Consider the following 72089-nt stretch of genomic DNA (forward strand, 5'->3'; position numbering starts at 1 on the left):
GTCACCGTTATGTGGGTGCAGCCCCCAAGGGTGCAATCTCGGCCGCTTGCCAGGAGCCGGTCTTCTTGTGGCCGGCTTCTGGGGTCGGTCCTCTTGTGGCCGGCTTCTTGGAGTTGGTCCTCTTATGGCCGGCTTCTTGGAGTCGGCCACCTTGTGGCTCTCTTCGGGAGGGTTATTAGGGCCGGGCCGTCTTCCAGTAGTCGTCCTGTGAGATAGCCGGCCGGGGGAAGGCGGCCCTGTGCTTTGGATGCTTGAAGGCTCGATCGGCCCGATAATTTTTTGAAGAGCCAGGGGGAGTCGGTTAGGCTACCCGTGGCCATTTACTCCGACAGAACTTGAGGTAGTAAGGGTTGAGGAAGAAGCAAGCATAGAGAAAAAAGACGGGTCTATACCCCTTTATAAAGGCCGTGAATATCGAACGCCTCCTCCCGGGCCTTAAAGCTTGCCTATTCCCAAGGAGTTGTACCCCAAAGACAGTTGGGTTACCCACGTCCGTGTCGATAAAGAATCCCTTAATAAGGGGACACGATCTCTGCTTGGATAAGACGTGCCAATGACAACCGCGTCTCGGAACGTGGGGCGGCAGGCGAAAAAACGGTTCAAAATAATGACCGGACGGACGTGATGTCATGTTGTAAAAAGTTGCCAGAGGATTGGACTTATAAATTATTATGCCCTCTGTGGGAATATATGCTACTTGTGTTGCAAAGCCGAATTCGATCATCTGAAGACCATTGTGAAGTATCCGAAAAGGGGGGAACCCGCCTTGCAATGCCGAAGACAAATCTGCATGCCGGACTCCTCGTCATTGAAGTCGGGTTCAGGGCCGGACTGATGGGCTGTGAATATACGAAGACCGAAGACTGCACCCGTGTCCGGATGGGACTCTCCTTGGCGTGGAAGGCAAGCTTGGCGACCAAATATATAGATTCCCTTCCTTGTAACCGACCCTGTGTAACCCTAGATCCTCCCGGTGCTTATATAAACCGGAGGACTTAGTCCGTAGGGAGAGAGATACTCATTATCATAGTCATACAAGCTAGACCTCTAGGGTTTAGCCATACGATCTCGTGGTAGATCAACTCTTGTAATATTCATATTCATCAAGATCAATCAAGCAGGAAGTAGGGTATTACCTCCATAGAGAGGGCCCGAACCTGGGTAAACATTGTGTCCCCTGTCTCCTGTTACCATCGACCTTAGACGCACAATTCGGGACCCCCTGCCCGAGATCCGCCGGTTTTGACACCGACACCAACCCGTACCCTTTGTTGTAGTAGCATTTGTCGTGGGGTGATTTAACTGTGCCGTGTTTAATTATTTCAGTTATACAAAAATGTATTGTTCAATAGGTCTATGTGATGTTTAAGTATGAATTGTCCGCTTTAGTTTCACGAATGGCTATATTTGGTTGTTTATAGTGAGTAGATACCTTGTTTATCTGTATTTGGTTGTTAGGTTGGTTGGAGTGAGCATTTTTTTCAGTTATCGAGCAGATGCCTTCTTTATCTGTATTTGGTTCTTAGTTTGGTTGCAGTGAGTATTTGTCCAATTATCAAGAAGATGCCTTGTTTATCTGTATTTGGTTGATAGGTTGCTTTTTTAGCATTTTTCCAGTTATCAAGCAGATGCCTTGTTTATCTGTATTTGGTTGTTAGGTTGCTTTTTTTAGCATTTCTCCAGTTATCAAGCAGATGCCTTGTTTATCTTTATCTGCTTGTTAGGTTGGTTGCAGTGAGCATTTGTCCAGTTTTCAAGCATATGCCTTGTTTATCTGTATTTGCTTGTTAGGTTAGTTGCAGTGAGACTCTGTCCAGTTTTCAATGGCTATATTTGGTTGTTATACTGGTCATTTTGTGACGCCCCCGATTTGACCGTACACTAATCATGCCCGCAAATGTGTACGATCAAGATCAGGGACTCACGGGAAGATATCACAACACAACTCTACAACATAAATAAGTCATACAAGCATCATAATACAAGCCAGGGGCCTCGAGGGCTCGAATACAATTGCTCGATCATAGACGAGTCAGCGGAAGCAACAATATCTGAGTACAGACATAAGTTAAACAAGTTTGCCTTAAGAAGGCTAGCACAAAAGTAGCAACGATCGAAAAGGCAAGGCCTCCTGCCTGGGACCTCCTAACTACTCCTCGAAGCCGAACTCCATGTAGAATCATCCTCGGGATCTCTAGCTCCTGGACTCCAGCATCTGGTTGCGACAACCAGGTATAGAAAGGGGAAAAGAGGGAGAAAAGCAACCGTGAGTACTCATCCAAAGTACTCGCAAGCAAGGAGCTACACTACATATGCATGGGTATATGTGTAAAGGGCCATATCAGTGGACTGAACTGCAGAATGCCAGAATAAGAGGGGGATAGCTAATCCTATCGAAGACTACGCTTCTGGCCACCTCCATCTTGCAGCATGTAGAAAAGAGTAGATGGTAAGTTCACCAAGTAGCATCGTATAGCATAATCCTACCCGGCGATCCCCTCCTCGTCGCCCTGTTAGAGAGCGATCACCGGGTTATATCTGGGCACTTGGAAGGGTGTGTTTTATTAAGTATCCGGTTCTAGTTGTCATAAGGTCAAGGTACAACTCCGGGTCGTCCTTTTACCGAGGGACACGGCTATTCGAATAGATAAACTTCCCTGCAGGGGTGCACCACATAACCCAACACGCTCGATCCCATTTGGCCGGACACACTTTTCTGGGTCATGCCCGGCCACGGAAGATCAACATGTCGCAGCCCCACCTAGGCTCAACAGAGAGGTCAACACGCCGGTCTAAATCCTATGCGCGCAGGGGTCTGGGCCCATCGCCCATTGCACACCTGCACGTTGCGTACGCGGCCGGAAGCAGACCTAGCCTAGCAGGCGTTCCAGTCCAATCCGGCGCGCGCCACTCCGTCGCTGACGTCAAGAAGAGCTTCGGCTGATACCACGACGTCGAGATACCCATAACTACTCCCGCGTAGATGGTTAGTGCGTATAGACCAAATGGCCAGACTCAGATCAAATACCCAGAACTCGTTAAGCGTGTTATTTGAAGTAACCGCGAACGCCGACCAGGGCCAGGCCCACCTCTCTCCTGGGTGGTCTCAACCTGTCCTGTCGCTCTGCCACAAAGTAACAGTCGGGGGCCGTCAGGAACCCAGGCCCACCTATACCGGGATGGAGCCACCTGCCTTTCAGCCCCCTCATCAGAATCACTTGCGGGTACTCCTCGAGCCGACCCGACTTTAGTCACCACATGTGTCATGTATATAAAGTATATAGTATATACCCGTGATCACCTCCCAAAGTGATCACGGCCCAGTAGTATAGCATGGCAGACAGACAAGAGTGTAGGGCCACTGATGGAACACTAGCATCCTATACTAAGCAGTAGGATAGCAGGTAAGGGTAACAGCTGTAGCAACAATGACAGGCTATGCAGCAGAATAGGATTAACTGAAAGCAGTAACATGCTACACTCTTCTAATGCAAGCAGTATAGAGAAGAATAGGCGATATCTGGTGATCAAGGGGGGGCTTGCCTGGTTGCTCTGGCAAGAAGAAGGGGTCGTCGTCGATGTAATCGATCACAGGGGCATCGGCAGCGGTCTCGGGGTCTACCGGAAAGAAGTAACGGAGGGGGAACACAATAAATAACAGAGCAATCAAAGCATCACAAAGCATAATAGGGCAATACGCGGTGCTAGGTGTGCCCTAACGCAGTGGTAGGTGATACTGGCGAAGGGGGCAAACATCCGGGAAAGTATTCCCGGTGTTTCGCGTTTTCGGACAAACGGACCGGAGGGGGAAAGTTGCATGTTTGCTATGCTAGGAATGTGTGGCGGACGAATGGGCTGCGTATTCGGATTCGTCTCATCATTCTGAGCAACTTTCATGTACAAAACTTTTTCATCGGAGCTACGGTATATTTTCTACAGTTTTTCAAAGTTTTAACAATATTCTAGATTTTCTAAATTACTTTTAATGCGAGTTGACCAAGTCAACTTGACTGGTCAAAAGTGGAGGTGGTAGCCCACATGTCATAGACTATTTACCTAAACAAATAAATAAACCTGACTTATTTAATGGGGCCTACATGTCATCTACTACTAGACTAACTTAGCAATAATTAATACTAGCTACACCTAGTAGTACTAATCTAAGCAGTACTAATCTAATCAAGGGCTGGCCATTAGTGGACAGAGCCCAGCCGAGCCACTCACACACAAAAGCGCGCACACACCTACAGAACACACACACACACACACACATAGTACGCAGCAGCTTAGCAGCAGAAAACAGGAGCGGGAGCAAGCAGCGACCGGAGCAAAGCGGCGGCGGCAGCATCAACTATGAGCAGCAACTGTAGCGAGCAGCCAGCAGCAGTTTAGCAGGAGCTAGCTAAGCAGCAAGCAGGCAACAGCAAGCAAAGCAGTAGCAGGTAGCAGCGCTACGCAGCAGCAACAGAGCAAGGGCGCGGCCGCCGCGCGCAGAGGCGCGAACGGGCGTGGGCGGCGCTTGGGGAGGCACGGCCACGACGCGGCAGGGGAAACCAGAGCGCGCACGGAGCAGCCGGGGCGCGAGGCCAGAGCGGCGCGGGTGCGGCAAAGTCGCGGTGAGCGCGTCAATGCAGTGAGATGGGGCGTTTGGCTACGGCGGCTACGGCGGTGGATTGAGCGGGGAACAGGGGGAATCGGTGCAGCTCACCGAGAGGGAGGTCGGGGACGTGCTTGTGACGGCGGGGGTGGTGCGGTGGTGTACATCGATGTTGAGATGCCGCGGCCATGGCGGAGAAACCGGCTCGATCCCGAGCGTACGGTGCGGCTTGGCTCGGGTTCTTCGGTGGGGACGAAGGAGACGAGCGCGGGAGGCTTCTGGACACCTTGGTGCAGCAAGGGGAGGCCAGCGGCCGCGATGACGACTATGGCGCAGCGCCGGAAGCTTCGGCTCCTCTTCCAGATCGAGTGCGAGGGGGAAACGAGGGAACTGGGCGTCTAGGGTTTGTCCTGGGCTTGGGGATGGTCTTGTACACCGCGGGGACTCGCCGGATGGTCAACACGGCGGTCATGGAGGCGTGGATGTGCGCCACGCACAGGTCTCTGCCTCCTATACAGAGAAGATGGAGAAGGCCCTGGTGGGCTTGGGCCGCGCTACTGTAGCACTAGGCTTCTAGTGCACAGTGTGCACTTGGCCCATTTTCTTTTTTAAGTTTTCTGCTTTATTAATTTCGTATTGTTTTCTACTTAATTGCCAAAGTAATTAAATTTAGTTCAACTTGAAAGTTGGCACATAATTAGTAGGCAATATTTTGAGACCACACACAATGTTTCACATCATTTGGAAAATTATAAATATTTGCTTATTTTGAAAAAGGCCAATTTAAATGAGTTTGGACCACTTATTAATTTCCTAGGAATTTATTTGTGAGTCAAACCAAGTTGGTTTCACATGACATTGAACAGGGAAATTGTATAGAACTATTCAAACATTTTAGTTTTATAGCTTGAGGAGAAATGATTTTGACTTGTCTTTTAAATTTGAATTTGAGGTCGCTTTGGGACAACATGATGATTAGCAAAATTTAATAATGATGATGTGGCACCATTAATAGGAGTTTACTGTAGCATGACACCCGGGGTGTTACACATTTATTCCTTGTTTATTACAGTCATTCACAATGTGTGGTTCATTATGTGCAAGTCGGAACTGTGCCGCTCGACTACATCAATAGCAGTTTGAACGGCTATATTTGGTTCCAGTTATTCCTGGTGTAGTTAACACATGCCTTTTATTTTCAGTTTTACACATTTATCCAGTGTGATGTCTAAGCATTACCTACGTTCTATTCATTTTCAACAATACCAGTTTGAATTGCAATATTTGATGGCTGTTAAGCCTGCTGTCGGTAACATTGCCTTCCATTTTATATCTGCTTTAACAGCATGCTGAAACCAACACATTCAAGCTATCATTTGGAGGTGATCTTGTTTACCTTTGCTATATTTGTTTGATGTTAAGATTGTTGTACCTATCATGCCTTTCCACTACTTATGCAGGACAACAACGGGAGTGGCCACCATTTTCCGCCGAGATTAGCTTCATCCCTCGGCTTGTACTCCCCCGTCGTTCCATAATGTAGTGCATATAGATCCAGGCCTGGACACTTGTTAGCTTCTAATATTGACTTGTTGCTTGTAGGTACATATGCCCTTGGGAATGATCCACGCATCGACCCTTTTTACGTATGGGGCAATGAGATATTGATGAACAAGCATCAAGTGAGGAAACTGATATGGATTATTAGCAAAAAGATACGAATGGTGGCAAGCAAATTATTTGTTTATGCTCTATCCAACACAACAGTGAGCTGTAGGATGGTAACTACAAACTCTGCAGCCTTCTCTTTTTACTGCCCATAATGAGTTATTAGACAACAATGTCTGAATCTTTTTCGTTCCCAGTGGTTCCCAAAGCAGTTCACTCATGATTACCTCACAAAGTACATGATTGGTTGACACACAATGAAGGTTAAAGTATTTCATCCAGACTACAATGAGCATCGAGAAGTCCTAATGAAGACAGTGAAGGATGGACGGGCAGCCATCACAAGGGGTTGGCCTAGAGTCATGCGCGCCTTACGCATGGAGGAGGGCACAATATGGGCATTCCGCTTCACCTTCTGCAGCAACCAGAATGTATTTCGCCTCTCTCTTTACAGTCTTTAGTACAACTGTGGTTCATCATTCTTTACTTGGTGCTTCTGTAGTTCTTCAGTATATGTACCTGTGCATTGAATTATGGATTCGTGGTTGAACCTATATTTGTAATAAACATGGTTGGATATGAAATAAGTGACTGCCTACTTTCAAATTCATAACATGTGATTTTTAAATTAGGGATTAATTGGATTAATTATGGATTAAATAGTCATTACACTGCACACGGTTTGCGAAAGCGAAACGTCTGCGATATACGTGGAGATCAGTAACGTTTCTAGGATCCACTACGTGTGCGATCAATCTCCACTGCACACACGACTTTCTCTTGAAAACTGTTTGCGTTAGGCCCCCTTGCGCAAACGTTTACCACATAAAAAGTGTGTGTGATGAACAGCCGTTGCCACATAGTTTCTTTCTACGCACCGTGTGTGATGCATTCAATGACGCAAACGATAAAATTATTAATATCGTGTGCAATGGCAACGCTATCACAAACGATTTAAGGGGAACAATTGTGTGTGGTGTACCTGTGAACGGAAACGTTTTCCTTGGAGCGACTCTGTGGGATGTACATACGAACGGAAACATTTAGCAGAGACTGACTGTGTGGGATGTACTTGCGACCGGAAACAATTTCGCCGTATAATTGTATTTTTTAGCTGTACTGTACATATTTCCGTATTTGAGCGCTCGCCGGTCGCACACGACCTCATTTTGCCGAACGTGTGTGCCAGGAGGACATATCCCCGACGGTTTCTGGGTCGTGTGGGAAGGACCCCCCCTATCGCCCACACTCACTTGGCGATGGTTCCAGATGCCATCGCGGAAAGGGGTTTTAAACCTTTTGTTTAGGATCGACGCACACCAGTGTCTATATAACCCTATCCGGGGAGAAAAAACCGGAGAGAAGGATTCATCGCGTTTTACGATACGGAGCCGCCACCGCATCCTGTTCTTCATTGGGAGGGCTGATCTGGAGTCCGTTCGGGGCTACGGAGAGGGGGGTTCGTCGCCATCATCATTACCAACCTTCCTCCATCACCAATTTCATGATGCTCACCGCCGTGCATGAGTAATTCCATCGTAGGCTTACTAGACAGTGATGGGTTGGATGAGATTTATCATGTAATCGAGTTAGTTTTGTTAGGGTTTGATCCCTAGTATCCACTATGTTCTGAGATTGATGTTGCTACGACTTTGCTATGCTTAATGCTTGTCACTAGGGTCCGAGTGCCATGATTTCAGATCTGAACCTATTATGTTTTCATGAATATATTTGTATTCCTGATCCTATCTTACAAGTTGTAGACATCTATTAAGATTTGTGATTCGCATACCCCAAGGTGACAATAATTGGGATTCTTTCTGGTGATTACCGTAGTTTGAGGAGTTCATGCATTCAGTAAGTGCTAATGCTTTGTTCCGGTTCTCTATTAAAAGGAGGCCTTAATATCCCTTAGCTTCCATTAGGATCCCGCTGCCACGGGAGGGTAGGACAAAAGATGTCATGCAAGTTCTTTTTCCATAAGCACGTATGACTATATACGGAATACATGCCTACATTATATTGATTTATTGGAGCTAGTTCTGTGTCACCCTAGGTTATGACTGCTACATGATGAATATCATCCGACACAATTATCATTGCCGATCCATTGCCTACGAGTTCGTCACATATTGATCTTTGCTAAGTTACTTTCGTTGCTACTGCTGTTACAATCACTACAAAACTGCTACTGTTACTTTTGCTACCGTTACTGTTACTTCTATATTACTTTGTTACTAAATACTTTGTTGCAGATATTAAGCCTTTCAGATGTGGTTGAATTGACAACTCAGCTGCTAATACTAGAGAATATTGTTTGGCTCCCCTTGTGTCGAATCAATAAATTTGGGTTGAATACTCTACCCTCAAAAACTGTTGCGATCCCCTATACTTGTGGGTTATCACTCGCCGGAGCCGGAAGAGGAGGTGTAGTCGACTCCGATGGAGGTGGCGGACCCGGAGGAGGACGGGGCGGAGCAGCCAACACCGGCTCCGGGCTTCAACATGGAGGATGCGGACGCGGAGTTCGCGGTCACCCAAGCGGCCGAGATGGCAGAGCAGCAGACCATCCTGGAGTCCATCCAGGATAAGACCTATGTGTAGGCCAACCGGTAGGAATGGGTGGAGACCGACGTGCTTTTCCGAACTTGCGCAGAGATGGAGGCGGAGGCCGATCCGGAGCAGCCGCTGGAGCCGGAGTTGCGGCTGCCACCCATGTACCTGGAGCCGGGCAGGGAGATAGTGGATATCTCCGACGAGGATTTTTGTGGTATAGGTTGATCTACATAGGATTTCCTTACTTGCATGCTTTCTACGGATTTACGGTTTCAAATATATGATATCCAGATGCAGAGAAGTAAATATGAGGTGTGACCGGTCACTGCTCGCGGACGTGTCCGTGTTTGAGGGGCCGGATTTGTCATGTCCGGTTGTAGATGCTCTTAGCACGGCGACTTTCTTACTGTCTATTACAATAAGGTTTGTTTGCCTCCGTAATGGGGACAATGGCGACGATGTGCCTTCGGCTCGCTACAGTGTTTGGAGTCGTTGGTAGGTAGGTGGTCTACGGACCTGGATGTCATTTTATTTCCGATTCCTACTACTTATTTTATTCAGCTATTACATGAGGATGCAGGACGCTCATTCTCATTCAAGTCTTCTATGTTTTTCTTCCGTTTCAAAAGATCTCAACCTGTTGAGGCTTTACCCAAGCTGATTTCGTTGGAACAAGCGCAAAATGCTTGCGTGGATCGATCGTGATGGCGTCGCCCGCTCGATCGTGTGGTACGCGCGACGCCGACGTAAACACGAGTTGCACACTCCCTGTACGCCCCGCACGTGCTCGTATGTTAGGATCAGACCGAGTCGCGTCTCCCCGGACGATTACCTGTGATGAGTCGTCACGTCTGTCCTCGCCGGTAAACAGTGCCGGCGACACGGAAATCCGCATCTGTGGATCGATCGATCTCTCGGAGGATCCAGCGACAAGGCCGACACGGACGTCACACGACATGTTGCGCTCTGCCTCTGGCGGCGCACGGCCAGGCGGAATGCTGCCTGCCCGATCGATCGGTGCTCTGCCCCGGCGATTGACAGTTTGACACCCTCGACCAGTCGACCGACGCGACCGTCAGAGGACAGAAGAGGCGCCCGATCAGGGGAGGATCAACCCAAGTGGAGACGCAAATCGCTCGGACGACCGCGACGAGCCATGCTGCGCATGACATCGATGATCGATCCGCAGTGGAGTATCAGCACGAGACGGCCGGTCCTCTCCTATTTGCTAGTCGCCCGTCAGCTTTCTTCACTTTCAAGCGCCGCGCGTGCAACAGGAAGCCACGCCGGCGGCCTCCGCGAGCGATCGAGCTCGTGGAAGTAATAGCCGCGGCAGAACTGTACGTGACCTCGACCGGCATCGTCCGAGACATTGCCGTCGCACGCGCGCTCTTTTTGCTTTTGCTTTTTAGCACATCTTTGGTTTGCATGCGCGCGCTTTTCCTAAGTTAGGCGGGTAGTACTGGTGCACACACAGTTTGGCTAACAAGCTTTGGGGTCCAAGCTAGAGGTGGACCTGACATGGGCTGCCACCAAGTTTTATTTTGGTCTGGTCATCTATCCCAGGCACGGTTATCTCAAAAAAATAAAAATAAAAATCTATCCCAGGCACGGAACGGTGGAGGACTACAGTCTGGAGGTGCTGGGAAACAACAGGATAATCATTCATCCCAATCATCATTGGCAATAATTTAAGCGGAGGCCAAGTCGGAGATCAGACGTCAACCTGTTAATGATACATTGAAGAGATCAGGATATGCTGCCGCCCAAAGCCACCCGGTTTTGTCGATCTACATTCTGCAGATAAGCACCTCTCATGCAGCTGACTCTGACTCCCTCCTAATTGCATGTGTGATTTCGGCAAATTTCAGCATGGTCCATCTTTAAGCACACTTCATGGGAGTTAACCTGTTACTGTCTTATATCTAGGCTTCAGATTCAGAACACGACCGATCGCGTCATCTCTCCAACGTTTTTCCACTGCTAACACAAATATCTGATCCTCCATGATGCTAAAGCGCTCACAGAATCATCGCGAATTGACCGCCGAAGAATCTCCTCGATGGATCCGATATCCCCGTTGCTGTTGAGACGCTGACTCGACCTAAATAATTGCCCCGTCAGTGCTCCCATCCGCATCTGAGTGGCCACATAGGCTCATGGGCCATGGCAAAACGCAACATATGCAGATAGACATGCAAACTCTTGACACGGGCGTATTGCTAGCCGTTCGATCTACACGTGCAGTCGCATTATTGCAGGGTTTGCCGACGTGCCGTGACCGGTGATCGATAGTCCAAACATAGTGGCACCAAAAGAGGTGTCGCTCGGTGCATGTCAAGAGGCTAGGGATGCTAGCAGTACGGACGATGTTTGTGACTGGAACCCACTCGAGTGGAACACGAGCCAAAGGTGTCACAACATAACTGCAATAATGGGAAACGTAATTGGTCCCCGAGATGGTTGAAAGTGTGGTTTACAAAAAAAAGATCACAACCCCCGCGTCGCCTCCCTGGCGGCTCGGGGGAGACAACCCTAGCCGCCGCAGCTCTCTTCCCCTCCTCCTCTCGTCCCACCGCCGCCGGAGGGCTCATCCCAGCGAAGCTCGGGCTGGCCCAAGGAAGGTGGCGGCAGGGCAGCTTTGGGCGCGGGGCACGGGCGCGAGGTGCCGGGCTGCAGCGAGATGTCCTCCAGATCTACGCGGCGACGCGACGGAGGCATGGAGCTGCGGGCGGCGGTGCCGTGGCAGGGCTCCGCGCCAGGAAGCTGGGGCGGCGGCGGCCAGGGGCTCTCGACGGTGGCGCCGCCGCTACGGCTGCGGGGGCAGCGTGGTGGCCGCCCGTGATGCCTGCTCGCGACGGTTCGGGGCGTCCCCTGCCCAGATCTGGTCCGGCGAGGGTGGTGGTGGCCCGGGCACTCGCCAGCGGCCCTGCTTCTCTCCTCCGGCGTGATGTTGGGATGTCGTCGGCGCTGCGGGCGTGGTGGATCTGGAGGTGGTCCAGATCGATGGCTGGCGGTGGTGCTGGAGGCGCGGGCGGCCTCTGGCCTGGAGCGGCCGGATCCGGAATTTGGCGGCCGGAGGCCCGAAGGTGGGTCGGCCGGCGACTGTCTGCAGTCGGGTTGCTTGGTGGCTCCTTGTGGGGATGGTGGTCCGCGGTGGCATGGTCGGGGCACGGCCTTCAGGTTGCTCTGACTTGCGCGCCGGCGGCGCTTCGGCTGGTTCTTGGGCGGTGTAGCAGGTGGCGTCTGCTGCTCCGGTTTGGTGGTGGTGTGTTGGAGACGCCGTCTCGGCATAGGTGCTCGGCTCCCTGACGAAAGTCATGCTCGACTTCGGTTGGGCTGGTGGCGAATGATGCCTTCGGGTATGATTTTGCCTTGTTGGAGGCGCCATCGAGGGGATCCGACACCTTTCCCTGCTTCGAGTTCTTGTCTCCCGGTGAAAACCGTGTGTAATGGTGGCGCCATTGGTGTCATTACTTTGTTGAAAGCATTGCCTTGGAGTCAAGTTGGATGCCGGGAGCACTTGGTAGTGGTGGCGCGGTGGATCTGAAGCGGGCAGCGTTTTGGTGGTGGGCATTTGGAGCGCACACGACATGCTTGCAGCGCCTGGCGAGTCAGGTTGGGCGCCCTCTCGGGATCGGAGAGGCACATGTTCGCTCCTCTTTCATCGGACATGTCGTTTCTCTCCGGCGACGATGATGTCGTCTTACATGCTTGTGCCGGTCTTTTTGGCCTCTAGGCGTTTCCTGTATGTCCTGTTGTGCCCGAGCCTAGGTGTGGTGTGCTTTTTTAAAGGTTTTAGCTCGGTTTCCCTTAATTAACCGAGCATCGGTTTCTTTACCGCTTCTTCTAATCAATCGAAATACGCAGCTCTCCTGCGTCTATTTAAAAAAAAAAATGGTCCCCGAGATTTATGTACATACTCCAGCCAGACTGACTGTTCCATGACATATATTCCGTGCTTGATTCCACTTAAATATCTAGCTGCAGCTCACAGAATTCCTCGAAATCTTCCTGCAGTAATTTTTCATTATACCCCCCCCCCCCCCCCCCCCCCCCCCCCGGCGACATGTCGGGTTTGCCGAACGTTCTGATTATAGATTCTGCTAACAAGAATAGTAGAATCAATCCAATCGATTTGAATGGTAAAGTCGTAGAATCGCTTTTTATTTTCTAAACTTTGAATACCAGAAAAACCATCAGCCCTCCTCTGCTCAAACCAATTTTGTGGGTTGTTTTGACCAGCTTTCACTTGTTGACCGCCTACTTAGCACCCAGCTCGGCCGCCATGTCACCCAGACATCCAAAACTTGTAACTTTTAATCTATTTGGCAAACAAGATTAAGACTTTTCCTGAATGATTAGCATAGCAGTTTACATTTCTGAGTCTATTTTTAGTATTTTCTGGGCAGTTTCATTTTTTATTCAAATTTTGACCAAAATTTATTCTGAATGTCTATTTTCCCTGTAATTTTTAATCTGTTTGGCAAAAAAAGGATTGAGAGTTTCCTAGAATGATTAGCATAGTATTGCTCAGTTTTAGAATTGTTTTCTGAATTTTTTTTGGGTACTTTCATTTTTGGTTCAACTGTTGAACAAAAAGGGATTGGCATGGGAACTGACCAGGATAGTTGACTGAACGTCAACCGGTCAAAACAGCCCAGAAAATTGGTTTCAAGAGAGGACGGTTGATAGTTGTCCGATTTACAGAGCTTAAAGTTGTAAAGTAGACGAATTTGAAGTTTGGGTTGTTTTTTAGACAATTTTGGGTTGTAATATGGATATCTAACGGCTCAGATCGATCCTGGCAAATCGACTGACCAAATCTATTTTTTTGTGTTTAGCCAGGCCTTCTAAAAAAACATGTTCTTCGACAGGGTCGTCCACTGCTCGCAATAACTAAAGGAATAAGTCAAGCATGGGATCATTTCGCCGTCGCAGTACTACAAGCTGATGCAACGGCGGTTTAACTTACGCTCTGCAACTCGGAGTTGGTAACGAACCGATCCAAACCATTATTGTATCTTCATAGTGTACCTGGTTGATCGTCGGGCGATTTTTTTTACTATGTTTTCCCACATAGATCGTTGGCAGCATGCTGCGGGAGGAGGAAGAACTGTTGGAGGAAGGATAGATAGTCGAATGGGTCTGTCTAGGACACATCTAGATGTGACATAGTTATGTCACATCTAACCTGATGTCTACTTTGTTTGTGGTTTATTTTTTTTGTCCTAGTTTTTTTTTGTTTCTTGTTATTGCATTATATATTTGCAGGAGCTTAAATGTGACATTCTTAAAAAACATCTAAATGTGAATTAGACAAACTGTAGTCGAATCCGCCTAAACCAGGGCACCGGAAGAGAAGCCCATATGTCAACCTGGAATTGTCACCAGTCTATGAAACAGACCGCCTAGTCAGCACCCAACTCAGCCACTATGTCACCCAGACATCTAAAATCGTACTACTTTTTAATATATATTTTTGATATGTTTGGCAAAACAAGATTAAGACTTGCCCAGAATGATCAGCATAGTAGTTTTCGCTTTTTTTAAGTATGTTTTCAACATTTTATGGGCACTTTCATTTTAGAGTTTATGAATGGTCGATTGGTCACCAGTCTATGAACGGTCGACTGATCAAAACAGCCAAAAAAAGAAACTAGTTTAAAGAGAGGATTTTGATGTTCGGGCTGTTTCTTAGACAATTTAGGAATAATATAATATGGACCTAGCTCTTTATCTAACGGCTCAGATTGACCCTAGCAAATCGACTGACCCAGTCTATTTTTGGGGCTACTAGCAAACATGTTCTTCAGCAGCGACGTCCACTGCTCCAATAATTAAAGTTGGGCACATGAACAAGTCAAGCAGGGGATCACTTCGCTGTCGCAGTACTACAAGCTGATGCAATGGCGGTTTAACGTACGCTGTATTGTTTAATACTCCCTCCGTCCAATAACAGGCAATTCACGGGGTTCACGTCGCAATCCAATCAGTCGCGCCGATACAAAACTGTGTTCTTTGGTCTGTTGCAAAACACCACCCAGACAAATCGCTTTGGCTGCTGATTGCAGTTCTTTATCTGCATCAAGACGAGGAACTTATCTGATACTACTATACAGCATATAGTACGATTTACATGCGTGATCTGCAGAGAATCTGGCTAAGAGGTACAGGATGATTATATAGTATTTGCCATGATCTGCAGCTTTCGGTGTGAGCAATCTGTTATCTGCACCTGTAGTGTTTGCTTCTGGCAGGGCAGTGAGCTGGCTCGGCAGATCTTTGACTCGAATTTCTGTTGGTGGCGTTCTCGTCTCTTAGCTAGAGTCCGAGGCTCGCTGATTGGCGCTTCGTTTTCCATGAACCTACCTTACCTACCGTGGTTGAAACGGGAGGGGCCATTCCAAAGGTTGAGAAAAATCGACCGCCCTGCTCCGTTCGTTTACAGTTCGTTTTGCAGGAAGGAGAGGAACAACAGTTTCAGGTCAGCACTACTCCTCTCGACCGGCGTTCTAGTGCCGGTGACTCAGCGTCCGTCGACGCGCGGGCACGGGGGCGCGGCCGGGCTGGAGCTGCGCGACGCGGCCGTTGCTTTCACTTTCAGCCAGTGGATGGCAGCGTCCACCAGACCACCACCGATGCCGCCCGCCGCAGCCTCCCGCGATCCACAGGATAGAAGATTCCGGCTGCCTCCCCCGGCGCGCGGGTGGGACTGGACGGGACGGAGCCCGTCGCGTTTTGTCCCCGTTAGTGTAAAATCCGTCGTTGTCTGTGCGTACAAGTGCAAATCCCGAGACGCAATGAACCGCCACCGCTATATATATAGGGAGTACACCGGCGCATCGGAGGGAGCAGGCTTCAGAGCAACAAAAGCTAGAGGCGCCCGCACCTCCTGCCCGCGTGGCCGCTCTCCTCTGCTCCGTCTCTCTCGCTCCACTACTTAGCCGAGAGAGCTCGCCCGCCGGTTCCTCTCTCTTCTCCTCTGGCCCTCTCGGCTAGTAGGAGTACTGGGCTTGACCAGACCGATCAATCGAGGCCGAGGATTAATCGCGCGCCTCCTGCCTGCCTTCTTCTAGCTGGTGCGTTCCTCCATTCCCCTGTGCTTGCCCGCCTTTATTTTTGTGTGCGGTTACATTTCTCCGTTTGATACGCGGATACGTTTTGCATGTAGTACTACGAACTTGACTAGGAGTGAGCACCTATGTACTCCACTGCAGTAGTTTATCGCTGTACGGACACACAAATATAGCCAACGGGTTCTGCGTTCCTTCCTTGAAAGTTCCGTACCACGTGTTCTCCGTTGTTTCCTGTTACAGAGCCACTATTTTTTTCTTTTCTTTTTTTGCGGGAATACAGAGCCACTATATAGATCGATGTATCTAAATTTAGTTCTGATAATGTTGTATTTCTTGTGCATTTCTTGATTCCTGTCATGTACTTTTGATTGCTTATCCTGAGAAGCGGTAGCCTGCCACATGAACATACTGTTTTCTCACAGCAGGCATATGGTCATTTTTTCTCAAAAAGGAGGATTACCCCCCGACATCTGCATCACATGATGCACATAACCATAGCAGGCATAGGGTCATGAACATGTTAATTAGATAGAGTAGCTCTTCTCACCAAAAGAGCAAGGGAGAAATATTGTTCCATACGCATGGTTCATGTCGCTGACAGGGATGTGTTGGTGCCTTGGTGATCATCAGTACTGGACAAAACATAGGTTGGCTCCGTGCCAAGAATCCAACATGATGCATGCAGAAACCGTGGAACTTAGTGCAGCTAGCGGAGCCCATAGATTGCAGATCATGTACAGTAGAGTCGCGCCGCGCCCTTCGATCGTGTGTGGTAGGCAACGATCTGTTGCTGATCGAACTGCAGGCACCAGAACTCGCATTTCGCCGTCGTGTGACGCAATACTAGACAATGGCCATATGTTTTTTTTTTCCTTTCTTTCTTTTTTGACCGGAGAAAATGGCCGTATGTGCTAGAGACAACGGTAATAAGGACCTTTGTTCTGCTCCGGGAACCACTTGCTGGATGAGTCAAATGTCGACATGAAGTATGAACACATCCAAGATCCGGTTCTAGTGATCCGAGACCGAGAGGCCGGGAAAAGGTTTGGGTATATCCAATTTAAATGCTAAAATAAAATATCTGCATATAGGTTTCTGAATAAATCTGCAGTGATTAGAAACTTGGAAGAGAATTTGGTGTTCAGAGAGTACATTTCTGTTTCTGAAGAACTAGAGCATGAGAAGACTGATATTTGCTAGGAGCCTAGGCTAACAAGAACTATCACTTTAGTAGCTTGGTCCCCACGTTTATTCAGTAGCAGGATTCAGTACAATGATATGTTTGAAGTCTTTTCACACTTCAATTTCCATCAACTGCAATAAAAGTACGAATACAACTATGGTGATAGCCAACTGCAAACTGCTTTCGTTCGTTTCTGGAATTTAAGAAGTGTCTACTTTAGTGGAAATATCGTTAGGCATTTATATTTTCATCATATGCAGTGGGCCCAAACTAATTTTAGGATCCCTTATTTTTAGGTTAGGTACACAGTATGTCAACCTCACCTCTTCAGATATATTTCTGGTGACTAATTTTTAGGATCCCTTATTTTCAGGTACACAGGATGTCAACCTCACCTATTCAGATATATGTCTGGTGCATTCTCCTATTTGCCAATGTTGGGATATCCGCATCTTCACCTCTGGAAAAAGACGCACTCCTCGACATCAAAATTCATTTGGAGGATCCACAGAATTACCTGAGCAACTGGGATGAATCTCACTCACCGTGCCAGTTTCACGGTGTAACGTGCGATGAAATTTCTGGTGAGGTCACAGGAGTGTCACTCTCAAATGCCTCGCTGTCAGGCACAATATCACCATCATTTTCTGTTCTCCACCAGTTGCATACTTTGGACCTCAGCGCAAATTCCATCTCAGGCACTATCCCTGCAGCACTGACCAACTGCACAAATTTGCAAGTTCTTAATTTGTCAATGAACAGCTTGACAGGCCAACTGCCTGATCTTTCATCATTGCTCAAACTGAAAGTTCTTGATTTGTCAACAAATGGTTTTTCTGGTGCATTCCCTGTGTGGATCAGCAAATTATCAGGCCTAACTGAATTGGGCCTAGGAGAGAACAGTTTCGATGAAGGTGGTGTTCCTGAAAGCATTGGACTCCTGAAGAACCTGACATGGCTATTCTTGGGGCAATGCAACCTTAGAGGAGAGATACCAGCTTCAGTCTTTCATTTGGAGTCACTTGGGACCCTGGACTTCTCGCGCAATCAGATGACCGGTGTGTTCCCGAAGGCGATATCCAACTTGCGCAACCTGTGGAAGATTGAGCTCTACCAAAACAATCTGACCGGTGAAATTCCTCCTGAGCTTGCACACCTGACATTGTTGTCTGAATTTGATGTGTCTCATAATCAACTTACTGGTGTACTGCCCAAGGAAATTGCTAGCCTGAAGAAGCTTAAGATCTTCCATATCTACAGGAACAACTTCTACGGTGAGCTTCCTGAAGGACTGGGGGACTGGGAGTTCCTTGAGTCGTTTTCAACTTATGAAAATCAGTTCTCAGGAAAGTTCCCTGCCAACCTTGGCCGGTTCTCACCACTCAATGCAATTGACATATCAGAGAACTATTTTACTGGTGAATTTCCAAAGTTCCTGTGTCAAAGCGATAAATTGCAGTTCTTACTGGCTTTGAGCAACAACTTCTCAGGTGAATTCCCCACCTCTTACTCTTCTTGCAAGACACTAGAAAGGTTTAGAGTAAGTCAAAATCAGTTCAGTGGGAGCATTCCTCATGGCATATGGGGATTGCCTAATGCTGTGATCATTGATGTTGCTGACAATGGATTTATTGGAGGAATATCTTCTGATATAGGCATTTCAGCCACCCTAACCCAGCTGCTTCTTCAGAACAACAACTTCTCTAGTGAGCTTCCAATGGAGCTGGGAAATCTCTCTCAGCTCAAGAAGCTAGTTGCTTCCAACAACAGATTCTCTGGCCAAGTCCCTGCACAGATTGGTAACCTGAAGCAATTGTCATACCTGCATTTGGAACAGAATGCACTGGAAGGGTCAATACCACCAGAAATTGGTTTGTGCAACAGCCTAGTTGACCTTGATCTTGCAGAGAATTCTTTGTCTGGCAAAATTCCTGACACAGTTGGCTCCCTTTTGATGCTGGATTCACTCAATCTATCCCATAACATGATCTCTGGTGGAATCCCTGATGCATTGCAGTCACTGAGGCTAAGCTATGCTGATTTCTCTCACAACAATTTGTCTGGACCAATCCCCCCACAACTCCTGATGACTGCCGGAGATGATGCATTCTCTGAAAACTCTGACCTATGTGTCACTGACACTTCAGAAGGCTGGAGGCAATCAGGCACCAGTTTACGCCCTTGCCAGTGGATTGACAACCATCATAGCTTTTCACGGAGGCGGCTTTTTGCTGTGCTGATCATGGCGACCTCTCTGGTTGTTCTCTTATCTGGATTGGCATGTCTGAGATATGAAAATAACAGGCTTGAGGATTTCAACAGAAAGCAAGACACTGAGAGTGGTGATGACAGTGACTCAAAGTGGATTGTCGAGTCCTTCCATGTGCGAGGGGTCAATCCATCAGCTGCTTTGCCGGTACCCATGGTTACATAGCTCGCTGTAAGTTCGAGACATCCTGTCACTTACATTGACTTATCTTTACATCTTTTTTTTAGTTATTATTAATGCTGTAACGGTTTAACGTTTAGTCTTCTGTGTAAGTACTGTAGAAAATATTTTGCCAGTGCTACCCAAACCCAACTACTCTATTATTCATCTTCTCCTGTCCTGGTAATAACACCGTCTAATGAAATGAAGCACTAACTATTTAATTTGACTATTAAAGCAGTATAATTGATGTAGTATCTTTCACTTGATACCAATATCTGTTAAATGGATGCAATTTGTCTTTTAGTTTCTTCATAATATCCTTACAAGTTTTGGCATCAAGTCATTAAAGTAGACCTGTCCATGTATATTTGAGTAGTAACATCAGCAAGTGAAATATTACTTACTCTTTAGATGCATATATACACCTTAAAGATATCAGCGTGAAGATTTAAGTCTTACGTCAGCTTATCTCTGAACTGCAGGGCTTCCATATTCTCTCAAGGCGCGAGAAGAGAGTGACGTGAACTCTAGTCTTGTGCCCTGAGAGTTTCTTAGTGGACGTAGCCGGACAGACTACCAGTTTGAAGGTGAACTGGAAACTGTCTCCTGGGTTTGATCCCATGACTGCAGCAGTTTGATCTATAAGTTGGCAACTATGCATCAGAAGATATAATAAAGGTCTTTTAACATTGCCCTTGTCTAAATTGTTCGAGCCCCTTCTGAGCGACCGACGATGAGAGAAGTTGTGAAAATGCTTATTGACATTTATTCTACTTCCATATTCGGAGGACAAAGAACAAGAATAATAAGTAAAAGCAGGTTACCTTTTCTTTGTAAGATGCCACCATCAACAAGATGAGGACCTTTACACTCAGAATAGCAGCAACACTCTGAAGTAGCAGATTAGGACCTTAGAATGTATCACTAGTGAGCTGGAAGCAAGTAACTAGCAGGCTGTTAATAATAATCTGGAGGTGTAGTAGCCTCATAGGTGATGTATCTAGCAGTTTCTGTATAAATTCAGTCATATAGCTTGCAGTTTCTGTAAAAATGTTAGATGATGATTTACTGTACTGCACTGTTAGATAATGATGAAACATAGCAGCGTAGTCCAATTTCGACTACTTTGAATGGGCTCGATTTTATCAAAGAGGAGCATGTCCTTTAACACAGTACTTCCTATTTCACATGTTAGTCATTCTTGCAAGTTTATTTAGAGAGGTAGTAGAAACAAGCCAATGGGTCATTACAGCCGATCCAGCTAAGCTGTTAGCTCCAAATCTTCGCGGAACTGATCGGATATCACGTCCCGATACGTGGACATCAGAGAAAAATGATACGATACAGTACAGAGACTCAGCCTACAGATTCAACCGCTATTCTACAAGTCTTGTACATCCTCTAGCTGACAGTTTTGAAAGGGGTGGAGACCTTGAGGCTATCCACGATGTCACTCACAGAGCCTATCCCCACTGCCACTGAGATCATCAGGCAGACCATGCTCAGACCTTGCAGGAGATACCACTTCGTCCCCTTGGTGATCTTCCCCTGGGCAATGTGCATGCTTATGGGGAAGTACACGGTTAGCGGCCAGAAGCTGAACGCGCCGAGGAGCCCCAGCACCGCGTTGAAGAAGGGTATCATCATTGCCACCACAGTTGTTGCAATAACTATGACGGTCCGTAGGACGAGCTTGTAAGGCGCGACGGTCACCGAGCCTCGCTGCATGAGCGGGATGCTGACGGTGTATGCACTGCTGATGAACTTGGTGTCTGGCCACCTGGAGACAATCCACCTCTCTGCTGTAGCGAATATGGGCTGTGCATAGACCTGCATTGAGGAAAACACTTTAGTTCGAGCTGTTGAACAGTTCAGCTGCAAGCCTCATTTCAAGCAGTTCAGCTTTTCAAATTTATGGAATATGCAAATTCTCAATCTCTGATTGAGATGTACTGACCTGATATGCCCCAATGAGGTGGAGGATGAGGCACATGTTGGCGATGTCGACGAGCCAGAATGGCCCTAATCCGGGGGCCGTCAGGATGTTGCCGGGAGCATCTGAACCAAATGCGGCATATCCGGCGCAGCCAACGGAGATGTAGAATATGGTGGTGGCTCCGATTCCATACATTGCTGCCTTCTTCATGGTCTTGTGCTCAGATGGTGGGGACTTCAGTGTATCCTGCAAGCAAAACAGGTAAGAAGTTACTGACAAAAAACATTGCCACTTGGAGTAATGTTCTGAAATAAAAACATGTGTATCTGAATTCTGATCAAACATATAATTTCTGGAGTTTGAGTATCTGAATCATCATCATCCATGCCTACCTGGATCTCAATTAGCACTTCTGCGAAAGTGTAGGCAAAGGCAATGTTCCCAAGGGCAAGGAGCACGTCCCACGTCTTCTTGCTGGACGACGCCGCGGTAGCGCCTGCGATCCTGCCGTCGGGTCGGAGGCCGTGCGACGCCCACTCCGTCACCGAGAGCGCGAGCCCGATGAACGAGTAGGCGAACGACATGACCGCCGCGACGACCGACAGCCACGTGATGTGCTCCAGGCCGGGGAACTGTGACAGCACCACCTGGACGACGGTGAAGGCGAGCATGAGCACGGTGCCCGGCGCGTCGCAGCGCGCGCCCTGGCCGTTCTCGTGGACGCAGTCCGACCTCCTGATCGCACTTCGCAAGCAGAGCACACAAGGAGAAAAAGAAAAACAGGATTCAGCATGTCCCTGAATCATAACTTGTCACAGACTGAAGTTTGATACTCACACCATGCTGATGGTGGCGGTGATGGTGTAGCCGACCATGGTGCCCCACAGGTTCCCGTACTGGGCGATCCCGCACATGAACACCTCTCTGGGACCTGGGGAAAAGTTTCAGGCATTGGGTTCAGGATTTTTCGGTGTGTGTGTGGAGGAACAGAGGGGGAGGGGGGACACGTACTGAGGTAGGATCGGACGGCGTCGGTGTAGGTGTGGTTCCGGGCGCCGGTGACGGGGTCGGGCGCGCGGTAGGCGTTGGCGAGCAGCGTGGAGGTGTAGTAGGTGACGCACGCGAAGCCCACCAGCGCGAGCGGCCCGGCCACCCACCCCAGCTGCGCCACGCTCCACGCCAGCGCCAGCACGCCGGAGCCGATCACCGCCGTCACAATGTGCGCCGTCGCCGTCCATACCGTCCCTGCAACGATCGAATAAACAAAGACCGCCGCCGCCGCCGGGGCCGATCAATCCAGTCCCCAGGAGGAATAATCGTGCACGCTAAAGCCGTTAAACAAACCGCCCTATACACCAGGCCGAAAAAAAAAGAGAGTCGAGAGAGCACAGGGATGGGCGGCGCACCTTTGCGCTCGTGCTCGCCCGTCTCGACGTCCTCTTCTGCTGCGGCGGCGGCGGCGGCGTCGGCGGCGGCGTGCTTGTCCATCTTCTCGCCGCGTGGCGTGGCGTGGCGTGAGGGGGTGGGAGTCAGACAGAGGGGCGGGTGCGGCAATGAACCACCAGGACGGGGGTTTGGTCGGTACGTATTTATAGGGACTCCGAGCAGAGCTGGGGCTTTAAACCGGCGCTCTGATGATAGGGCCGGCACTCTGACCTGTAAAACACCGGCATTCGGGTTCGGCGCCGTCGGACTCCATTGGGCAGGGTTCGGATCCAATGCCCCGACTGATTAAATCACTGCGTTAACTACATTGGTCATTGAACCAACCTGGTTGGATGGTGGTTTTCCAGAGTTGAAGTCCCAGACTTGACATTGATGTTTGAATTATTTCTAGATTTATTTCAGGCTTCCGACGGTGTTCGTTCAGTGGGAGGAGATGCCCCCCTCGACTGTGAGGCACCAGTGGTGACTTCGTAAAATTTCAAGATGCTAGACCGGTTCAGTATCTCGAAGGTGTTCATAGGGGTAGAGTGTGCGTGCGTGCGTTCATAGTGGTGGGTGTATGCTCGTGTGTGTGAGTGACTGCGAATGTACTGTATTAAAAAACACTACATTGGTCATTAGTTGCTCATGAAAGCAAAAGTATCAAATTGCAGAATCCATCCTGATGACTGTATCTACATCAAAGTTTTTTGGTGTATTTTATATCTACGCGATGGTCGGGGTGATAATTTTCTCAATCAGCCGCCTCCGCAGCTGCCCGAGTTAAGTCATGATCCCGCAACACCCGATCCATGCAATATAAGTCTCCGCATGCGACGTGTTTTGCGTGTGTATGAGACGTCGTTGCAATAGTTCGCACTGCGACCTGTATAAGATTACTCAAGTACTCCGAGTATGCAAACAGATCCCATTTATTAAACTCGAAAATTTTCATGCAACATACAGAAGCAACGCAAAGCAACATGCGGAACAAGGGAACCAATGATGTACTCACACATTTGCAACATAAATTCAATTCTTTGCAACATATATCTAGAATCATCAACATAAAGGCGATTTGTACGTAACAGAAAACATGTGCACGTGCAACATGAGAGAAAAATTAGACACCATCAAAGATCCCAAAATCCACTATGACTCACGCATCAACAATGTAGGCACCAACTTCATCGGCACGCGGACCACGACTATGGCTTGATGGAGCCTCGCCAAAACTGGGCGGGTGGCCACAGATCCATTCCATGCAGTCCCAACGTCTTCCTTAGAGCTAGGTGGCGCAAACACAAGCTCCACCACGAGGTCCTCGTCCATGGTGTAAGCTTCATGACCATCCATCTAGGGTGGGAAAGAGATGACTGGCCAAAGGAGAAAGAGTTGTGTGGGAGGATGAGAATACAGTCACACAAGAGGAGGAAAATCTACTCGGGGAGGGAGAGATGCCCATGCCTCTTGGGGAAGGAGAAGCTAAAAGGAGGGAGAAGACATTCGAGCGGAGATGTAGGGAGCAGAAAAGTGGGGCACACGAGAGAGCCAAAGCCTGACCAATCCGATCGATGGATCATTTGGTTAGGAGGGGAGGGGTCATTTACCATATATCCAACACTAGAGAGTAGAGAATTGCATAGAGTCACTTCATATCCCAACCTATTTTTGTTAGCATTATACTCTGTAATCTACCATAACTAGTAGAAGTAACCCCTAGCACGATTTTGGAGGGTGGTTTTACCAAGTGGACGTTGGCTGTTTAGATGGTTTTTCTTGTGGATAGCGTGTGGCGCTAATAAGTAAATTAGTTAACTGTTATTTGTCTTCTCTTGTCATTGACACGTGATCAAGTCCATATTCATAGTTAAGAGTTTATATTCAATGTTATAACTGCTATGATCCTAGAATATGCGATTCAATGGAAAACTCATATGCACGTGTGGAATGATAAACTGTAACAATAGGTTCCCAGTCTCGCCTCGAAGACTGGCTCAAGTGTTGTTGGTGATCATGTTTTCCGGATCTTAGGATATCGTTAAGTGTAACGATAGTCCTAAAACAACATTGAGGGTATGACGTTAGAAGAATGATCATGAACCAACCCAATACTTGTATGTTATACTATGTGATTATATTGTCTGGAATCATCTGTTATAACACGGAGTGTTAGCATGTGCTTTACTTCCTCGGACCATGAGAGTGTCTCAGGTCACTTCCTACCAGACGGTGGGCTTTGGGGTTGCTCAAACGTCATCTGTAACAAGGTGATCATAACAACAACTTTCAGGCACACCGGAAAGTTTGACAAATGATCGGACAACTTGAGAATGCGATTTGCTCCTCTGACAATGGAGAGATATTCTTAGGGACCTCTCGATGTGATGGCATCCATCATCGTCTGGCCAGACACAGGTGGCTACGTCATGGGGATGCCGGAACACGTCAACAAGAAAGAAGAACAATACCGGTAACGGGAGCAATGGTTTAGTGAGCATGGTGATGACTCAGGAGGATACCGTGCGCACAGGGTTTTGTAAAGTATCGCGAAGCAAAGGGAACATCACATGATAACCAAAGGTTCACTCTAATATCATTCGTGTAATCATAGGGACCGATATGGATGTCCACGGTTCCGCTATCGGTCATTGAACGAAGGGGTTTTGTTCATGTCTATGGTTAACCGAACCTACGGGGTCACAATCATAAGGTAATCATGATCTGCTAAGTGTTAGTGGGACGGGAGTGATGAGAATATATTTTTGGAATTCTTTCATTGATATCCGTAATAGTTCCAAGAGGTTCCGGAAGCGTTTTGGGGTTACCGAAAGGGTTTCGGTGAATATCGGGTAATACCGATTAATTATATATAGGTGGAAAAGGGATGTTAAATTATATATATATATAATGGTCTAGAAGTGTTTAAAACATTTTATATTTAATTTAAATTTCAACGGGCCTTAAAAGGCCAAGAGGTGGAAGGCTACTTGGGCCACAAGGGCCCAAGAGGAGTTGGCGCCCCCTTTCCTTGTGTGTCTGTGTGTGGTGGGGGGGGGGGAATTGGACTAGGGGAGGGAGTCCTACTCCCTCTTCCTAGGCCGGCGCCCCAAGGGGGACTTTCCCCCCTTGGTGGCTGCTCTCTCCCTCCCCACTAACCTATATATATATACTAGAAGAATTCCACCCTATGAAGATACAAGTTTTTGAGCCTCCTCTAGTTGATTTAGTTCTAGTTCTTGTTGGTCCTAGTTGACTAATTAGAGCTAGCCCTAGCCACCTCTAATCCTCATAATTAGAAGCCCGATGTGGTTCTAATCTCCTCCCTCTAATTCTTCGGCGACGATTAGCTCTGGACGGCGAAGCGCTGCCTGATCGTGAAGACCGTACGCTTGCAACCAAGTAGAGAGGTCGTGCTTTCGGTCTTACGTTCGAGGGCGCTTCGCGAGATCGTCATCGACGTTCAAGGGACTCCAACTACGATCTACACCGACTCGTCTACTTCCGCTGCACTACCAGAGTTGGTAACGATCGTTTGTAGGATCGAAAGTAGGTCTAGAGGGGGTGATTAGACTACTTGACCAAATAAAAATCTAGCCTTTTCCCAATTTTAAGTCTTGGTAGATTTTAACAACTTAGCACAAGTCAAGCAATCAACCTACACATGCAATTCTAAGAGTAGAGCAGTGGAATATAAATCATTGCATATGAAGGTAAAGGGAGGGGTTTGGAAAGGCAAACACAATGTAGACACGAAGATTTTTGGCGTGGTTCCGATAGGTGGTACTATCGTACATCCACGTTGATGGAGACTTCAACCCACGAAGGGTAACGGTTGCGCGACTCCACGGAGGGCTCCACCCACAAAGGGTCCACGAAGAAGCAACCTTGTCTATCCCACCATGGCCATCGCCCACGAAGGACTTGCCTCACTTGGGTAGATCTTCACGAAGTAGGCGATCTCCTTGCCCTTACAAACTCCTTGGTTCAACTCCACAATCTTGATGGAGGCTCCCAAGTGACACCTAACCAATCTAGGAGACACCACTCTCCAAAAGGTAATAGATGGTGTGTTGATGATGAACTCCTTGCTCTGTGCTTCAAATGATAGTCTCCCCGTCACTCAACTCTCTCTCACAGATTTGGCTATGGTGGAAAGAAGATTTGAGTGGAAAGCAACTTGGGGAAGGCTAGAGATCAAGATTCTTGTGGTTGGATTGGAATGTCTTGGTCTCAACACATGAGTAGGTGGTCATCTCTCAGAAAATGAGTAGTGGAAATGTAGGCACGTTCTAATGACTCTCTCTCTCTCTAATGGAGAGGAGGGTGGAGGGGTATATAGCCTCCACACAAAATCTAACCGTTACACACAAATGAGCCAACTCGGTCAGACCGAATAGGTGAACTCGGTGAGACCAATTTAGTTCAAAATGTGAACGTTTGGATTTTCGGTGGGACTGATGCGCTAGGGTTAGGGCAAAACTTGATCTCGGTTTGACAGATTACTTCAACTCGGTGAGACCGATTTCAGTAATAAGTAAACAGAGAGTTGGTCAGGCAAACTCGGTGGGACTGATCGCTCCTTTCGGTGATACCGAAATGTTACGAAAGAGAAACAAAGAGTTTGCACTGCGAACTCGGTGGGACCGATCGCCCATTTCAGTGAGACCGAAATGTTACGAAGGGAAACAGAGAGTTTGCAGTCCCATCTTGGTGAGACCGAGATCCCTATTGGTGAGACCGAATTGATTAGGGTTTCTGGCTATGGCTATGTCAAGTGAACTCGGTGGCGCCGGATGAATCATATCGGTGGGGCCGAGTTTGACTTTAGGTTTAGGACATATTTGGATTTGAGAAGATGGTCGAGGGCTTTGGAGCATATCACTAAGCATTTTGAGCAAGTAGACCATCAAGCAACACCTCATCCCCTTTTAATAGTATTGGCTTTCCTATGGACTCAATGTGATCTTGGATCACTAAAATAGAAATGAAGAGTCTTGAGCTTTTGCCAATATTTGTCCTTAGCATTTTGAGGGGTCCACATCTCTAGTCCATGCCATGCCAATCATTGAACTTTCTGAAATAATCAACTTGAAAGGATATTAGTTCAATGAGCTATATGTTTTTATGAATTACCAAAACCACCCAGGGATTAGTTGCACTTTCAGTCTCCCCCTTTTTGGTAATTGATGACAACATATAGATCAAAGCTTCGACAAATGATAATAAGAATGAAATATATCGTCGCTTTGAGAAGTATGTGATAAGCAAGAGCTCCCCCTAAATTTGTGCATTATTTATGAATTGCTTTTGAATGCAAATGCACAATCGATTAGGATCATGGGTTACTCTTCCATGTCACATACATCTTGGTGGAGCGCTCAAAATGATAGAATGTAAATAACATGCACTCATCACCAAGACAAATATGATTGATCATACACAAATGATAAGATAGCATCATTCAATCACGCATATTAAAGCATAATATGATCAACCACATGATCATAAGAGTATCTCACACACAAGCACAAATAAGTAGCAAACACAAGCAAATAAGTAGCAAGAGAGACAAATAAGAAGCAAAACACACACTCTCTCGAAGCCTATGATCTATACACTTTCTCCCCCTTTGGCAACAAGTTACCAAAAAGCTCGAAAATGCATAGTGCTATACGGCACTCTAAGCACGATCTCCGGGAGCTCCGGAGTGCGAAGATGGCGTGGAGAGAACAGCATCTACGAAGACTTCCGCTGATGTCTGAGGAACTGGAGGGGTTGCCACTGGAGGGGCAACTGAGGCTGTGGCTGCAGGTGCTGAAGTTGTGGCCCTTGTGTCACTGACTGGCAGTGCTGCAGACCTTTGTGCTCTAGGCACCCTCTGATAAGAATCTGTGGTAGATCTTCCTCTCCTCTCCCCTGCTTCTTCTTGGAGTTGCTCAACTGCTGTCTGAATCTCTGTGACCTTCAAGTCAAGATCATAAATTTTTGTCTCAATGATTCTCTCAAGACTCTCTTGGTTTTGAGTCAGGGTAGCTAGTCCTTTCTCAATTCTCATTGATGCTTCAAGCAGATAGCTGAGCTGATCCTACTTGGTCTTGAGATGTGCAGCTAAGGCATCTGGAATCTTGGAAGCTTTTTCTGCCTGTGCCTTCTCTCTCTTCTCCTGAGCCTCTACAGATGTAGGATGTGAGGCATCCATGACCACTATGTTGTCCTCAAAGTCTAGCCTCAAGGGAAGGTACTCTTTGTCTAGCAGATATGTGCTTGTGCCCATCTTGGAGTTGATGAGCATCTGAATGTGTGGGGCATAGCCACATGATCTCTTCTGACCAGCTGCAGTCCTCTTCACTGTCTCAACTATCAAACTCATCACTTTGAATTTCCGAGGCACATCAAACATTTGAAGCAAGTTGATGGAGTGGCCTCTGATCATCCTATGATCTCCTGACTTGGGCAACAATGTGTGCCTCAATATAGTGTTCATGGTGGCCAATCCAGACAACAAATAGTACACTGAGCCAAGCTTGTGAGTCTCCAAGGCTTTGTCAGGTATCTCCTTGTACATATTTGCCATGGAGTTGTGGTCTTTCTTGGGCTTTGCATAGACATCAGTGTCATCCTCAGTCTCTTCTGGAGCATTGATCAGCTTTGCCCACTCAGCAATGGAAGATTGGTACCTAGTACCCTCGGTCATCTAGATAATCTTGCCATCTGGGTAAAAATGGCTTGTGGAATAGAACTGCATTATCAACTCATCATTCCATTTGGTCAGTTTCTGACCCACAAAATTGTCAACTCCATTCAGTCTGAAGCTCTCATGCACTCCAGGGAAATAGTTTTTATTGTCATCAATGTAGGTCCAGTCGACCCATTTCATATCACAAACAATAGGCTTCTTGTCCAGGAGGAGTGGAGGACTGTTTCATAGAAGTCCTGCTGTTCCTTAGTGTGAAACCTATAGTCCACAGTAGTCCTTCTCCTGGTTGCATATGGATCAGATTGCCTCCATAGTCTGGGTCCTGCATCCTTTCTCAACTTCATGTTCTCAGCAACAGGATGGCTGTCATCATGATCAGATATCTTGGGCTTGAGTTTTCTGAGCACTTGGGGCTCATCCTCTTCTTCAACTTCAGGCACTCGGGCCTTGTTCTTCTCTGCAGCAGGAATGTTTCTTGTACTTCTGTTAGGTGCAGTCTGCTTTGGAGCTGTCTTGGGAGCAGTCTTGTGCTTGGATGGGGCAGCCCCTGACTTGATTGCATCTCCCATAAGTTTCTGTGACTTGGGAGCTGGTGCAACATCTTCTTCTTCTTCTTCTTCCTCATCAGACTCCTTCATCATAGAAGGCTTTCCAATAACTCTAGCCATGGTCTTTTTGACCCTTTCCTTTCTCTTCTTGCCTCTAGCAGCCTCATCTTCCTTTTTTCTGCATTCTCAACCATGGTAGGTCTTCCAAAAACCTCTGTAGTTGTGGTTCTTGCTCTCTTCTTCTTTCCAGCAGTCTCATCCTCATCAGATTGTTCCAAAGTGAACTTCATGGTTTCTTGAGTTGATGCTCTGACTTTAGACATAGGCACTCTTCTGGCTGGAGCCACTACTTTCATTCCTGGCTTGATGCCAGCAGCAGCAGCAACTTGCTCTTTCTTGATCAACTTCTTCTTGGAAGTGACCTCTTCATCAGCAATATAATCCTCATCTTCAGAATCTGAGGTTCTTTTCTTTTTCTGCCTAGTAGCAGCCTTAGGCAGATTGCTGGGTGTGCTTCTGCTTCCATCATCATAGCTGCTTGAGGGACTGGTGCCCTCACTGAGATTCTGGTGCTCCTCTGACTTGTTCTGACTGTCACTCTGGTCTGACATGGCTGAAACTGACCCTGTGAACAGATGGGTACAGATAGAGTGGATGAGCATCACAAAGCACAACTATTTTGGCAAAAGGAATGACTCAAAAAGTTAATTTTAGTTTTCTGCAGAAAGCATTTCGGAGCTACCGATATGACAAACTCGGTGACACAAAAGCAGCTTTAGAGTCTAAACATGTGAAATCGGTCAGACCGAGACACGGTTCGGTGACTCCGAGATGCTAGGGTTTTACTGAGAAAGTAGACTCGGTCACACCGATTTGTACACTTCGGTCAGACCGAGTAGTACATATGCAATGGGCTGGGCCGAATCGGTGAGACCAAATATTTTAGATCGGTCGGTCCGAGATGAGTTCGGCGGAAACCTAACCCTAAGTTTTTTGGATCAAAACTAATCTAGAGGAAGTTTTGATTGGATAGGACTATTTAAATCGTGGAAAGAATCATGGCATTGTCTTTGTGCTAAGAATCGGAGTGTAGAAAGCACAAAGTGTTGAGTTCATACCCTAGCTTGATGATGAACCCACTACGGCGACAATGGCGGCGAAGATTCCCATTGACGATGGTGAACACCAGCGGCAGGAGGTCGTGGGCGACGAGGAGATGATCCAGAGACCTCGAGTCGGTGGAGCTGGACATGCGCGGACGAAGCGTTTGGAGAAATTTCCAAATTTTCAGCCCGTGGGTATATATATTTAGACTCTGTTGGTGTGACCGAAGGGTTCAAATCAGTTGCACCGAGATTAAAACCTAGATCAACTTAATGAACTCGGTATGACCGAATGGGATGGATCGGTCAGACCGAAATGCACTAAGAGGTTTTGGAAGTTGAGCCCTTGACGTATTGGTGACTTCGAGTGCTCCTCACCCGGAGGGTCCGAATTCGACTTGTTCAAACTTTGTGATGTAGCATGAATAGAGTTTGAGACGAGAAAAGCATAGATAGCTAGAGGGAGTTCTTAGGCATTCTTGTCCATCCATTTGGCAAAAAAAAGGCAAGCAAGCAAAGCAACAAATGGATGTCCTCGAATGGAAAAAATATGCAACCAACATGCTCACACAATAAGATAACAAATGAAATATGTGGCAAAGCATGCACAAACACTCTAGCATCTATCAAGCAGTTGGCGATGACTAGGTCATCTATATATGAGTATATTGACTTAGGAGTCAAATGAGAACATTTGTTCATAGGTCATACTCATCGTTTAAGCACAAGTGGGGGTACTACTTTGACATAAAGCATTGTTGTGTTCACACCATTAGAGTTGCTTTAGCTCAATTCTTAGAGTAAAGCTCCACCAAGATGTGATATCCCCCCTAAGAGGGATGAACTAACCTTGGATTTTGTCGATGATGACTTCATGTAGGTGTTGAAGATGTAGATGCTCAATGTTGATGTAGATCATTTGGAGTGAGTTGCACTTTCAATACCTACATGGGTTAGTCCCACAAGGAACACACAAGGATATCCATAGACATAGAGTGAAATTCACACATGATGTTGTCCATTAAAGTATTAGGTTACCTTGTCCCTTGTCTTACCAACAAGAGGGTTTGTGACTCCTTGAACTAGTGCAAGATGTGGAAGTTGTTCGCACTTGTCCTTGCCAAAAGAATATGAGTGAAGTATGTTGGCGGAGTCACCCTCAAGAACTCTCTAGTTCTTCTTCTTCGGGATCCACATCATCTTGATGGGAATCCTTGGAGTTGTAGTCGTACTTGATGAAGTAGAACTTTATGTAGTCTTGGGAACCCACTTGACCAAGGCCTTAGGAGCTTCTTCAAATGCATCAATCTCCTCTTGAAGCTTGTCCTTGCCTTTTAGCTTGTGGTCTTGTGGCGGAAGATCGTCTTGAGCTTGTGTTCCTTTGAAAGAAGTGGGATCATACTTCTCTTGTTGAGGAACAAACTTCGTCTTGGGGTATTGATCTTCTTCCCACTCAACTCCATTGGCATTGAACTTGCGTTCAAAACCAACACCTTGATTCTTCCGGTGCCTTCCTTGCTTGCGTACAATTTCCTCAAATTGTTTACTTCTGGCAAGGCTCTTGTAAACACCTTTCTCTATAATTCCCTTCAATAAGCTATTTTCTTGCTCAAGTGTAACTTGGCTAAGAGAATCATTAGTGGAATCAAGAGAACTACTAGAAGCAACAATATTGGATTTAACATGATTATTGTTACTACTAGAAGAAGAATCTTTCTTGCTCTTATCGCTAGATTTTACTTGTGGCATGTAAGTAGACAAGAGTAAATGCTTGGCAATGTAAGAAGAACTTTTCTTACGAAGATCATCATTGATTGCTTGTAAGAACTCATGCTCTTGCTCTAGATTGAGCTTTTCAAAGCGTAGCTTCTCATGAGTCTTTAAAAGCTCTCGATGATCATCTAAAGTAGTTTCATGAGCTAACTTAAGAGTGTTTAGTTCTTTAGTTAGACGCTCAATCTCCTTCTTATCATCGTCATTCGTTTTATCTTGATTAGCATGATTAATAGCAATTTCATCATAGTTTTCATCACTAGAGTTGTCAACAAGTAAATCATCATCACCTAGCAAATCATCTTCATCACTATTGAAATCAACGTACTCGGGGTGTGATACCTTGGGGCCTTTAGCCATGAAGCATCTTCCAATCCCTTCATTTGGTAAATCAAATATGTCATAGGAGTTGGATGACACAAGTGCAAGACCGGCAACACCTTCATCTTGAGTATATTCGGAGTCAGAGTGATAACTTCTCTCAGAGTAGTTGTCGGAGTCGGAACCGGATACCCACTCACCAATATGAGCTTGATGTCTTCATTTTGTGTAGCTCTTTGATGACTTGTCCTTCCTTTCCGAATCCTTGCTTCTGCGAGAGAATCTTCGTTCATAACGATCATCTCTACTCCTTCTTTCTCTTGGAGGTGATTCTTCTCTTCTTTTGTAGGGAGTCGTACACTCACTAAAGTAGTGTCCGGGTCTTCCACAATTGTAGCAATTGCGAGCACGATTAGAAGATCTTTTGTCATTGTAGGACCTTGACTTGTGACTTCTCTCTTTGCTTCTACTCTTGTAGAACTTGTTGAAGTTCTTCACCATTAGGCTCAACTCTTCATTGAAGACTTGTTTCTCACTTGATGATGTAGGAGCATCACATGAAGCTTTGTAAGGACCACAAGACTTGTTGTGAAGCTCTTCTTTATCCTTGAGTGACATCTCATGAGCAACAATTCTACCAATGACTTCCATTGGCTTGAGATCTTTGTAATTGGGCATCATTTGGATCAATGTGCACACGGTATCATACTTTCCATCCAAGGCTCTTAGGATCGTCTTGATGATGAATATGTCGGTCATCTCTTCACTTCCTAAGCCGGCAATCTCATTTGTGATGAGAGCAAGCCTAGAGTACATTTCAGCGAAACCTTCACCATCCTTCATTTTGAACTTGTCAAGTTGACTTTGAAGCACATCCAATTTGGATTCCTTGACGGACTCGGTACCTTCGTGCATATCACTCAAAGTATCCCAAATTTCCTTTGCATTCTCAAGACGGCTGATTTTGTTGAATTCTTCGGGGCACAATCCGTTGAAGAGGATATCGCAATCTTGAGCATTCTATTGCAACATCTTCAATTCTTCCGCGGTTGCTTTACGATTTGCTCTCTTCCATCGAAAAATTCACCTTGCAAGCCAATACACACAATAGCCCAAACGGCGGGGTTATGTCCAAGAATATGCATTTTAATTTTATGTTTCCAACTAGCAAAATTAGTACCATCAAAGTAAGGACCTCTACGGTGGTAATTTCCCTCACTAGACGCGATACTCTCCTAGGTTGTGAAACCAAGGCTATGATCACCAAAGCTATGGAAATCAAGGCAAATGGAGACCAAAGCTCTGATACCACTTGTAGGATCAAAAGTAGGTCTAGCGGGGTGATTAGACTACTTGACCAAATAAAAATCTAGCCTTTTCCCAATTTTAAGTCTTGGCAGATTTTAACAACTTAGCACAAGTCAGGCAATCAACCTACACATGCAATTCTAAGAGTATAGCAGCGGAATGTAAATCATTGCATATGAAGGTAAAGGGAGGGGTTTGGAAAGGCAAACACAATGTAGACACGAAGATTTTTGGCGTGGTTCCGATAGGTAGTTCTATCGTACATCCATGTTGATGGAGACTTCAACCCACGAAGGGTAACGGTTGCGCGAGTCCACAGAGGGATCTACCCACGAAGGCTCCACGAAGAAGCAACCTTGTCTATCCCACCATGGCCATCACCCACGAAGGACTTGCCTCACTTGGGTAGATCTTCATGAAGTAGGCGATCTCCTTGCCCTTACAAACTCCTTGGTTCAACTCCACAATCTTGACGGAGGCTCCCAAGTGACACCTAACCAATCTAGGAGACACTACTCTCCAAAAGGTAATAGATGGTGTGTTGATGATGAATGCTCTTATGCTTCAAATGATAGTCTCCCCAACACTCAACTCTCTCTCTCTCACACACAGATTTGGCTATGGTGGAAAGAAGATTTGAGTGGAAAGCAACTTGGGGAAGGCTAGAGATCAAGATTCTTGTGGTTGGATTGGAATGTCTTGGTCTCAACACATGAGTAGGTGGTTATCTCTCAGAAAATGAGTAGTGGAAGTGTAGACACGTTCTGATGGCTCTCTCTCTAATGGAGAGGAGGGTGGAGGGGTATATATAGCTTCCACATAAAATCTAACTGTTACACACAAATGAGCCAACTCGGTTAGACCGAATAGGTGAACTCGGTGAGACTGATTTAGTTCAAAATGTGAACGTTTGGATTTTCGGTGGGACTGATGCACTAGGGAACATAAGGAACTATAGCAAGTTCATCTCCATAAGCATAATTCATATTGGCATCTTGGCCACAAGCATAGCAAGCATCATCAAAAAGGGATATTTCAAGAGAATCAACAGGATCATAATAGTCATCATAGCAATCATCCTTCGGTAAGCACGAAGGGAAGTTAAACAATGTATGAGTTGAAGAGTTACTCCCATTAGAAGGTGGGCACGGGTAGCTAATCCGCTCTTCCTCCTTTTGTTCTTCGCTCTCCTCATCATCTTTTTCATCCAATGAGCTCACAGTTTCATTAATTTCTTCTTCCATAGACTCCTGCAAAATATTAGTCTCTTCTTGGACAGCGGAGTAGTCCTCAATATATGGTTCAACATAGGCATTAGAAGCATAATTATCATAGCCATATTTTAAGTATGCCAAATTTTCAGATTTGTAAAGAGTAGCATCATACGTTTCAATCAAAGAAGCAATTTCGTAAGCACCCTTAAAAGCAACAAATTCTTCAGTTTGTTGAACATCATAGTAATTATAAACACCCTTAGCATACAAAGATACGATTCCATTATCAATAAACTCACATTGGTAGGGAAGGTGTTTCTTAGGGTTTTCAGAACAACAATTAACATCATATATTTCACAAAAATTCCAAGCATAGCATTGCAAACGATGAATTTGATCTAGTAAATGTTTCCCTTTTTCAGATATACGGTGTCGCACATAACAAGCATGCTCATCTAAAGATTTTCCCTCAACTAAGCTAGTTGGGGTTTCAGCACGAGCACATAGGGATCGAAGATGATCCAAGTAATAAGCTTCAGGAGTGTGATAGATTTTGAGTGGTTCTTCAACCATTGGTTCAGTAGATACAACTAATTTTTTTGGTATTTTGCGTTTCCTACCCATAACTAAAGATAGAAAACAACTAAGAACAGCAAATAAAAATTACTTAGTGATAAAGCAAACAAGCACACACGAGAATATTCACCCCACGCTATTGCTCCCCGGCAACGGCGCCAGAAAAAGGTCTTGATAACCCACAAGTATAGGGGATCAATTGTAGCCTATTTCGATAAGTAAGAGTGTCGAACCCAATGAGGAGCTAAAGTTAGAAAAAATATTCCCTCAAGTTCTATCGACGACCGATACAACTCTACGCACACTTGACGTTCGCTTTACCGGAAACAAGTATGAAACTAGAAGTATTTTGTAGGTGTTGTTGGATAGGTTTGCAAGAATATAAAGAGCATGTAATTAAAAGCTAGGGGCTGTTTAGATAAAGACACAACTAAATTAGTTTTAGTAGAGAGCTTTTTGTTACGAGAAAGTTATTTGTCCCTAGGCAATCGATAACTAGACCGGTAATCATTATTGCAATTTTATTTGAGGGAGAGGCATAAGCTAACATACTTTCTCTACTTGGATCATATGCACTTATGATTGGAACTCTAGCAAGCATCCGCAAATACTAAAGATCATTAAGGTAAAACCCAACCATAGCATTAAAGTATCAAGTCCCCTTTATCCCATACGCAAACAACCTACTTACTCGGGTCTGTGCTTCTGTCACTAACGCCACCCACCATAAGCAAATCATGAACATATTGCAAACCCTACAGTGGGGATCCCTCATGCTTGCGCGACACGGAGAGCACCATAGGACAACACCAATAATAAAACATGCAACTCAAACCAATCTTGATCATCAAATAACCCATAGGACAAAACGGATCTACTCAAACATCATAGGATAGCCATACATCATTGGGAAATGATATATAGCGTTGAGCACCATGTTTTAAGTAGAGATTATAGCGGGTAAGAGAGATATTACACCGCTGCATAGAGGGGGGAAGAGTTGGTGATGATGGCGGCGAAGTTGTTGGTGAAGATTGCGGTGATGATGATGGCCACGGCAGCGTTCCGGCGCCACCGAAAGAGAAGGGGAGAGGGGGCCCCTTCGTCTTCTTCTTCCTTGACCTCCTCCCTAGATGGGAGAAGGGTTTCCCCTCTGGTCCTCAGCCTCCATGGTGTGGGAGGGGCGAGAGCCCCTCCGAGATTGGATCTGTCTCTCTGTCTCTCTCTGTTTCTGCGTTCTCTTGGCTGCCCTTTCACCGTTTCGTATATATATGGAGATCCGTAACTCTGATTAGACTGAAATCTTCGCCGTGATTTTTTCCTAAAAATTAGCTCTCTTGCGGACGAAGAAGGGCATCAACCGCCTTACGGGGGGTCCCACGAGGGTTAGGGGCGCGCCCAGGGGGGTGGGGCGCGTCCCCCTGCCTCGTGCCTCCCTCGGGCACCGTCTCGCGTGAATTTTTCTTCCCATATTCTCCGAATATTCCAAAAATAATCTCCGTCCGTTTTTATCCCATTTGGACTCCGTTTGATATGGATATTCTGAGAAACAAAAACATGCAACAAACAGGAACTTGCACTGGGCACTGGATCAATATGTTAGTCCCCAAAAATAGTATAAAAAGTTGCCAAAAATATATGGAAGTTGTAGAATATTGGCATGGAACAATCAAAAATTATAGATACGACGGAGACGTATCAAGCATCTACTCGGTCCCATCAGGAGTAGAAGAAGGTGCAGGGTCAACGTTGGAGTTCGGTGGTGCAGAAGGGCCTGGTGCAGTGTCGAGATGCAGTGCAGCCATGGTCGGTGAAGTGGCGTCGTCTTATTCATCGACGACTCTTGCAACAACAGTTGCAGCCGAAGATGAATACTCAGAATCTTCTATTGATGGAGTGCGGCGCCAACTTGCATTGCGTGGAGGTCTTGAGGCAAATTTGAAGCCTTCTGTGAAGCCATCTTCGCGAAGATCTTCTTCAGGGCATAGCAATGTGAGACTCTTCCAAGACCGCCGACAGGCTTCATGAGCTACGAATGAATTCTTGGTGGCCAAGTTTCTGATGTGATTGACGTCCACCATGATACTCTGCATCTGACGCTTTAGCCAGTCATGATGCTTGTCCTGCTTCTGATGTAAGGCAACTAGAAGCTCTCGGTCATTGAGTACACGAGAATGCTTCCGAGGCCTTTGAGCAATTGTACTGTTAGTGGCTTCAATGTTTGCACGATGAGGCACATGCATATTGCCAGCCAGAGGATAAGCAGGAGTCGCAGCATTTGGAACATGAATCCCTTCTATGGGTTGCGTGAAGCTTTGATGATCAACATTGTGAAGATATAGGGGTTCTTTGGCAGGCTCAGGGTAGATGGCTTCAACAGATAGATCAACCTCAGGCAGAAAGACCAGATGGTTGCGCGCTGAGGGCTAATAGTCGACAGAAGAGTGGAGTTTGATCAGGCGCATCACCCATGGAGCATAAAACTTCAAGCCGAATAGATCAATCCCAGATGCAGCAAGTTGTCTGATGAAGAAGTCCTGGGTGTTGAATCTGGTGCCATTGACAATATAGAATACCAAAGTCTTCATGGTTCCTTCTAGTTTGGCTTCAGAAGAAAATCCCTTGATTGGCCATAGAGTACGCCTCAGAATATGGTAGACTGTGTGTGGCAAGTACTCGAGGTCTTGGACGAAAAATTCTTTGGGGTAGTCAGCATCTTGGGGCAGTGGCTTCATCATACTGAGCATCTGGCTCATATTCGGCTCAGGCTTCTGGAATATACTCTGCAGTTTATTTTGGTGTAGCTGACAACTAGGCTCATAGAGCTCACCTGGAGTGGGCAGAGAAGACAGCTCAATGATGTCTTGAGCTTTGGCTTCATGACGCACATCCCGTGACATCCACTCAAGGATCCATGTCTTCGGATCCCTGTTGTAGCCATGAATGTGAAGAGTGGCATAGAACTGCAGCAGAAGCTCTTCATTTCAGTGCTCCTTGTCCGTGACAAATGGCAGAAGACCAACTTCCCTAAAACAGTCAAGGGCTTCTTCAAGACAGGGCAGCCCATCAATAGCTTCACAATCCATACACATGTGAGGAAAGATTCGCTCTTGATTGTATAAGACACATGAGTAATAGCTGCGCTGCTGATAGCTCCAGAAGCGATCAGAAGAGATCTTTAGCTTCGAGTATGGATTCTTGGCACTGTCAAAGAATGTGTTGTGTGCCCTGAAGCTATTCACACTGAACGATCCTGGCGATGTAGCAGCACCAGGAAGCCTTGGCAGCCTTGGTTTCGGCTTCTGAACTTGTGGCCTCTGCTCCACATGGTAATCATACTGAGTTTCGGGAGTAGTGGGAGGCACCATGATGAGCCACCAAACTGTGACTAGTTCACCATGATTGTAGGCCTGCTCAATGGTGTGTGGCCTTGGGGGTGGAACTGTGGCATCAGCATCCACATTGGCTTCTGGTTGCTCATGAGCTTCATGCACCACATTATCTTCAGGCGCCACATGGTCTTCCGCCATGACAGTGTCATTGGCTTCAGCATCGTTGTTTGTGGCCGCCTTAGTAGTTTCAACCTCCGTTTGTCCAGTGACAGGAGGGTCGGGCACAGTCACATTCTCCTCGAGAATTACTTCTTCAATGACAGGGGGTGTAGCAACTCTTGCTTCTTCTTCTCTTGTTTCTTGATTTTCTTCGGCTGATGCAGCCGGAATGTCTTCAGCAGCTTTTGCTTTAGAGACATTTGCTGTAGGGGTGGCTTCCGGATTGACATGCTACTGAGCTTTGTTGCGCTTCCCCCTCTGGAATGCTCGACATGGTGACATGCGGCCTAGGGCCTTTGCGAAGCCTGCGGAATGCGGGCGACGCCTGTGGTGATGGAGTGGTCTGCACCATGTAGTTGTCATCGTCAAGCACCGGAGTGGTGGCTTGAGGTGGTGGAGTTTGGGGTGTCCCATCATGAATGGGGGTGTCTTGTTGAGGGCGATCAGCCCACGAATCATCCTGAGCAATTGGCGTCAAAGGACGACCAATGCTGATGAGTTTGCTGTTTGTAAGAACAGGCGATGATACCAGTTGGTTCTCGAGTTGAGGAAGGACTTCATCATCTTCTACATTGTCTTCACGACCAATGTCTTCAGCTGTGATGTGGTCAACAGCTGGAACTTCTTCATCTTCAGGAGCCTCTGTGAAAGCAGGCTCGTGGATCACAAGGCGACGTTCTTGGTTGGTAGAGGCTGGACGAGCAACAGAAATGGGCTCAACAACAAGGGGCTCTGTGGCAGCAGCGCACTCTTTCTTTGAAGACTTTGTCTTCAGCTTCTTTGTTGATGGAGCACCATCAGTAGCATTCTTGTGCTTGCGCTTCTTGGCTTTGGCTTCAGCTGCCCTTGTCTTTTTCAGTTCTGAAGCTGCTGAGGGGACCTTATAGGCTTCGAGCCTGTCGTGCTGGCAGGGAAGACAATGCGAGGGGCTTCCTGCCTTGATGCTTCAGCTTGGGCCATAGCAGGCTTCTTCTTTTGTTTGGCAGCCATCTTGGGGTCGATGCCAGGACGCCCAAGAGCCTTGCGCTTCTCAGTGTGTGCTTGAACACATTTCTCTGCGAAGTATTTCATCCATTCTCGTGAGCCCTTGCTTCTTCACGCTTCTTGTGAAACTGTTCCTTTAGCTCATGCAACATCTTCTTGAAGGTCTGAACATCTGCCACGCTGAGCTTGGCCATGTTCTACTTGAAGTGAGCCTTTTCATAATCAATTTTGTTCTTCAGCTCGACAATCTTTTGAGCCAGAGCCAGCTCATTGGCAATGGCTCCATGGAAGGTGACGCTGATGTCAACAGGCAGCTGAAGATCATCGATGCTGAGGCTCAGTTCATCAAACCACTTGTCGATGAAGTTGTTCAGAATATCCACGTCAAAGAGGGGCAGATCGTTGAAGATCTCCGCCTCTTGCTTGCTTTTGATAATCATTTCAAGAGCTTCATCGCCAAGATCTTCGTCACTGGACAGATCAATGGTGTCATCTTCGTTCCTCAGAACAGCAGCTGGAGTAAGTTCATGCCCACAACTCTTCATGGGCTTCTTCTTGGGCTTTTCCGTCTTCTTGGAGACATGAGAAAGATCTTCAGATTGCACACTGGAAGCAGGAGGTGCAGTGGCCAATGGCTTCACAACGGAAGCTCTTGGTGCAGCAGAGGGCTTCAAAGCCTTTGTCTTCTTCTTCTTCTGAGGCTTTGGTGGTGCTGGCGCTTCTTCAGAGTCAGCGTCGTCAGCAGATTGATCCACTGTGGCCCTCTGAGTAGCAATATGAGAGAGGAGGCCATCAAAGTTGTCGAAGGGGCCGACGACATTGGGATTGGCATCGCATGTGCCATCAGCCCTTGGAGCAGACGAACCTGGGTTGAAGTTGATGCCAAGATTTTTCTTGTTCTTCACAGCATAATCTTTTGCAAACTGATAGTTGCGCTTGAAAAGATTGTCTTCACGACACCATAACATAGATGATGGGTCGGCATTTTCTGGCTTCGGTCCATGTACCATGCATGGGTAGAAGCCTTGAGCGATGGCTTCAGACTTGGACTTGGGCTGCAGGTTTCTGTATAGAATATCTCCCCATGGGTGCTTGATGGCGTTCTTTTCAGCATATTCAGCAGTCACAAATCTGTATTTGAACCATTCTTCTGCCCAATATCTTCGAATCCATTGGATTCGGGTCTTGCGCTGATTGTAATTCTCTTCAGGATCTGTCTTGTACATTTCAAATAGATCTGGTGGCAAGTCCTTGGTTGTATCCCCACGGTGCTGCCTGCCTCCCTTCCGTGCAGATTTGTCAGTTGCCATAATATTCAGAGTGAATGGCTTCAATATAGTGAATGGCTTCTTTTGCTGGTCAGACAGGAACTGGCTTCCGGTGAGTGAATATGACGTTGTATGAACTCTGCAAATGAATGCAGACTATGAGAACCAACGGATTCTCCCATAGACATGTACCCGTGATAGCATTAGAGGTGCGAGGGAAGGGGAAGAGGTCATATGCATTCTCAGAAGATTTTGAAGATAAATCAGTTTGAAGATATTGACCTCATAGCGCGAAGACATTCACTTATTTGATGAGAGTTGGTTCCAGATTTGTACGAATCCATGAATAAGTACAAGTGAGGAATCTAACTAGTTGTGAAGCATAAGTGAATATACTTGGCAAGATATGAGATGCATAAGAAGACAGATCCAGATTTGGAAGTTAAGAAACCACTTTTGGTTGAAGTGGGTGGATCTGACGGATCAAAAAGGCAGTAAAAAGTAAGTTTTAATTACCGCTTGACGAACTGCTAGACGAGGCGAAGAGAGAGGTCGAGCAGTTCAATCTCCCGTGCCCTAACTTGGCGACGGAAGACACCTACGGCGGCGGCGGAGAGGACGAGGTCCACGGCTGGCGTGAGGACGACGTCAAAGAAGTCGTGGCAGCTAAGCGCTTCGTCTCCGGCGTCGATGCGAGCTAGCGGAGGCACTAGGGTTTGTGCAAGGTGGCGAGGTGGGAGAAGAGATAATGACCGCGCTGAGTTGTGTATTTATAAGGAAAGGGACATCACAGCGTAATTACGCAGGTGCCCTTGGCGGTTCACATCTGAAGGACACGTGGCATGCATGCAACTCATTAGAAGTTGTTCCATGTTCCCACGCACGCCTGGATTGTCGGGTGGTCGTTCCGGCTTCTCCGATTTTCAGGCAATAAGGATATAGCATTAAAACAGATTTAAACATTTGTCACTTTGTCTTTTGCTGACAAGGACTCAGAGAAGACAATCGACAGTTTCAATAGAATGCATATGATTTGGATAGATAGAATCTGAGGTAGAAGCATAGAAGGGGTTAGGGTCCAATCACATTCACTTAGATCAAGAAAGATTCAAACATGAAGCCATAGCTATAAGTGAATGCTGTAGAGGACAGAACACGAATATATGTATAGTTGTATACATCAACATAAGTCCAAATCAACATTGTGAAGATAAACATGAAGTCAAATCAATGTCGAAGACAAATCAAATGCGAAGACTTTGCAGTTATGACGCCAAATGAAACACTTCAAAAGAATTTGGTGGTGGCGTAACCCACCGTATAGGAAGTATTAGACCCAGACACGGTGCACAATTATCATGGCGCTCCGAAGTCAAATTCTGCGTTAATGTATTCACACTTAGAGTGTATGTCTTCATTGATTGAAGATATACTTTACTTCGTGTGTTGCACATCTAAGTCATAAACATGCATAAGCGTTAGGATGTGTGTCCAATCACAGGACATTTGGGGATTCTAAGATATTTAGCTCACACCGCAACTTGCAAAACCTTTTCTCATCCAAGGGCTTTGTGAAGATATCTGCTAATTGCTCTTCAGTGTTGACGTGAATAATATCAATATCTTCCTTCATGACATGATCTCTGAGAAAGTGATGACGGATCTGAATGTGCTTTGTCTTCGAGTGCTGAACTGGGTTGTTGGCAATCTTGATGGCGCTTTCATTGTCGCAGTAAAGTGGCACTTGCTTCAGATGGATGCCATAGTCCTTGAGAGTTTGCTTCATCCATAGAAGCTGAGCACGGCAAGATCCAGCAGCAATGTATTCAGATTTAGCAGTGGAGAGAGATACAAAGTTATGCTTCTTTGAAGACCAACAGACAAGAGATCGTCCAAGAAAGTGACATGTGCCTGATGTGGACTTGCGATCAACCTTGTCACCAGCATAATCAGCATCTGAGAATCCAACTAGATCAAACTCTAAGCCCTTTGGAGGCCATAATCCTAGTGTTGGGGTGTAAGCCAAATATCGAAGAATTCGCTTCACTGCTAAGTGATGCGATTCCTTTGGTGCCTCTTGGAATCGGGCACACATGCAAATGCTAAGCATGATATCTGGCCTAGATGCACATAAATAGAGTAAAGAACCAATCATGGAGCGATATACCTTTTGAGCAAACTCTTTACCATTGTCGTCGGGGCCCAGATGACTTTTGGTTGGCATTGGCGTCGTGTAACCTTTGCAGTCTTGCATTCCAAACTTCTTCAGGCAATCTTTGAGGTATTTCTCTTGAGATATGAAGATGTCGTTGATCTACTGACGGATTTGAAGACCGAGGAAGAACTTCAGCTCACCCATCATGGACATCTGATATTGCTCTTGCATCATGTGCCCAAACTCATCACTGTATCTTTTGTCAGTGCAGCCGAAGATAATGTCATCCACATAGATCTGGCACACAAATAGTTAACCATCATATGTCTTTGTGAAGAGAGTGGGATCCAGGGAACCAGGTTTGAAGCCTTTGCTCTTCAGGAAGTCTTTGAGTGTGTCATACCAAGCACGAGGGGCTTGTTTGAGGCCATACAGTGCCTTATTGAGCTTGTATACCATGTCAGGATGTTTTGGATCTTCAAAGCCAGGTGGTTGTGCAACATACACTTCTTCTTCAATCTTGCCATTTAGAAAAGCACTCTTCACATCCATTTGGTACAGGAGGATATTGTGATGGTTGGCATAGGCTAGTAGTATGTGAATGGCTTCAAGCCTAGCCACCGGAGCTAATGTTTCATCGAAGTCAATCCCTTCAACTTGAGTGTATCCTTGAGCAACGAGACGAACCTTGTTTCCGACAACTTGACCATGCTCATCTTGTTTGTTGTGATAGATCCATTTGGTTCCAATTATATTGTGCTTGCGAGGGTCAGGACGCTTGACCAATTCCCACACATTGTTCAGCTCGAAATGTTGAAGCTCTTCTTGCATTGTTTGAATCCATTCAGGTTCCATGAATGCTTTAGCAACTTTCTTAGGTTCAGATATAGAGACAAATGCAAAGTGCCCAGAGAAATTTGCTAGCTGTGTTGCTCTTGAACGAGTGAGTGGACCAGGTGCATTGATGCTATCAATTATCTTCTCAATTTGTACTTCATTTGCAACACGAGGATGAACTGGACGAAGATTTTGCCCTTGCTGACCATTGTCTTCTTCATCAGCATTAGCTTCAGGCTGAGCAGTGTCTTCAGGTTGATTAGGTGCAGAAATGATAAGTTCCTCTTCAGCCTGTGCCTCTGAAGGTATGATTTCTCCAGCACCCATAAGCTTGATCGATTCACTTGGTGGGACTTCATCTAGCACATTTGGCAGGTGCTCTCTTTGCGAGCCGTTAGTCTCATCAAACCGCACATCCACGGTTTCAACCACTTTATAGTGAAAGAGGTTGAAGACTCTGTAGGAGTGCGAATCCTTTCCGTAACCAAGCATAAAACCTTCATGTGCTTTCGGTGCAAATTTTGAAGTGTGATGTGGATCCTTGATCCAGCACCTAGCACCAAATACTCTGAAGTAACTGACGTTTGGCTTCTTACCAGTTAGAAGCTCATAGGATGTCTTCTTTAGAAGCTTGTGAAGATAAACACGGTTAATGATGTGGCATGCAGTATCAATGGCTTCAGGCCAGAACTTTCTTGGAGTCTTGTACTCATCAAGCATCGTCCGAGCCATCTCAATGAGGGTTCTGTTCTTGCGCTCCACGATGCCATTCTGCTGAGGTGTGTAAGGAGCCGAGAACTCATGAGTGATGCCCAATGTATCAAGATAAGTGTTGAGGCCGGTGTTCTTGAACTCTGTGCCGTTGTCACTTCTGATGTGCTTGATCTTGATGCCATAGTTCGTCATGGCGCGATTGGCGAATCGTCTGAAGACATCCTGCACTTCATTCTTGTAGAGGATTATATGCGCCCATGTGTATCTTGAATAATCATCAACAATGACGAAGTCACAGAGGCAAGCAGTGGTAGTAAGAGTAGAGTAGTGAGTAGGGCCAAATAGGTCCATGTGTAGTAGCTCGAAGGGACGAGATGTCGTCATGATTGTCTTCGAGGGATGCTTGGCCCTTGTCATCTTTCCAGCTTCGCAGGCACCGCACAGATGATCCTTCTTGAACTTGACGCCCTCGATGCCAACGACGTGTTACTTCTTCGCGAGAGTGTACAGGTTCCTCATGCTAGCATGCCCTAGCCTGTGATGCCAGAGCCAGCACTCTGAAGCTTTTGCTAGAAGACATACGGCCAACTATGGTCCTGCTGAGAAATCTACCATGTATAGATCATCTTTTCAATACCCTTCAAAGACTAGAGATTTGTCAGATTCCATAAGCACAAGGCAACGATATTTCCAAATATCACAATCATGTTCAGATCACAAAGCATTGAGACAGACATTAAGTTGAAACCAAGGGATTCAACAAGTATCACTTTGTCCATGTGCTGATCCTTTGAGATTGCAACTCTACCTAGACCCAATACCTTGCTTTTACCAGTGTCAGCAAATGTGATGTGATTCTTGTCAGATGGACGTAGGGTTGAATCCATCAGAAGACTTCGATCACCAGTCATGTGGTTAGTGCATCCACTGTCCATAATCCATTCTGAAGCCTTTGGTGTCATACCCTATAGTGCAGTTAGGGGGATAGGCTTCACCAAGGGTATTGTGAAGCATAAACTGTTGGGTAACGTAGTAATTTCAAAAAAATTCTACGCACACGCAAGATCATGGTGATGCATAGCAACGAGAGGGGAGAGTGTTGTCCACGTACCCTCGTAGACCGAAAGCGGAAGCGTTAACACAACGCGGTTGATGTAGTCGTACGTCTTCACGATCCGACCGATCAAGTACCGAACGCACGGCACCTCCGAGTTCAGCACACGTTCAGCTCGATGACGTCCCTCGAACTCCGATCCAGCCGAGTGTTGAGGGAGAGTTTCGTCAGCACGACGGCGTGGTGACAATGTTGATGTTCTACCGACGCAGGGCTTCGCCTAAGCACCGCTACGATATTATCGAGGTGTAATATGGTGGAGGGGCGCACCGCACACGGCTAAGAGATCAATGATCAATTGTTGTGTTTATGGGGTGCCCCCCTGCCCCCGTATATAAAGGAGCAAGGGGGAGGCGGCCGGCCTAGGAGGAGGGCGCGCCAAGGGGGGAGTCCTACTCCCACCGGGAGTAGGACTCCTCCTTTCCTTGTTGGAGTAGGAAAAGGGAAGGGAGAAGGAGAAATAAGGAAGGGGGCACCCCCCCTCCCTAGTCCAATTCGGACTAGTCCATGGGGAGGGGTGCGGCCATCCTTTGGGGCCTTTCTCTCCTTTCCCGTATGGCCCATTAAGGCCCAATACGAATTCCCGTAACTCTCCGGTACTCCGAAAAATACCCGAATCACTCGAAACCTTTCCGAAGTCCGAATATAGTCGTCCAATATATTGATCTTTACGTCTCGGCCATTTAGAGACTCCTCGTCATGTCCCCGATCTCATCCAGGACTCCGAACTCCTTCGGTACATCAAAACATAAAAACTCATAATATAACTGTCATCGTAACGTTAAGCGTGCGGACCCTACGGGTTCGAGAACTATGTAGACATGACCGAGACACCTCTCCGGTCAATAACCAATAGCGGAACCTGGATGCTCATATTGGCTCCCACATATTCTACGAAGATCTTTATCGGTCAGACCGCATAACAACATACGTTGTTCCCTTTGTCATCGGTATGTTACTTGCCCAAGATTCGATCGTCGGTATCTCGATACCTAGTTCAATCTCGTTATTGGCAAGTCTCTTTACTCGTTCCGTAATACATCATCCCGCAACTAACTCATTAGTTACAATGCTTGCAAGGCTTATAGTGATGTGCATTACCGAGTGGGCCCAGCGATACCTCTCCGACAATCGGAGTGACAAATCCTAATCTCGAAATACGCCAACCCAACAAGTACCTTTGGAGACACCTGTAGAGCACCTTTATAATCACCCAGTTACGTTGTGACGTTTGGTAGCACACAAAGTGTTCCTCCGGTAAACGGGAGTTGCATAATCTCATAGTCATAGGAACATGTATAAGTCATGAAGAAAGCAATAGCAACATACTAAACGATCGAGTGCTAAGCTAACGGAATGGGTCAAGTCAATCACATCATTCTCCTAATGATGTGATCCCGTTAATCAAATGACAACTCATGTCTATGGCTAGGAAACATAACCATCTTTGATCAAAGAGCTAGTCAAGTAGAGGCATACTAGTGACACTCGGTTTGTCTATGTATTCACACATGTATCAAGTTTCCGGTTAATACAATTCTAGCATGAATAATAAACATTTATCATGATATAAGGAAATAAATAATAACTTTATTGCCTCTAGGGCATATTTCCTTCATAAACATTTGACGTACAAGCGGATTATGAAAGTTCAGATCTTGGTTAGGATAGATAGGATGATTCTCAAGGAATCCTGGGACGAAATACATAGTAAGACCATTTGGACATTTTATCTTGAATCCCACAAGATGTTTTAGGTCCCCAGCATAAGCATCAGACGCCTTTGATTTCCGGTTGGAGACCTTTCCCTGCAAAAGAGAGTTCATTTTTCTTAGCCACCCACATCTTCAGGGGTGGCTAAGAAGCAATGAGTCTAAGTGTAGCATCTGAGAACTTCGGCTTTGGAGCCCTAGCAAATAGCCTTGCAGGTGGTGAATAATACTCATATAATAAGCAAAAAAGTTCTTGGTCTTATGAACATAGCGGTTTGACGTAACACGCTCATATTCAAAAGTCTGAGTATGGTTTCCCTGCAAAACATTGACGTTAGGGTGACTCTGTTGATTCCTCGGTCTGTATGAAGCCTTTGGACCATATGAAGCCTTTGGTCTGGGGTTTGTCTTCTTCCCAGGTGGTGTCATGATGACATTCACAGGAAGATTCTCAAGACAACTTTTGGGCACCCAGATCTTCTTCATAGGTGGCCCATTCCTGCAGTTAGTACCAACAAACCTGGCAAACACTTCACCATTCTGATTCTTAAACAATTTTAGTTTGCATCAAAGGATTCATCAATGATAATCGGGTTAGCACAGGTGAAGCCAGATAAGGTAGATGGATCCACTGAAGGAACCTTTGCAAGAATCCATGTGGTTTTGGGGTACTGCTCAGGCTTCCAATAAGAACCATCAACATTCATGTTCCTCTCGAACCCAACACCCTCTTTCCTAGGGTTTCGGTTCAGAATTTGTTTCTTGAGAACATCACATAGTGTCTGATGCCCTTTGAGACTTTTGTACATTCCTGTCTCAAGCAATGTCTTCAACCTGGCATTCTCATCAGCAATAGTAGTGGTATCCTTAGCAGAGGGGTTAGTTACTGATACGTCTCCGTCGTATCTACTTTTCCAAACACTTTTGCCCTTGTTTTGGACTCTAACTTGCATGATTCGAATGGAACTAACCTGGACTGACGCTGTTTTCAGCAGAATTGCCATGGTGTTATTTATGTGCAGAAACAAAAGTTCTTGGAATGACCTGAAACTCCACAGAAGTTATTTTTGGAAAATATAAAAAATACTGGAAGAAGAATCCACGTCAGGGGGGCCTCCACCTGTCCACGAGGGTGGGGGCGCGCCTGCCCCCCTAGGCGTGCCCCCCTGCCTCGTGGATCCCCTGACGCTCCACCGACCTCAACTCCAACTCCATATATTCGTGTTCGGGGAGAAAAAAAATCAGAGAGAAAGATTCATCGCGTTTTACGATATGGAGCCGCCGCCAAGCCCTAAAACCTCTCGGGAGGGCTGATCTGGAGTCTGTTCGGGGCTCCGGAGAGGGGAATCCGTCGCCGTCGTCATCATCAACCATCCTCCATCACCAATTTCATGATGCTCACCGCCATGCGTGAGTAATTCCATCGCAGGCTTGCTGGATGGTGATGGGTTGGATGAGATTTATCATGTAATCGAGTTAGTTTTGTTAGGGTTTGATCTCTAGTATCCACTATGTTTCTGAGATTGATGTTGCTATGACTTTGCTATGCTTAATGCTTGTCACTAGGGCCCGAGTGCCATGATTTCAGATCTGAACCTATTATGTTTTCATGAATATATGTGAGTTCTTGATCCTATCTTGCAAGTCTATAGTCACCTACTATGTGTTATGATCCTGCAACCCCGAAGTGACAATAATCGGGACCACTCCCGGTGATGACCGTAGTTTGAGGAGTTCATGTATTCACTATGTGTTAATGCTTTGGTCCGGTACTCTATTAAAAGGAGGCCTTAATATCCCTTAGTTTCCGCTAGGACCCCACTACCACAGGAGGGTAGGACAAAAGATGTCATGCAAGTTCTTTTCCATAAGCACGTATGACTATATTCGGAATACATGCCTACATTACATTGATGAATTGGAGCTAGTTCTGTGTCACCCTATGTTATGACTGTTACATGATGAACCGCATCCGGCATAATTCTCCATCACCGATCCAATGCCTACGAGCTTTTCACATATTGTTCTTCGCTTATTTACTTTTCCGTTGCTACTGTTACAATCACTACAAAACCCAAAAATACTACTTTTGTTACCGTTACCGTTACTTCCATATTACTTTGCTGCAGATACTAAGTTATCCAGGTGTGGTTGAATTGACACCTCAGCTGCTAATACTTGAGAATATTCTTTGGCTCCCCTTGTGTGGAATCAATAAATTTGGGTTGAATACTCTACCCTCGAAAACTGTTGCGATCCCCTATACTTGTGGGTTATCAAGACTATTTTCTGGCGCCGTTGCCGGGGAGCATAACTCTATTCTTTGAGTCACTTGGGATTTATATCTGCTGGTCACTATGAAGAACTTGAAAGACGAGAAAACAAAAATTTATCCCTCAACTACGAGGGGAGGTAAGGAACTGCCATCTAGCTCTGCACTTGATTCACCTTTTGTTTTGAGTAAGCTTGCGACACCTAAACCTGCTTATGCTATTAATTCTGATATGTCGCATGTTATTGATGATGCCACTTCTGCTATGCATGATACTTATGATGAAACTACTTCTATGCTTGATACTACTGTGCCACTTGGTGAATTTCTTGATGAACAACTTGCTAGGGCTAGAGAGAATGAAATTATTGAAACTGATAATTTTGATGAAAGTGATGATGAAGACACTCCCTCTAATAAATATGAATTGCCTGTTGTGCCTGAGGGTTATGTTCTGGATGAAGAAGCTGCTAGAGCTATTCTTGCTTGCAATGATAGAAGTGATCTTAAGAAGTTATTAGCTAAATGGAAGCAGCAATCTCTTAATGCTAGAATGAAACCTGACCCTGCTTTTGCTACTTCACCTATCTGTGTTACTGATAAGGATTATGAATTCTCTGTTGATCCTGATATAATTGCTTTGGTTGAATCTGATCCTTTCTATGGTTATGAATCCGAAACTGTTGTGGCACATCTTACTAAATTAAATGATATAGCCACCCTGTTCACTAATGATGAGATAACTCGCTACTTTTATATCCTTAAAATATTTCCATTCTCATTAAAAGGTGATGCTAAGATATGGTTTAATTCTCTTGATCCTGGTTGTGTGCGTAGTCCCCAGGATATGATTTATTACTTCTCTGCTAAATATTTCCCCGCTCATAAGAAACAAGCTGCTTTAAGGGATATATACAATTTTGTGCAAATTGAAGAAGAGAGTCTCCCACAAGCTTGGGGGAGGCTTCTCCAATTACTTAATGCTTTGCCTGATCATCCTCTGAAGAAACATGAAATACTAGATATCTTCTATAATGGACTAACCGATGCTTCCAGAGATTACCTGGATAGTTGTGCTGGTTCTGTTTTCAGGGAAAGAACACCGGATGACGCTGAAATTCTATTGAATAATATGTTGACCAATGAAAATAATTGGACACTTCCTGAGCCAGCTCCTGAGCCTATTCCTAAACCAACTCCGAAGAAAAGAGGTGTTCTATTGCTCAGTCCTGAAGATATGCAAGAGGCAAAGAAATCTATGAAAGAAAAAGGTATTAAAGCTGAAGATGTTAAGAATTTACCTCCTATTGAAGAAATACATGGTCTTAATTTACCGCCTGTTGAAGAAACATATGATCTTAATCCATCACCTATTGAAGAAGCTCATGGTCTTGATAACCCGACACAGGTAGTAAAGGTACATTCTCTCTATAGATTTGATGAAGGTGATATCCCTCAATATAAGTCTGCTAGACAATGCTTAGATGAGTTTGACAACTTTATTGTTAAACAAGAAAACTTCAATGATTATTTTGGTAGACAATTAAAACAAAATTCCTATATGCTTGAACACTTGGGTGATTATATGTCTAGAGTTAAAGGTGAACTTAAACTCATTAGTAAACATGCTTCTATGGTTACCACTCAAGTAGAACAAGTACTTAAAGCTCAAAATGATTTGCTCAATGAATTGAATAGTAAGAATAATGACTATGCTGTCAGAGTGGCTACTAGAACTGGTAAAATGACTCAGGAACCTTTGTATCCTGAAGGCCACCCTAAGAGCAAGATTCTCAGAGAAATAATAGTGATGCACCCAGTTCTTCTAAAAGGAAGAAAAAGAAAAATTATAGGACTTTGCATGCTTCTAGTGAACCTATTGCTGAAACACCTGAGAATCCTAATGATATTTCTATTTCTGATGCTGAAACACAATCTGGTAATGAACATGAAACTAGTGATAATGTTAATGATGATGTTCATATTGATGCTCAACCTAGCAATGACAATGATGCAGAAATTGAACCTGCTGTTGATCTTGATAATCCACAATCAAAGAATCAACGTTATGATAAGAGAGACTTTGTTGCTAGGAAACATGGTAAAGAAAGAGAACCATGGGTTCAGAAACCCATGCCTTTTCCTCCCAAACCATCCAAGAAAAAGGATGATGAGGATTTTGAGCGCTTTTCTAAAATGATTAGACCTATCTTCTTGCGTATGCGATTAACTGATATGCTCAAAACGAATCCTTATGCTAAGTATATGAAGGATATTATCACTAATAAGAGAAAGATACCGGAAGCTGAAATTTCCACCATGCTTGCTAATTATACTTTCAAGGGTGGAATACCTAAGAAACTTGGAGATCCAGGAGTACCCACTATACCATGCTCCATTAAAAGAAATTATGTTAAAACTGCTTTGTGTGATCTTGGAGCCGGTGTTAGTGTTATGCCTCTCTCTTTATATCGTAGACTTGATTTGAATAATTTGACACCTACTGAAATACATTTGCAAATGGCTGATAAATCAACTGCTATACCTGTCGGTATTTGTGAGGATGCGCCTGTTGTGGTTGCAAACGTTACTATTTTAACGGACTTTGTTATTCTTGATATTCCCGAGGACAATAGTATGTCTATTATTATTGGAAGACCTTTTTTGAATACTGCAGGGGCTGTTATTGATTGCAACAAAGGCAATGTCACTTTTCATGTTAATGGTAATGAGTATACGGTACACTTTCCGAGGAAACAACCTCAAGTTTACAGTATCAATTCTATTGGAAAAATTACATCGATTATTATTGGAGGTTTTGAATTTCCTCTTCCTACTGTCAAAAAGAAATATGATATTCTTATTATTGGGGATGTGCATATCCCCGTTGAGGTAACATAGTGTTATTCGAAATTTCTCCGGTTCCATGTTAGTCGGAATGAGTTTGTTAACAAGACTTGATCAACCTTGTTAGTGGATTCCTTTTGATAAGCATGAGATGGATGAAATTAGGAAGCACAACCTTCTGTACCCTCCTTTTACTTTCTGTTATTTAGTTGAAATAAAGTAAAAATAGTACTTTTCTATCTATTTTCTGAATTATCCGTGCAATATAAAAATACCCCGAAAATAAAAGTTCTCCAAATGCCCTGAAATTGAAATATGATTTTTTCTGGAATATTTGAGAATATCTGGCACTGAGAACACAACAGGGGGAGCAAGCACCTGGCCACGAGGGTCCAGGGCGCGCCCCCTGCCGCGTGGGCCCACGGTGGCTCCCCTCCACTTATTCCTGCACCCATACACTTCTTCTTCCTCCCAAAAAAATCACCAACCAGCTCAAGCACGAGTTCTAGCTCATTTTGCTGTGATTTTCGATGTCCTTGCTCAAAGCACCTCTCACAAAACTGCTTTGGGGGATTGTTCCTTGGTATGTGACTCCTCCAATGGTCCAATTAGTTTTTGTTCTAGTGCTTTATTCATCGCAAATTTGTGCTGCCTAGGTGACCATGTTCTTGAGCTTGCATGTCAAATTTATATGGTTCCAAGTAGTTCTAATGCATGATATAGGCTCTAGGCACTTGTAGGAGTAGTTGCTATCAATTTTGTTGAGCTTGGTTCACTTTTATTTGAAGTTACCAAAAATTTCAGAAATTTTGCAGAGGAAGAAATATGTTTAGGAAAATGTACCATGGTGGTCCTTCAAGGAAGCAAGGACCCAGGCTCGCAATGCGCGATGCCGATGATGAGCCACCAAGGAACGCTCTAGTGCGGCCTTGTGAATGGCCTTCAGAAGACTTTATGGATCAAGCGGGAATCAAGGAAGAATTTAACGCATATTTGCGTAACGCTGATCTTGTGAGCTTCGAGGCAGAAAAGTGCCGTCAGTACCACTATCTCACTAGTTCATTTGTGAGGAGGTTTGAATATTCATCTTCACGCAATTCTCAAACTGTCCTGTTTGATCTTTATGAAAAATCTTACACTATGGACTTAGAGGATTTTACCAATGCTTGCAAACTTCCACAATGGGGTAGTACTAGTGAACCTCGCAAATCTGAATTTAGAGAATTTCTTGCTAGTATAACTGTGGGGGAATCTAGAGACATAGCACAAGCTACCATAGGGAGCATTCATTTTCCTGCTATACATTATTTTGCTCTCTTCATAGGTAGGTGCATAAATGGTAAGGATGAAGCATGTCACATGTGTGTCCCTGACCTCAGTATTCTTAGGAGTGCTGTGTTAGGAGATAAATCTTATAATTTGGGAGCCATTGTTGCACGTAGGTTGCATCATAATAGATTTAATGGAGACTTCTTTGGTGGAATTTATGCAACCCGCTTAGCTGATTTTCTTGGTGTAACCATACGCGATGATGATATTGAATTGCCTCCTACTTATCTAAACTTTAATGCTATGGTCCACCATCATGTTGTCGAGAGGAATGAACCACCTCTCTAGTACCGACTAATCTTTGACAGGCGTCAAGCCGTCAATATTGTTCTCCCTGCCCCTACTCTCTTTGACTTTCAGGCAAAGGGGAGACATTTTATAACGAGAGAGGAGGCGGAGGACTACAAGAGGAGGGCTGAGATAGCTCGCCGCCACGCTGCAGCTCAGGAGGCAATCGCCGCTGCATCTCAGTACGACCCCGGCTATAACTTTGGATATCCGCCAGGCCATCCGTGGCAATAAACCAACTTAGGCCAAAAGCCTAAGCTTGGGGGAGTACGTATTTCCCACCGACATTACATTTACATTTACACACTTATTGCTAGATGTCGGTGTTCATACTCTTTCACTGTAATATCCATGCTAGTTTATTTTCTTTTTATGCTTTCTTCTTGTGTGTTTGATAAACCTTAAGAAAAACAAAAAAAATAGTAATAGCTTTTAGTTAGTTTACTTTTCTTGCTGTAGTAGTAATTAAAAAGAAAACCCAAAAAGATTTCCCGTTCTTCTTTTGCTTGTTGGGAGCTTTCCCGTGTAAATAGTTTTATTTCTTTTCTTTTCTTTGGGGGTCGATAGGAGAAGACCATGATTAAATTGTTGAAGTGGCTCTTATATGCATTATTGTTGATTTAACCAAGAGCCCATATTGCCTTGTCTTCTCCTGTTTATTGAATGCTCGCGGATTCCAGCTTAGTCCAATGCACGTGCACTCTTATTATTATTCACATCGTTCGGTCGTGCAAGTGAAAGGCAATTATGACGATATATGATGAATTGATTGAGATGAGAGAAGCTGGTATGAACTCGACCTCTCTTGTTTTTGTAAATATGATTAGTTCATCGTTCCTGATTCAGCTTATTATGAATAAACATGTTTGCAATGACAAATAGAGATTATAGTTGCTTATGCCATACTTAATTAGCTAGGAGTTTATAATGGTTTACCTTGCGTGCCATCATGCTATTAAAATGGTTGTGATGTGGTATGATGGGGTGGTATCCTCCTTTGAATGATTTAAGTGACTTGACTTGGCACATGTTCATGCATGTAGTTGAAACAAATCAACATAGCCCTCACGATATTTATGTTCATGGTGGATTATATCCTACTCACACTTGTACTCAATGTTTATTAATTTTAATGCATGTTCATGACTGTTGTCGCTCTCTAGTTGGTCGCTTCCTAGTCTTTTGCTAGCCTTCACTTGTACTAAGCGGGAATACTGCTTGTGCATCCAATCCCTTTAACCCCAAGGTTATTCCACATGAGTCCACTATACCTTCCTATATGCGGTATCTACCTGCCGTTCCAAGTAAATTTGTATGTGCCAAACTCTAAACCTTCAAATGAAATTCTGTTTTGTATGCTCGAATAGCTCATGTATCAACTAGGGCTGTCCTTATCTTCCATGTTAGGCGGGTTATTCTCAAGAGGAGTGGACTCCACTCCTCACTCACGAGAAAATGGCTGGTCAGCGGGATGCCCAGTCCCATGCTTTATGCAAACTAAATCAAAATAATTGCAAACAAAACTCCCCCTGGGACTGTTGTTAGTTGGAGGCACACGTTGTTTCGAGCAAGCCATGGATTGATGCTTGTTGGTGGAGGGGGGTATAAACTTTACCATTCTGTTTGGGAACCGCCTATAATGTGTGTAGCATGGAAGATATCGCCATCTCTTGGTTGTTATGTTGACAATGAAAGTATGCCGCTCAAAATATTATTTATCTCTGCTTTAAAATCGAGCTCTGGCACCTCTACAAATCCATGCTTCCCTCTGCGAAGGGCCTATCTATTTACTTTTATGTTGAGTCATCACCCTCTTATTAAAAAGCACTAGCTGGAGAGCACCGCTGTCATTTGCATCCATTACTATTAATTTATATTGGGTATGACTATGATTGGATCTCTTTTACCATGAATTACAGTGTTTAGTCAGTCCTTGATCTTTAAAGGTGCTCTGCATTTATGTTTTGCGGTCTCAGAAAGGGCTAGCGAGATACCATCTTGTTATATCATATTATGATTGTTTTGAGAAAGTGTTGTCATCCGAGATTTATTATTATTGCTCGCTAGTTGATTATGCCATTGATATGAGTAAACATGAGACCTAAATGTTATTGTGAATGTGGTTAGTCATAATCTTTGCTGAAAACTTGAATGCTGGCTTTACATATTTACAACAACAAGAGCAAACAGAGTTTGTAAAAGTTTTTCATTATCACTTTCAGTTTGTCAACTGAATTGCTTGAGGACAAGCAAAGGTTTAAGCTTGGGGGAGTTGATACGTCTCCGTCGTATCTACTTTTCCAAACACTTTTGCCCTTGTTTTGGACTCTAACTTGCATGATTTGAATGGAACTAACCCGGACTGACGCTGTTTTCAGCAGAATTGCCATGGTGTTATTTATGTGCAGAAACAAAAGTTCTCGGAATGACCTGAAACTCCACGGAACTTATTTTTGGAAATATTAAAAATACTAGAAGAAGAATCCACGTCAGGGGGGCCTCCACCTGTCCACGAGGGTGGGGGGGACGCCTGCCCCCCTGGGCGCGCCCCCTGCCTCGTGGGCCCCCTGACGCTCCACTGACCTCAACTCCAACTCCATATATTCGTGTTCGGGGAGAAAAAAATCAGAGAGAAAGATTCATCGCGTTTTACGATACGGAGCCGCCGCCAAGCCCTAAAACCTCTCGGGAGGGCTGATCTGGAGTCCGTTCGGGGCTTCGGAGAGGGGAATCCGTCGCCGTCGTCATCATCAACCATCCTCCATCACCAATTTCATGATGCTCACCGCCGTGCGTGAGTAATTCCATCATAGGCTTGCTGGATGGTGATGGGTTGGATGAGATTTATCATGTAATCGAGTTAGTTTTGTTAGGGTTTGATCCCTAGTATCCACTATGTTTCCGAGATTGATGTTGCTATGACTTTGATATGCTTAATGCTTGTCACTAGGGCCCGAGTGCCATGATTTCAGATCTGAACCTATTATGTTTTCATGAATATATGTGAGTTCTTGATCCTATCTTGCAAGTCTATAGTCACCTACTATGTGTTATGATCCTGCAACCCCGAAGTGACAATAATCGGGACCACTCCCGGTGATGACCGTAGTTTGAGGAGTTCATGTATTCACTATGTGTTAATGCTTTGGTCCGGTACTCTATTAAAAGGAGGCCTTAATATCCCTTAGTTTCCGCTAGGACCCCGCTCCCACGGGAGGGTAGGACAAAAGATGTCATGCAAGTTCTTTTCCATAAGCACGTATGACTATATTCGGAATACATGCCTACATTACATTGATGAATTGGAGCTAGTTCTGTGTCACCCTATGTTATGACTGTTACATGATGAACCGCATCCGGCATAATTCTCCATCACCGATCCAATGCCTACGAGCTTTTCACATATTGTTCTTCGCTTATTTACTTTTCCGTTGCTACTGTTACAATCACTACAAAACCCAAAAATACTACTTTTGTTACCGTTACTGTTACTTCCATATTACTTTGCTGCAGATACTAAGTTATCCAGGTGTGGTTGAATTGACAACTCAGCTGCTAATACTTGAGAATATTCTTTGGCTCCCCTTGTGTCGAATCAATAAATTTGGGTTGAATACTCTACCCTCAAAAACTGTTGCGGTCCCCTATACTTGTGGGTTATCAGTTACCACATCAGCAGTTGAAGGTATTGCAATAGTAGCAGTAGTAGAACATTCAGCAACAGAGGCAGCATTGTCATGCTCAAGGCATTTTAGACATGGTTGTTCAAATCCTTCCTGAGCAGGACTGATCTGTTGAGCGCGAAGTGACTCGTTCTCTTTTTGAAGATCTTCATGAGCCGCTCTCAATTTCTCAAGGTCTTGCTTCCTTTGAAGATAGTCGTAGGAAAGCTTTTCATGAGTTGTTGTGAGCGTTTCATGACGACTTTCAAGTTCCTCGTACTTAACATGAAGATTTTTGATGTCTTCAATTAAGGACTGAGATCGGGTCATTTTCGCGTCCAACAGGTCATTGCTTTTGTCTAGCAATTTTTGAATATGTTCCATAGCTTTCTGTTGTTCAGTTGCAATTTTAGCAAGTGTTTTTTAGCTAGGTTTGGATTCACAATCAGAGTCATCTTCACTTGATGTTTGAAAGTAAGCATCACATGAGTTTACGTTGGCACCACGTGCCATGAAGCAATAGGTGGGAGCAGAGTCATCCTCATCATTAGCATCAGTGTTGGTGACGAGGCCATTGTCTTCAGTGTTGAAGATGGACTTGGCGACATACGCTGAGGCTAGAGCCAGGCTTGCCACGCCTGAATCGGACTCCTCCTCAGACTCCACCTCTGCCTCCTCAGAAGCAGACTCCTCCTCTGAATCCATCTCCTTGCCAACAAATGCACGAGCCTTGCTTGATGAGCTCTTCTTGTGATGAAGACTTCGACGAAGACTTGGAAGAAGACTTCGAGGATTTCTTCTTCTTCTTGTCATCAGAATCATATTCCTTGCTCTTATTCTTCTTCTTGTTCTCATTGTCCCACCGTGGACACTCAGAGATGTAGTGACCAGGTTTCTTGCACTTGTGGCATGTTCTCTTCTTGTGGTCATGCGTAGAAGCTTCATCATTTCTTGAGCTGGATCTTGATGACTTTCTGAAGCCTTTCTTCTTAGTGAATTTCTGGAACTTCTTCACAAGCATAGCAAGCTCCTTTCCAATGTCTTCAGGATCCCCAGAACTGCAGTCAGATTCTTCTTCAGATGAGGACACAACCTTTGCCTTCAAAGCGCGAGTTCGGCCATAGTTGGGACCATAGATATCTCTTTTCTCAGATAGCTGGAACTCATGTGTGTTGAGTCTCTCAAGTATGTCAGACGGATCGAGAGTCTTGAAGTCAGGGTGTTCTTGAATCATCAGGGCCAGGGTGTCAAATGAGCTGTCAAGCGATCTCAAGAGGGTCTTGACGATTTCATGCTTGGTGATCTCAGTGGTGCCGAGTGCATGAAGCTCATTTGTGATATCAGCGAGGCGGTCAAATGTGAGCTGGACATTCTCATTGTCATTTCTCTTGAAGCGATTGAAGAGGTTGCGAAGAACACTGATCCTTGAGCCTCTCTGGGTTGAGACGCCTTCGTTGACCTTGGAGAGCCAGTCCCAGACTAGCTTCGCAGTTTCCAGAGCACTCACACGACCATACTATCTTTTGGTCAGATGACCATAGATGATGTTTTTGGCAGTCGAGTCCAGTTGAATGAACCTCTTGACATCAGCAGCAGTGACACCTTCACCGACCTTGGGAACGCCGTTCTTGACGACATACTAGAGGTCGACATCAATGGCTTCAAGATGCATATGCATCTTATTCTTCCAGTAAGGGTAATCAGTGCCATCAAAGACAGAGCACGCAACGGAGACTTTGATTATCCCTGCAGTCGACATAGCTAAAACTCCAGGTGGTTAAACCAAATCACACAGAATAAGGGAGCACCTTGCTCTGATACCAATTGAAAGTGCTAGTTATCGACTAGAGGGGGTGAATAGGCGATTTTTATGAAAGTCTTCAAAACACGGGGGCTTTGAAGAGAAATAGTAGATATGAGCCTATTGATATGCAGCGGAAGGTAGACTACACAAGACAAGCCATAGTCAAGTAAGCAATGAAGTGAAAGCACGAAGACTATTAGCAGCTAGGTAGTATGGATCAGGATGGAAGATAGTATGAAGCCAAACAACAATAGTCGTCACACAGTGAAGTCAATCAGATCAAGCAAGCAGGCAATGACTTCAGGAAGACACACTGTAAGTAAAGAGAGGTAAGGGATAGAACCAGTTTCTTGGTGAGGACAGGGATTTGTTGGACCAGTTCCAGTTGTTGTGACAACTGTACGTCTGGTTAGGGAGGCTGAGATTCAACTCAGAAGACCGCGTCTTCACCTTATTCCCCTTGAGCTAAGGACACTTAGTCCTCGCCCAATCACTCTGGTAAGTCTTCAAGGTAGACTTCCAAATCTTCACAAACTTCGTTCACCGACAATCCACAATGACTCTTGGATGCTCAGAGCGCGACGCCTAACCGGCTGGAGGATTCACAGTCCTCAAGTGTAACAAGTCTTCAGATCACGCGGACAGAAAGACTTCAGTGATGCCTAACACTCTTTGGCTTTGGGTGTTTTGGGCTTTGTCCTCGCAAGGATCTCTCTCTCAAATGCTTCGGAGGTGGGTTGCTCTCAAACGACAAAAGCCATGTACTAACTCTGAGCAGCCACCAATTTATGGTGTAGTGAGTGGGCTATTTATAGCCAGGAGGCAACCTGACCTGATTTGTCCAAAATGACCCCGGGTCACTAAGGAACTGACACGTGTCCAACGGCCAGATTTCAAACACACACGACAGCTTGACTTGGGCTACAAGTAAAGCTGACTCATCCAGCTCTGGATAAGATTTGCTCTCATTGTCTTCGCTCGAAGACATAGGATTTGGTTGAGAATAACTTTAGTCACTCTGACTTTGTTCACTTGGACCCCACTTAACAGTACGGTGGTTCCTATGACTCAACAAAGAAGAAAGGAAACTACGAAACAACTATGTCTTTGCACTCCATGGTCTTCACGTGAATGTCTTCTCAAGTCATAATCTTCGTTGTGAATATCTTCACAAACCACCATTGTCTTCGATGTCTTCACACATTTTTAGGGGTCATTTCTGGTAGGTAAACCGAATCAATGTGGGACTACTACCTGTGTTGTCCTGCAATTCTCACAAACACATTAGTCCCTCAACCAAGTTTGTCGTCAATACTCCAAAACCAACTAGGGGTGGCACTAGATGCACTTACAGTTTGCAGTCCCATCTCGGTGAGACCGAGATCCCTATCGGTGAGACCGAACTGATTAGGGTTTCTGGCTATGGCTATGTCAAGTGAACTCGGTGGCGCCGGATGAATCAAATCGAAGGGGCCGAGTTTGACTTTAGGTTTAGGACATATTTGGATTTGAGAAGATGGTTGAGGGCTTCAGAGCATATCACTAAGCATTTTGAGCAAGTAGACCATTAAGCAACACTTCATCCCCTTTTAATAGTATTGGCTTTCCTATGGACTCAATGTGATCTTGGATCACTAAAATAGAAATGAAGAGTCTTGAGCTTTTGCCAATATTTGTCCTTCGCATTTTGAGGGGTCCACATCTCTAGTCCATGCCATGCCAATCATTGAACTTTCTGAAATAATCAACTTGAAAGGATATTAGTTCAATGAGCTATATGTTGTTATGAATTACCAAAACCACCCAGGGATTAGTTGCACTTTCATCGTTGATCACAATCCGTTATGCATCCTCATATTGTTCCTAGGTGATCGTAGGGTGATTTTTTTGTTTTCTACTACATTTCCCAACAGTGGCATCATGAGCGGTTCTATGAGTAGATGCAGGTTGCGATCTAGATCACATGTGGACGTGACGGTGATGTTCTTGCTATGCTTCCCTCGAGTGTTCCTCGGTTTAGTTCATTGATGGCATGGTGTCGCTTTTCACAAGGTTCTGACAATCGCTCGGCTCTAGGTGTCGATGTTCTGCTAACAGTTCATTGGGCTTCACCATAGTCAAGAATAGTGAACCGTTGCATATGCAAGGGGGCGATGAAGATGGATAATCTTTTAGGGGGTCACGCGTATTAGATGAGGTTTAGCGTGGGGAACAAGATTTTTAATTAAGTCTCTTCTTTCACACACCCCAAAAGTTAATCTAGCAACAAGGATTATCATTTTATGGTGTGCACGTAGGTAGCTAGGTTTATCCAGAACCCCTAGAAGCCACGTAATTAAAAATTGCCAAACCGATTAAAGGACGTCTAACTTGGTTTTGCAGGGTTTGCATATGATGTGGTATAGCCTTCATCATGATAATGAGTTATTTATGAGATAGTTATATGTTGTAATGTTAAGTGGCCTGCGCGTCATGGCATGATGGCTGGAGCCACGAGATTGCCACCTTAATGTAAATATCGTAGAGATAGGTTACAGGTGATGGTGGCAAGATGTACATGGAGGACCCCAACGAGGAGAAGGTGTACCAAGGCATGGGACAAGCAGCTATAATTTCATGCCACGACGGAATTTCAAATTTTGGTGCCACAACAACGTTTCTTGAAACGGTCACCATGACAACGTTTTCTGAGGTTGCCGCCACAGCAACGAAACATTGGTCGTCACGTCGCTTCAACTGGGGATTGAAGACGATCATGGAGTACTCCCGATGCCCAGGGCTATACCATATCATACTATTATGAATTGCCTTAGGGTCATGGGAGCGCGGTGGATCCCGGCCCTTGCGGGCGAGAGGGCTCCGTTATTAGTTGTTTCTTTGTGTTTTATTAGGGTTTGTGTACTGCTCAGGAAGGTGAGATGACAGCAACTCCATGAAGATGGAATAAGGTTCTCCCCGCCTAGCCTCCATTTCGGTGGTTCGTCTAGCACCGTCGGTGGGTGTGCGGAGTTGTGTCTCCAGTGGATCTGCTCGGATCTGGTCATCATTCGTCTATGTTCGTGTGTGTTTAGGTTGGATCCTTTCGATCTACGCTAGGCGGCGGTTGATGTTCTGGTGCGCTGGTCCTATGGGGCCTTAGCACGATAACTTCCTGAGTGTCTACTACAAAAAGTTTTGCCTTGCTCGGGCGAGCGAGGGGCGATGACGGCGATGCGCCCCTGCCCCCGTATATAAAGGAGCAAGGGGGGAGGCCGGCCGGCCCTAGGGCGCGCCAAGGAGGGGAGGAGTCCTCGTCCAAGTAGGAGTAGGACTCCCCCTTTCCTAGTCCAACTAGGAGGGGGAAGGGGGAAGGAAGGAGAGGGAGAGAGGGAGGGAAAGAGGGGGCGCCGCCCCCCCTCCTTGTCCAATTCGGACTCCTCAAGGGGGGGGGCGGCCAGCCCTAAGGCCCCCTCCTCTCTCTCACAAGGCCCATGTTGGCCCATTAGTTCCCTCGGGGGTTCCGGTAACCCCCCGGCACTCTGATAATTATCCGGTGATCCCCGGAACTCATCCGGTGTCCGAATATAGTCATCCAATATATCAATATTTATGTCTCGACCATTTCAAGACTCCTCGTCATGTCCGTGATCACATCCGGGACTCCGAACTATCTTAGGTACATCAAAACACATAAACTCATAATACCTATCGTCACCGAACGTTAAGCGTGCGGGCCCTACGGGTTCGAGAACTATGTAGACATGACCGAGACACGTCTCCGGTCAATAACCAATAGCGGAACCTGGATGTTCATATTGGCTCCCACATATTCTACGAAGATCTTTATCGGTCAAACCGCATAACAACATACGTTGTTCCCTTTGTCATCGATATGTTACTTGCCCGAGATTCGATCGTCGGTATCTCAATACCTAGTTCAATCTCGTTACCGGCAAGTCTCTTTACTTGTTCCGTAATGCATCATCCCGCAACTAACTCATTAGTCACATTGCTTGCAAGGCTTATAGTCATTTGCATTGCCGAGAGGGCCAAGAGATACCTCTCCAGCAATCGGAGTTACAAATCCTAATCTCGATCTATGCCAACTCAACAAACACCATCGGAGACACCTGTAGAGCACCTTTATAATCACCCAGTTACGTTGTGACGTTTGGTAGCACACAAAGTGTTCCTCTCGTATTCGGGAGTTGAATAATCTCATAGTCATAGGAACATGTATAAGTCATGAAGAAATCAATAGCAATATACTAAACGATCAAGTGCTAAGCTAACGGAATGGGTCAAGTCAATCACATCATTCTCTAATGATGTGATCCCGTTAATCGAATGACAACTCATGTCTATGGCTAGGAAATTTAACCATCTTTGATTCAACGAGCTAGTCAAGTAGAGGCATACTAGTGACACTCTATTTGTCTGTGTGTTCACACATGTACTAAGTTTCCGGTTAATACAATTCTAGCATGAATAATAAACATTTATCATGATATAAGGAAATATAAATAACAAATTTATTATTGTTCTAGAGCATATTTCCTTCAGTCTCCCACTTGCACTAGAGTCAATAATCTAGTTTACACAGTAATGATTCTAACACCCATGGAGTCTTGGTGCTGATCATGTTTTGCTCATGAGAGAGGCTTAGTCAACGGGTCTACAATATTCAGATCCGTATGTATCTTGCAAATCCCTATGTCTCCCTCCTTGACTTGATCGCGGATGGAATTGAAGCATCTCTTGATGTGCTTGGTTCTCTTGTGAAATCTGGATTCCTTTGCCAAGGCAATTGCACCAGTATTGTCACAAAAGATTTTCATTGGACCCGATGCACTAGGTATGACACCTAGATCGGATATGAACTCCTTCATCCAGACTACTTCATTTGCTGCTTCCAAAGCAGCTATGTACTCCGCTTCACACGTAGATCCCGCCACGACGCTTTGCTTAGAACTGCACCAACTGACAGCTCCACCATTCAATATAAACACGTATCCGGTTTGTGACTTAGAGTCATCCAGACCAGTGTCAAAGCTTGCATCGACGTAACCATTTACGACGAGCTCTTTGTCACCTCAATAAACGAGAAACATATCCTTAGTCCTTTTCAGGTATTTCAGGATGTTCTTGACCGTTGTCCAGTGATCCACTCCTAGATTACTTTGGTACCTCCCTGCTAAACTAATAGCAAGGCACACATCAGGTCTGGTACACAGCATTGCATACATGATAGAGCCTATGGCTGAAGCATAGGGAACAACTTCATTTTCTCTCTATCTTCTGCAGTGGTCGGGCATTGAGTCTGACTCAACTTCACACCTTGTAACACAGGCAAGAACCCTTTCTTTACTTGATCCATTTTGAACTTCTTCAAAACTTTATCAAGGTATGTGCTTTGTGAAAGTTCAATTAAGCGTCTCGATCTATCTCTATAGATCTTGATGCCCAATATATAAGCAGCTTCACCGAGGTCTTTCATTGAAAAACTCTTGTTCAAGTATCCTTTTATGCTATCCAGAAATTCTATATCATTTCCAATCAACAATATGTCATCCACATATAATATTAGAAATGCTACAGAGCTCCCACTCACTTTCTTGTAAATACATGCTTCTCCAAAAGTCTGTATAAAACCATATGCTTTGATCACACTATCAAAACGTTTATTCGAACTCCGAGATGCTTGCACCAGTCCATAAATGGATCGCTGGAGCTTGCACACTTTGTTAGCATCCTTTGGATCGATAAAACCTTCGGGTTGCATCATATACAACTCTTCTTCCAGAAATCCATTCAGGAATGCAGTCTTTACATCCATTTGCCAAATTTCATAATCATAAAATGCAGCAATTGCTAACATGATTCGGACGGACTTACGCATCGCTAAGGGTGAGAAGGTCTCATCGTAGTCAACTCCTTGAACTTGTCGAAAACCTTTTGCAACAAGTCGAGCTTTCTAGACAGTAACATTACCGTCAGCGTCAGTCTTCTTCTTGAAGATCCATTTATTCTCGATGGCTTGCCGATCATCGGGCAAGTCAACCAAAGTCCACACTTTGTTCTCATACATGGATCCCATCTCAGATTTCATGGCCTCAAGCCATTTCGTGGAATCTGGGCTCATCATCGCTTCCTCATAGTTTGTAGGTTCATCATGGTCAAGTAACATGACCTCCAGAACAGGATTACCGTACCACTCTGGTGTGGATCTTACTATGGTTGACCTACGAGGTTCGGTAGTAACTTGATCTGAAGTTACATGATCATCATCATTAGCTTCCTCACTAATTGGTGTAGGAGTCACAGGAACAGATTTCTATGATGAACTACTTTCCAATAAGGGAGCAGGTACAGTTACCTCATCAAGTTCTACTTTCCTCCCACTCACTTCTTTCAAGAGAAACTCCTTCTCTAGAAAGGATCCATTCTTAGCAACGAATGTCTTGCCTTTGGATCTGTGATAGAAGGTGTACCCAACAGTTTCCTTTGGGTATCCTATGAAGACACATTTCTCTGATTTGGGTTCGAGCTTATCAGGTTGAAGCTTTTTCACATAAGCATCGCAACACCAAACTTTAAGAAACGACAACTTGGGTTTCTTGCCAAACCACAGTTCATAAGGTGTCGTCTCAACGGATTTAGATGGTGCCCTATTTAACATGAATGCAGCCGTCTCTAAAGCATAACCCCAAAACGATGGCGGTAAATCAGTAAGAGACATCATAGATCGCACCATATCTAGTAAAGTACGATTACGACGTTCGGACACACCATTACGCTGTGGTGTTCCGGGTGGCGTGAGTTGCGAAACTATTCCGCATTGTTTCAAATGAAGATCAAACTCGTAACTCAAATATTCTCCTCCATGATCAGATCGTAGAAACTTTATTTTCTTGTTACGATGATTTTCCACTTCACTCTGAAATTCTTTGAACTTTTCAAATGTTTCAGACTTATGCTTCATCAAGTAGATATACCCATATCTGCTCAAACCATCTGTGAAGGTGAATAACGATACCCGCAGCGAGCCTCAACATTCATTGGACCACATACATCAGTATGTATGATTTTCAACAAATCTCTTGCTCGCTCCATTGTTCCGGAGAACGGTGTTTTAGTCATCTTGCCCATGAGGCATGGTTCGCAAGTACCAAGTGATTCATAATCAAGTGATTCCAAAAGTCCATCAGAATGGAATTTCTTCATGCGCTTTACACCAATATGACCTAAACGGCAGTGCCACAAATATGTTGCACTATCATTATCAACTCTGCATCTTTTGGCTTCAATATTATGAATATGTGTGTCACTACTATCGAGATTCAACAAAAATAGACCACTCTTCAAGGGTGCATGACCATAAAAGATATTACTCATATAAATAGAACAGCCATTATTCTATGATTTAAATGAATAACCGTCTCGCATCAAACAAGATCCAGATACAATGTTCATGCTTAACGCTGGCACCAAATAACAATTATTCGGGTCTAAAACTAATCCCGAAGGTAGATGTAGAGGTAGTGTGTCGACTGCGATCACATCGACTTTGGAACCATTTCCCACGCGCATCGTCACCTCATCCTTAGCCAATCTTCGCTTAATCCGTAGTCCCTGTTTCAAGTTGCAAATATTAGCAACAGAACCAGTATCAAATACCCAGGCACTACTGCGAGCATTAGTAAGGTACACATCAATAACATGTATATCACATATACCTTTGTTCACCTTGCCATCCTTCTTATCCGCCAAATACTTGGGGCAGTTCCGCTTCCAGTGACCAGTCCCTTTGCACTAGAAGCACTCAGTCTCAGGCTTAGGTCCAGACTTGGGCTTCTTCACTTGAGCAGCAACTTGCTTGCTGTTCTTCTTGAAGTTCCCCTTCTTCCCTTTACCCTTTTTCTTGAAACTGGTGGTCTTGTTGACCATCAACACTTGATACTCTTTTTTGATTTCTACCTTTGCAGCCTTTAGCATTGCGAAGAGCTCGGGAATTGTCTTATCCATCCCTTGCATATTATAGTTCATCACGAAACTCTTGTAGCTTGGTGGCAGTGATTGAAGAATTCTGTCAATGACACTATCATCAGGAAGATTAACTCCCAGTTGAATCAAGTGATTGTTATACCCAAACATTTTTAGTATATGCTCACTGACAGAACTATTCTCCTCCATCTTGCAGCTGTAGAACTTATTGGAGACTTCATATCTCTCAATCCGGGCATTTGCTTGAAATATTAACTTCAACTCCTGGAACATCTCATATGCTCCATGACGTTCAAAACGTCGTTGAAGTCCCGGTTCTAAGCCGTAAAGCATGGCACACTGAACTATCGAGTAGTCATCAGCTTTGCTCTGCCAGACGTTCATAACATCTGGCGTTGCTCCTGCAGCGGGTTTGGCACCTAGTGGTGCTTCCAGGACGTAATTCTTCTGTGCAGCAATGAGGATAATCCTCAAGTTACGGACCCAGTCCGTGTAGTTGCTACCATCATCTTTCAACTTAGCTTTCTCTAGGAACGCATTAAAATTCAACGGAACAACAGCACGGGCCATCTATCTACAACAACATAGACATGCAAAATACTATCATGTACTAAGTTCATGATAAATTAAAGTTCAATTAATCAAATTACTTAATAACTCCCACTTAGATAGACATCCCTCTAATCATCTAAGTGATCACGTGATCCATATCAACTAAACCATGTCCGATCATCACGTGAGATGGAGTAGTTTTCAATGGTGAACATCACTATGTTGATCATATCTCCTATATGATTCACTCTCGACCTTTCGGTCTCAGTGTTCCGAGGCCATATCTGCATATGCTATGCTCGTCAAGTTTAACCAGAGTATTCTGCGTGTGCAAAACTGACTTGCACCCGTTGTATGTGAACGTAGAGCTTATCACACCCGATCATCACGTGGTGTCTCGGCACGACGAACTTTCGCAACGGTGCATACTCAAGGAGAACACTTGTACCTTGAAATTTAGTGAGAGATCATCTTATAATGCTACCGCCAAACTAAGCTAAATAAGATGCATAAAGGATAAACATCACATGCAATCAATATAAGTGATATGATATGGCCATCATCATCTTGTGCCTTTTATCTCCATATCCAAAGCACTGTCATGATCACCATCGTCACCGGCATGACACCTCGATCGCCATCGAAGCATCATTGTCGTCTCGCCAACTATTGATTCTACGACTATCGCTACCGCTTAGTGATAAAGTAAAGCAATTACATGGCGATTGCATTTCATACAATAAAGCGACAACCATATGGCTCCTGCCAGTTGCCGATAACTCCGTTACAAAACATGATCATCTCATACAATAAAATTTAGCATCATGTCTTGACCATATCACATCACAACATGCCCTGCAAAAACAAGTTAGACGTCCTCTACTTTGTTGTTGCAAGTTTTACGTGGCTACATCATGGTGATGCATAGCAACAAGAGGGGAGAGTGTAGTCCACGTACCCTCGTAGACCATAAGCGGAAGCGTTATGACAATGCGGTTGATGTAGTCGTACGTCTTCACGATCCGACCGATCCTTGCACCGAAAGTATGGCAGCACCGCGATCTGCACACGTTCGGCTCGGTGACATCCCACGAACTCTCGATCCAGCTGAGTGTCGAGGGAGAGCTTCGTCAGCACGACGGCATGATGACGGTGATGATGAAGCTACCGGCACAGGGCTTTGCCTAAGCACTGCAACGATATGACCGAGGTGGATTATTGTGGAGGGGGGCACCGCACATGGTTAAGACAATGTCTATTGTGTGTTCTAGGGTGCCCCCTGCCCCGTATATAAAGGAGAAAGGGGGGAGGCCGGCCGGCCCTAGGGCGCGCCAAGGAGGGGAGGAGTCCTCCTCCTAGTAGGAGTAGGACTCCCCCTTTCCTAGTCCAACTAGGAGGGGGAAGAGGGAAGGAAGGAGAGGGAGAGAGGGAGGGAAAGAGGGGGCGCCGCCACCCCTCCTTGTCCAATTCGGACTCCTCAAGGGGGGGGGGCGGCCAGCCCTAAGGCCCCCTCCTCTCTCTCTCACAAGGCCCATGTTGGCCCATTAGTTCCCCCGGGGGTTCGATAACCCCCCGGCACTCCGATAATTATCCGGTGACCCCCGGAACTCACCCGGTGTCCGAATATAGTCATCCAATATATCAATCTTTATGTCTCGACCATTTCGAGACTCCTCGTCATGTCCGTGGTCACATCTGGGACTCCGAACTATCTTCGGTACATCAAAACACATAAACTCATAATACCGATCATCACCGAACGTTAAGCGTGCGGACCCTACGGGTTCAAGAACTATGTAGACATGACCGAGACATGTCTCCAGTCAATAACCAATAGCGGAACCTGGATGTTCATATTGGCTCCCACATATTCTACGAAGATCTTTATCGGTCAAACCGCATAACAACATACGTTGTTCCCTTTGTCATCGATATGTTACTTGCCCAAGATTCGATCTTCGGTATCTCAATACCTAGTTCAATCTCGTTACCGGCAAGTCTCTTTACTCGTTCCGTAATGCATCATCCTGCAACTAACTCATTAGTCACATTGCTTGCAAGGCTTATAGTGATGTGCATTACCGAGAGGGCCGAGAGATACCTCTCCGGCAATCGGAGTTACAAATCCTAATCTCGATCTATGCCAACTCAACAAACACCATCGGAGACACCTATAGAGCACCTTTATAACCACCCAGTTACGTTGTGACGTTTGGTAGCACACAAAGTGTTCCTCTGGTATTCGAGAGTTGCATTATCTCATAGTCATAGGAACATGTATAAGTCATGAAGAAAGCAATAGCAATATACTATACGATCAAGTGCTAAGCTAACGGAATGGGTCAAGTCAATCACATCATTCTCTAATGATGTGATCCCGTTAATCAAATGTCAACTCATGTCTATGGCTAGAAAACTTAACCATCTTTGATTCAACGAGCTAGTCAAGTAGAGGCATACTAGTGACACTCTTTTTGTCTATGTGTTCACACATGTACTAAGTTTCCGGTTAATACAATTCTAGCATGAATAATAAACATTTATCTTGATATAAGGAAATATAAATAACAACTTTATTATTGCCTCTAGGGCATATTTC

The 72089-nt window shown here is 45.3% G+C and overlaps 2 protein-coding genes across 2 annotated transcripts; one reads left to right on the top strand and one right to left on the bottom strand.

The window, feature by feature from the left end:
• Positions 1 to 15634: 15634 nt before the first annotated feature.
• LOC109776262 (uncharacterized) lies at positions 15635 to 20645 on the top strand. Its single transcript, XM_020334920.4, has 3 exons — positions 15635 to 15903; positions 17457 to 19523; positions 19997 to 20645. The coding sequence occupies exon 2, from the start codon at positions 17466 to 17468 to the stop codon at positions 19515 to 19517; it is 2052 nt and encodes a 683-aa protein (XP_020190509.1). The 5' UTR covers positions 15635 to 15903; positions 17457 to 17465; the 3' UTR covers positions 19518 to 19523; positions 19997 to 20645.
• Positions 20646 to 20696: 51 nt separating this feature from the next.
• Positions 20697 to 23008, bottom strand: LOC109776272 (amino acid permease 6). The gene is made up of 6 exons (XM_020334928.4): positions 22857 to 23008; positions 22462 to 22695; positions 22288 to 22381; positions 21843 to 22194; positions 21472 to 21696; positions 20697 to 21344 (listed from the first exon to the last, which is right to left on the bottom strand). The coding sequence occupies exons 1-6, from the start codon at positions 22936 to 22938 to the stop codon at positions 20916 to 20918; spliced, it is 1416 nt and encodes a 471-aa protein (XP_020190517.1). The 5' UTR covers positions 22939 to 23008; the 3' UTR covers positions 20697 to 20915.
• Positions 23009 to 72089: the final 49081 nt, after the last annotated feature.

Source organism: Aegilops tauschii, chromosome 3, assembly GCF_002575655.3.
Source record: "Aegilops tauschii subsp. strangulata cultivar AL8/78 chromosome 3, Aet v6.0, whole genome shotgun sequence".
NCBI classification, from domain to species: domain Eukaryota; kingdom Viridiplantae; phylum Streptophyta; class Magnoliopsida; order Poales; family Poaceae; genus Aegilops; species Aegilops tauschii.

Bases quoted from the DNA above. Each gene is read 5' to 3' on its own strand.
- LOC109776272 (XM_020334928.4), bottom strand. From the start codon at position 22,938: ATGGACAAGCACGCCGCCGCCGACGCCGCCGCCGCCGCCGCAGCAGAA. The intron at 22,195-22,287 runs GTGAGTATCAAA...CTGCTTGCGAAG, and splicing joins ACCGCCACCATCAGCATGGT to TGCGATCAGGAGGTCGGACT. The intron at 21,345-21,471 runs GTCAGTACATCT...TCCTCAATGCAG, and splicing joins ACCTCATTGGGGCATATCAG to GTCTATGCACAGCCCATATT.
- LOC109776262 (XM_020334920.4), top strand. From the start codon at position 17,466: ATGTCAACCTCACCTATTCAGATATATGTCTGGTGCATTCTCCTATTT.